A 69095-nucleotide genomic window follows, 5' to 3' on the forward strand; every position below is an offset into this window, starting at 1 on the left:
TTCTTCAAACTGCCACATAAGGGTCTTCTCTTTTTTGGCTTTTTATTTCTGGATCCTTAGAAACTTTCTTATTTGGCGGTTGAGTCCTTAGCATCACCGCAGCGTCCTACTCTCTTTCCCGTGCTCGCAGAGAAATTTAACAATATGTCACTCTATAGGTGTGACTTTAACATGATGCCACCCCATAGGATGACCTTATAAAAACGCCACTTCATAGATGTGGCTTCTTAATGAAATGCCACTTTAGGATGATTAGAGGCTTTTAATCATACTTTGGGTGATTAGCACACTTTTTAACCGAACCATCGCCTTCTACCCACCTCGCCGCTGACCACGACGACCTCCTCCGCTTTCATCGCCGCTGTCGCCGAGCCCCTCTGCCTCGCCTCCCGCCGCCTCGCCGCCTCGCCGCCGTGCTCCACCCGCTGCTCTTCCTCCTCCTCCTCGCCGCCGCCGCCGCCGTGATGGGGACGCATTGCTATCGCCGGTGGGCGGAGAGGGAGAGAAGGGGCTCACCGTTTTACGCCTTCGCCCCTTCTCACCCTTCCACACGGTTGTCGCCCACCTCGCCGCTGACCACGACGACCTCCTCCTGCTTCCCCCCTCCATCCCCTATCTCCTCTCCAACCTCCCCGACCCCGCTTCCGTCGCCGCCGTCACCGAGACCCTCTGCCTCGCCTCCCGCCGCCTCGTCTTCCTTCTGCCTCGCCTCTCGCCGCCTCGCCGCTATGCTCCGCTTGCTGCTCCTCCTTCTCGCCGCCGCTTGCCAGTTTACGCCCTTCCGCTCAGTCGTCACCCATCCGCACGCCCGCCGGCGTCGGCTCCCAGGCGGAGGGATGCGGCGGCGGGCCACATCTCGCTTGCCGGCTCCGCGCAGCCCGGCGCCGAGGCGGGCGTGGGAGTAGTCGGCGAACGCGAGGGCAACGGCGGCGGCACAAGCGAAGAAGGGAGGAAGGAGTGGTGGGAAGGGCCGAGAGACGTGGAGCAGGCGGCCGGCGACCACCACGTCAACTCCGGCAACAGGCGGCAAGGAGCCGCCTCGTCACCTCGTGCTCTCCACGGCAAGGCAGTGCAGGGATAGGAAGGAGGACCCGTCGCGCGTTGGCCGAGGTGGGGACCATGTGGAAGATGGGCAGACGGCCTCGACCCCGGCGAGCGCGCGGGCGAGGGAGACGGGGTCGGAAAGGTCGACGGCGAGGTGGTGGGTGAGTGGGAACGTGAAGAAGTAGACGGCGTGGGCGGGGCCGGTGCCGAGCGCCATCGCAGGGAGGCCTCGGTACAACGCCCTGACGCCGCCCTCGCCGTCGAGCTAGGCCCGTCGTCGTCGCGTCCGACTACCACCTCGTTCCAGAGCACCGCCTCCCCGCGGCGCTCGAGGACACCGAGGTGGCTCTCCTTTGGCTCGCGTCGCAGGCGCCTCGGCGGCCAAGGAAGGTGGAACAGCCGAGAGAATCCTGTTAAAACCTCTAATCACCCCAAAGTGTGATTAAAAGCCTCAAATCACCTCAAAGTGGTATTTCATTAAGAAGCCACCTCTATAAAGTGGCATTTTTATAAGGACATCCTATGGGGTGGCATCCTGTTAAAGCTACACCTATAGAGTGGCATATTGTTAAATTTATAGTGCTCGCGTTATCTGTACGGCTGTACCGTTCGTTTGCTGTGTATTGCGGGAACACGATTTGCACCGAAAGTTTGGAAATTTGCCTCTTCAATAAAAACTTTTTTCATAAAAAGAATTGTATTGATAAAAAAAAGAAGTGTAACCTCGCAACCAGCCCTAATGGCGCTGAGATCCAACAGGTTAACATTGTGCTAAGTCTTCACTAATAAGAAAACATTGTGCTAAGTCCATACCACCGCCGTGGCTACCTCGTCTCGTTATCGGGTCAACGTAGCAAATGGGTGTACGCCATACTACTTGGCGTTGAACCACCGACCTCAACACAAGGGCTACTATAGATTTAACTTACATTCAGGAGATGCTTGAAAAAGTAAAAACAATCCTATCACATACTTCCTCCTTCCCAAAATAACTCAATTTAGTATGGGATGCGACTCATCATTTATTCAGATTCGTTGTCCTAGGATGGGTCACATCCCATCCTATGTTGAGTTATTTTGAGATGGATGGAGTATAAAATCACAATGTCATCGTAGCATCTGGTTACCGATGCTTGTTAGTTTTAATTTAAGTGAATTGTAATTTGGGCCACATTTTATTGCTAAAGTTTTATTTTGCACTACCTTTAAACTAACCTTATTATTTTTGGATCGGATAACTGTGTTTTTTTAGTTTGGACCACCCAAAAAAACTTAATTAAACACAGATGAACTTCTACATCCCTATACAGGCTGTATTTTCACCATAAATAGATGGTAGACATGGAATTGGGTGGTTCAAAGAAAAACTTTAACAATAAAGAGTGGTTTAAACTACAATTTACTCATTTATTTTTTAGGCATGGATTTGACCAACAGTGTTATTTAAATATCAAATCACGTATTATCTTATTGTACCTTTTCATTTGTGTCCTTTTTACACTGCTAATATTATTAGCAACAGGAAAAGCCAGAAGGCTTAGGGCTTGTTTGGTTTGAAGCCAACTTTTACTTTACTACAATTTTAGTAGTGTCAAAAGCTTGGTAAGTTTTGGCACTAACAAATTAAGTAGTATTAAGATTAAACTTTGTGGTAAAAATTTGGGTAGCAAACCAAATATATATTTACTACTATTGAAGTTACAAGAATTTAGTAGCACAATAACCAAACAAAGCCCTTAATTACTTTCGGTCAAAACTAACAAATATTAACCTCTCTAAAATCGAATTTGGTAGGATTTGTGAAGATTTAATGCGCCACGTCAGTCCACCTTTTGCAAAAGAACCCCGCTCGTTCAGTTAATTCCGCACCAGGTCCCCGCTACGGCTCTACGTCCACCGTCCGATCTCGCGGTAGGTTCGATCTTACCGTCCACGTGTCTCACTGTGACGGCCTTTCCACACCGCTCCCCCACCACCACGCGCGCCGCCTCGCCCCACCTCGCGCCGTCGCCGCCGCCGCCGCAGCTCCCTCCTGCTCCACTCCCTCGCCCTACTCCAGCTGCTGCCTGTCCCTCCCACCGAGCAGCCGGATCTCCCAGTGAGTAGGCCCGGGCCGCCAGATCCGGTGACCCCGGTCTCCTCGCCGGTGTATCCGGCGCCGCAGGGAGGGACGAGAGCCGCCGGCGCTGCCGCCCTTTCTCCTCTCTCATCCCTGCCACGCCACTGCCTCCCTCGCCCTAGACCTCTACGCCTCGATCAGTGCGGTGTAATATGGCTCGGGGACCGTCTGACTCATCGACCTTGACAGAAGGTGAGAAGGGAGGGGAGAGCGCCGACTCGGCCACGACCGCGACGAAGACAGCCGCGGCTCGGCGTCGGCAACGACGGCTACCTGGTCGTTCCTGCTCTCCTTTTTCCTTTTTGGTTCTAGCTCAGTGCCATGAGAAGGAAGTGGCTGGACCTTAGTTCTTGATGACGATTACAACCTTGATTTGCTTATAATGTGTGTAAGGCATGATTTAGTTACAGTGTGTAGGTTGTGCAGAGAAATTTCCCTCGGCATGTACTTCAACACTGTCATGTGTGATCAAACTGTTTAGTTTGAAACAATGCACACTGCTACTCACATTTCTCTATGCTGCGATTATTTATTTCAGTTAGGAATTGCATATACAACTTTGGAGGGCAAAACGATAATGTTGATAGGTTTATTTGTTACCATTTGTGCTGCAGGGCGTATTTTCATATTCAGACAGTTTTGGAAGCTGCAAGTACACATGGCTTGCCTCTTGAATGTACATCAAAGGAGTTTTTTATATGCTGCTGTACTGTGTTCCTTTCACTGATGTGTGCTATATGCTCCAAGCGCATAAATTACAGGTATGTTCCACACCAATTTCCATGTGGTTTATGGTTGTCCATCTACTATATTTCCTGAAATTTCCATGCTTACATATTTATATTAGCTACTTAGCTCCAAAGAAGTCTGTACCACTATTTGCCATTATATCTCTGTTCAGTTGTTTCATTTTGTAATCTTATCTTCTCGATTGGCAATGATGTGTTGTTTGCATCTGCTTGAAGCAGATATACTGCATGCATGCTTCAGCTTCACATCAATGTTGATGTAGTATGTTATTGCTCATCTAATATTTGGTAGCATTCTTCATTCATTAATATTTCATTTATCTCAGTGAAGACTTTCATTCTGTCCACCATTATTGCTGCTCAGTTTTTTTCTTTCCAACTATATAAACAGTGTTCTAAAAATCGCCATTAGGCGGCACCTCGGCGCCGTGATTAGCCCCTCGGTGGCGAGTTCGGCGGCTGCCCTGCCGCGACGGTCAACATCGGTCCACCTCGGCGCCTAGGCGGCCTAGGCACGGTGGCGACTAGTCGACGAGGCGGCCGACTGAGCTAGCTATGCGGGCTGCTGTGGCGGGTATATAAGGTGGGTGCATCCTGGCTGCTTGACTTAATCCCAAAATCAGAGTGCGTGAAGGGGCGGCTAGGGTTTGGAGCTGCCTTAGGACGGTGCGCAGGCGCAGGCGCAGGCGCAGCCGCCATAGTAGTTTGATCTGCCGGCAGCTCAGCTGCTCTGCTTCTCTCCGCGACCAAGCGACTAGCCTACCATCCTCTGTTCTTTTTCACACGGTCGTGCTTGCGCAGTTGCGCCTCGACTCGTCGATGACTCTGCTCAGGTGCTCAGGTGCTCTGCTCTGCCCCCATCCTTCCTGCCAACCACCGTGTTCTGCTCCAAGCTGCCGACACCAGCACCACCATGGTGAACACTGGCGAATCGAGCAAGTAAGCCATTCTCTTTGCTTTGCTGCTCTCTACCCTCTACTCCTCTGAGCTCGTCTCAAATCTCAATATTCTAGTATTACTATGTGCTATGCTCTGTTACTCTACTCTTTACTTCTTTAGTATTTACTTGATCTAAATGTTCTTGTACAAATTGCTCTTGTTTTTGTTGTGGGTGTGGCTGGTGGTGGTGGATTGGTGTTGATTGCTTGCATTACAATGCTTTCTTGCTGCCTTGCTGGAATGCTTGTGCTTGCTTGCTTCGTGCTGGACATGCTATTTGTGGTGGTGGATTGGCTGGTGGTTTTGGGTGGATGCTTGTTGCTGCTGTGTATGTTTGGGAAGAAGGGAGGGGGGGGGGGGGGGGTCATTTGACTATGTAAGTATTTAGTGATCTGTCATCTGTGGCATGAAATCAAGATATGCATCGTACAACCTCAGAAAGTGTCTCAATCAGTCAATTGTGTGATGAAATTGATATAATCTCAGATTTAGATGTTCAATAATTTACTAATTTTGGTCCTCCTGTATATGCAAATTGTCTCATCAACCACCAGTGTTACTGGGGTAACAGAAGTACCCTATCCTCATTAGAGGAACTCCAATGACATGGGATGGGAATGAGGCAAAACATTCAATGAATCAAACAAAGATAGGGTCCAATGCTTATTATGTGGTCACAAAATGCAGGATCAAAGAACATATTGGCCACATTATACCATGCAAAGTCTATTCACATCACAAGACATTGGCCTTGATGAGGAAGCACACGAAGAAGAGAGATACCATAAGGCCGGGTGTGACTAGATTTGCTTTAGCATTTCTAACCTTGCAAAGCTTGATTGAGAAGAAGCGTGAGCTAAGGGCAATGGCGCTTAGTGTGGAGTGGGATTGTGGGAACAATGCACCCGCACTAAAAAAAGCAAAAGGCAAGATAGCTACCTCTACACTAATGAGTAGGACCTTTTGGAATGATGTTTCTCAGTGTTTGAAGGTAATACAAGCATCCTAACCTTATACCATGTGCTGTCCTGCATGTTGATCAATCAATATTTGCATAATTGACATGTGCTATTTCATCTCTTGCAGGTTTTTGAGCCATTAGTCAAAGTACTTCACATGGTTAATAGTGATGGTCTATCCTGACCTTCATCTGTGGACAAATTCTAGAGGCAAAGAAGGAAATCATGGTAGCTGCAAAAAACTTGGAGAACACCTACAATCCCATCTTTGAACATATTGCTAAAAAGATGGAGGGTAGGCTTGATGCTCCACTGCATTTGACAGCATATATATTGATTCCTTATTACACTTACCATGATCAATCTATCTTTTTGGATCCTTCTATCATGGATGGTTTCTTTGATTGTATTGAAACCTTTTATGTGGTGATGATGATCTTCAAGCTCAAGTGATCAATGAACTTCCCAAGTTTAAGGACTAGCTAGGGGCATTTGGGAAACCTGCTGCGGAACTTGGATGTCAAAAATCGCATTTCTCCTGGTAATTTTCTGCTGCAACTACAATCTGCATTATATTTGTTCCATGTTGCATTGCTGTGTCATTAACTCGTTATTTCACTATTTGTTAAATGATAAATCATACTTCTTATAGCTGACTGGTGGGCAGCATATGGATGCCATGTTCCTAATTTGCAAAAGATGGCCATAAGGATCCTCTCCTTGACATATAGTTCCTCTGGTTGTGAAAGGAATTGGAGTATTTTTGATATGGTAACTTGTCAACCTTACATGCAGATGCAGTTAGCACTTTGTTTAGTTGCTACTTTCAATTAAGTATTTACTTCGTCACTTCTGAATCATTGGTTCATACAAAGAAGAGAAATAGGCTTGGGGCTGGTCGCCTAAACAACTTAGTCTATGTTCAATTCAATGCAAGGTTGCTGAAAAGGGCTGAGAAACGCAATGGAAAAATAACAAAGATGTGCTCCTAGCTACAGATGCATTCCATGCGCAAGGGTGGATCACTGATGGTGGAGATGAGGAAGATATTGATCCCATTTCAGGACTTCCATTCAGTCTCATCTATGAAGCAAGTGGGGCTACTAAAGCCATGCAACCTCGTAGGAGTGCTAGAGTGAGGGAGCTTCATGAAGATGATTTCAATTCTGGAGAAGAAGATGAGGCCAAGGAAGAGGGTATTGACTTTGAGTCTGACAAGGATGAGATCGTTCCAACTAAAGTTTATGACCAGGAGGATGAAGATTGACTCAATCCTTGATGATTGATGTAATGATATCAATTTTGCTTGCTTAATGGCTACCTCTGTTTCCTCTACTATGCTTATTTTGTCCAAGACTTGTGAGAGTTGAGAAACTGAGAACTCTGGTTTAGTTTCATTGTGCTGATATGGTGTATTAGAACTGCTATTTGGCTTTTCCGCTTTGGCATATGTAGGTTAATTATTCTGAATTTTGGATAATCTGCTTCAACCTTCAATGTTTCATTGCTTCTTGCACCTTATTCTTGTTGAGGTGATACCGTATTTAACCATTTGTACTACTGTCCTGAGTCCTGTGGAAACAGTGGTGATTCAACCAAGGAACCAAAGCTATAAAGGTACATTTTCTCTTACCAACTTATTTTTGTATTGCATTATTGCCAACTTAAAAGTTGACAATTTTAATTATACTAGCTTAACTGACTATATGATTATTTTTCCATTGCATTGCTGGCATGCTGCTTGTTGATGATGAGCTTCTTCACTGAGCTGAAGGCCTAAGCCCTGGAATTGGAGGTGCAAGTTGCTATGTTCAGCCTTTGGCATGTTGGCACCATCAAACAAAAGGTAATATAAAATATTCAAATCCTAAACACATGTATTTTCTCCAAGTTGGCTGTTGGCATGCTGCAATTTGCTATGTTGTATAAATGAAATTGATAAATTGGCTTAGCCATTGGATACAAGTTGCCTGCTGACTCCTCCCTCCCTAGTCAGACCTAGGCGCCACCTAGTTGGCCCTAGGCGCTAGGCACCACCCTCCCGCCCAACTAGCGTCTAGCGTCTTCTTGAACACTGTAGATAAATGCCTAGATGGGGAAAGGACATTCTCTGTACAAAAGAGAATGTTCATTTTTTTTAAGTAGCACAGCATCATATTTTTTTTAGATTTTATAGAATGTCTTAGCAAATTTTAGAGAGGTTATGAGTCAACCTTTGATGCCATATTTCTGTACAAAAAAAGATGAGCACCAAAAGAATAACATGTTGTTTAAAGAAAATGTAATTGTTGCCAGTCTCCAGATTATGACTATACACACTTTTAGGATATGTCTCGGACCCGATCATTTTCATTAAAAGGAAGATGACTCCAATTTTGAGTCTTGAAAACATTCGGTCTCTAGAATAACCTTGATTTATTCATGCTTCATGACATACCTCTATATTCCTTTTTTATTAGGTCGCAACAGAAAATGGATGGATTGGATCCATCATGGAGAGATGATTTCCTGTTCATCTTTTAAACGGACACTAATTTCATTTAAAGGTACATTTCAATTTAGTTTGCGCATCAACTTGTTCAATGGCAATGTTTTCCTAAACATATCCTAACTGTATATTGCTCACGATGCAAAGGTAAAGCAATATCATGAGTCAAATCTTTTTATATTTTATCTTTGAATTGGTTTGCTTTAATATATACATCTCTGTGCTCAGAGATAGATTATTTCATTGTTTAGTTTACCAATCTTTTTTATACATGTTTTATTTCATTATTTGTGAAGCCATGCTTTTGAATCCTAAAATTTGTGTAACCGATCTGTTTCGCAAGGTTGCTGTGGTTCGTCAAACTAAGTGTAATCTGCTGCCGCTGTGCTCTACAAAGCTCATTGTTTCAACGTTGTGTATTTGACGGCTACTGACAAAAGGACCAGGGCAGAAAAAAAATGGAGCCTACATGAAGAAATATGCAATATAGTAGTATAACTATAAGACTTCTGTTATTGCATCCATGTTTTTGTTAACTGATCATGCAATCTTTAGCTCATAACTTGTGGTAGAAAAATTGATTTCATGTGTTTAAGAGTGTGATGCGAGGCTGAAAACACTCTGTATAAATGGTTGATACTATATTTTTTTTAGCTGTACTGACGTTCCTATTCAAACTTTCTACTGCCACTGTCCATTCTGGTTCTGTATCACATGTATGCTTAGTTACACTACATTTTGGGACCGATGTAGTATACTTTTTTAGGTATACCGACTGATAGCAGTAACTGCACATCACGGAGGATTGTTATTGAGTACTCCCTCTGTCCCATAATATAGCAACCTAGAATTGGATTGGATATTTTATAGTACATCGAATCTAGACAGAAGAGTGTCTAGATTCATTGTAATATGAAATGTCCTATCTGGTATTAGGTTGCTATATTATAGGACGGAGGGAGTAGCTCATTGTCAAGAATTATATATATATATCCGTGTTCGTCTCTCTCGTCGAATCAGCCTAGTCATACCAGTAGACATGTACCATATTATGTACCATATTTATCTGTTGTGCACGATATTGAGTGCCAACCCTTGCATCCAATCATATTAATATGTTTATATATGTAGTTAATATTATTATTTTTTGGACGGTGTAAAAATAATGCTAGATTCCGTGCTGACCTGCATAAGAGCCGATCTACCCCTACCGCACACTAATCACTTGTCAATTTGTCATTCCTAACTAATATCGACTCGTGTTCTCTTTAGCAATCGATCACTCATACGAATTACGTGCAAATAAAATCTTATATACTCCCTCAATTCCAAAAAAAAGATCAACCTAAAATTTAGATTAAATTATGGATGGGATATAATTAGTACAACGAATCTTGATAGAACGGAGGGAGTAGAAAATAGCAACTGGAGTAGTACAATTAATTAAGTTATACACATCAAGAACGCCGTGATCTTTTGATCCATCACGTCGAAGCTGGAAGCCTCGGGAGGCAGAAGGAAGCAGCGGCCCCAGCGGCCGCGCGTGGCCGTCCGAAGCCCTCCGTCTTTGCCGTACTTGAGGCGGAACATCCGCACGTACATGAGCCGACTCGCCGTCGCCGCCGGCTGCTCCACGCACTCGAGCAGACAGAAGTTGCTGTCGCTGCCCATGTAGTGGAGAGCGACCCCTCGGTGCCGCTCCTTGTCCTTGCAGAAGAGGACGTCCTTGCCGATCTTGCACGACGGGACCCGCCACCTGCTGTCCCGGCCTCTGATGCGCGGGGCCGGGACGTCGGACGAGCAGAGGCGGCCGGGCTTGTCCGGGTGGCGGCAGATGCCAACCCAGGCGTCCAGCTCGGCGTCGTAGTGTCCCTGACCCTGGAACGGCAGCATCCAGCAGCCGTAGTCGGTCCACTCCAAGCTCTCCGTGTCGAAGCAGAAGGTGGAGCCCGCGTGCAGCCACGGCCAGCCACGGCTCAACGTGGGGAAGAAGGGCACGTCCTTCCTCGCCACGGACACGAAGAAGGCGCGGCCGTTGGGGTGCGCCGCGTAGGACGTGATCCTCGACGGGTCGAACGGCGGCGCCGCCGCCGAAGCGACGCTGCTCCACAACCACCACCCGTCGCCGCCGCTCGGGAAGAGCACCTGGAAGCTGACGGCGCGGCCGCTGTCGCCGCCGCCGTCCAGGGCGTACAGCCTGTCGCCGACGGGGACGAAGACGGTCGAGCAAGACGGCAGCGTGCTGTCACCCTCACCCGGCGGCCAAGCTGGGCCGGCGGAGACTGCCTGTGCCCGGCTGTCGTAGGCCGGGATGGCGGCGCGGGTGGGCGACGGGTGTGTGGCGATGATCTTGGTGCCGAGGGCCTTGAAGAGCATCGCCTGATGACGCGGCGCCTTCACGCGGAGACACCGGCGGGAAGGCAGATACTCCGTCATCCTCTCTAACGCGCTGTCGTCGCCGGAGTCGTCGGCTTCGAAGTAGTACTCGTCCATATCGATTCTGCGGAAGCCGTAGCCGTGCTTGGAGTCATCCAGCACCAAGTACAGGCGCCGTTTCCCGCCGCCGCCGCCGTGTGATGACATGCTGCGCTCTGAACCCGTCTTCTGTTCTACCCACGTGTCACGGTGATTAATCGGGTTCCCTCCTCTGCTTTCGTAATTCGTATCGCGCTGATCCCGTGCTATATCGTGACAGGTTATATAGGAGTAGACACGTAGCTAGGCTGCAGTGCAGGGTCCGAGTCGGAACCGTACTTATTAGTTCTACCGACCTTAACTCCTAGGGAGACGCCATGCCAGCTTTGCTACTCCATTTGGACCAACTCCAAAATACAGCCCATAACTTGTGCGCACAAGTCCTTTTGTTCCACGGCCCACCGTGCCGGCACGACCCCATCTCGGCCTGTCACCCCTTCTAAAAATCTCTCCCGTTTGCAAATACTGCTACTTAACATCAGCCGTTGCCAGAATTAAAATATTAAAAACTTTTATCGAAATTTATTTTTTACCATACAATTAAATCGCTAAAAACATATATATATAAAATTCTTGACAATGAGCTACTCAATACCAATCCTCCGTTATGTGCAGTTAGTGCTATCAGTCGGTATACCTAAAAAAGTACTACATCGGTCCCAAAAATGTAGTGTAAAGCATACATGTGATACAGAACTAGAATGGACAGTGGTAGTAGAAAGTTTGAATAGTAACGTCAGTACAGCTAAAAAAATATAGTATCAACCATTTATACAGAGTGTTTTCAGCCTCGCATCACACTCCTAAACACGTGAAACCATTTATACGCACGAGTCGCTGCGTGCGGCAGAGATTTTTGGGGGTAGGGATGAAAACGGATATTCCGATCGGATATGATACCTTTCAGATCGGATATTTCTCGGATAGTTCGGATGTGGATACAAATACGGATATTTTCTCCCAGATACAAATTAATACGGATATGGTACCTGGGTTTCCATCAGATACGGATAATCAGTGGCGGACGCAGGATTAAAATAAAGATGGGGGGCGAAGATGCTATTCTCAATAAGAACAACTAAACGCAAAAAATACCATATTTATGTTGTAATTATATGTTATATAAACATATAGTATAATCAATAAATTAAGGCAAACAAAAAACAAAAATGATATTAAAATAAAGTAATAATTTTTGCGCCATATTCATCATACATAAAAAGATACTAGTAAACATATCAATTTGCAAATATGAGTCAATTCAGAAAGCATAGTTGATAGATATCTTTTAAAAAATAAATATATGAAAAGATATCGCATACCCAGAATAAGATAATTATTATTTTGCTTAGAAGGGAGAGAGAGAGAAAAACATTAGGCACCTAACTATAGTAGGGGACGGGGGTGAGTAGTGTCGAGGAATTGACTCAGGAAAGCATCACATACGCAGGATTAAAATTGGACAGTTGGGCTGCTTATTTATGGGCTAATTGCAAATTGGATGTGGTGGTAGGCAGCCCAAGAAGGATATGGGGGGTTGGGGCGGTGCGGGCCGTAGCTGGGCCGGCTGCCCAACCCCGCCTAATGGGTGGTACCGCTTCTGTAGATAATAATTCGGATATCCGGTGAACAATGCTATTTGGATATCCACATAAGCCATGAGACATACCCCATTTCTTTTTAACTCTATAACATTTATATATTTTAATAGTAGTTTATCTCTTAACACTAGTGTACTATTAATATTATTTAAATTCTAAAAAATATTTATAAATTATACTTCATATATAAAATGAGCTAATTATATATGTTGATATTTGTTTCTATTAGAAGTTGAGTTGATTTTCGTGTTTCGAGAAAAAATTGTTTCCGTATTCATGTCCGATTATATTCGATTCTTATTCATATTCGAGATAATCCGTATTTGTTTCCGTATTCGAACTATCCGTATTCGTTTTCATATCCGATAAAAAAATATGAAAACGAATATGGTACAAGCATTATCGGTCCGTGTCCGCTCAATTTTTATCCCTGGGAGGAGGGGGGGGGGGGGGGGTTGGCTGGAGGTAGGCAGCCCCAAGAGGGGTATTTTTCATCCAAACAAACGCCGTCAGTGGGTGAGCGAAACTAGCAAGAAACGCGTGCGTACCGACAATGCAAGAAAAAAATATCTCTTTGATACGGCAAAAATCTGTATACGATCATGCACGACAATGTATACATAACACCAAACTCGGTATGCCATCATTTTGATTTACAGAGATCGGTACGTAATCATGCAACATTGGTTTTGGAACTCCACATGCATACGCGAATGTGCATGTGATTCTTGATGGCCAATCCAAAGAAACTACCAAAGCTGCACTTGGTCCTGATTAACTGAAGAAGTTAAAAGGCTTGTTACCTGTCAAAAATAAAAGAATAATAAAACGATAAATAATAAATATATACTTCCTCCGTTTCGCAATGTTAAGTCATTCTAGCATTTTCCACATTTATATTGATGTTAATGAATATATATGTCTAGATTCATTAACATCAATATAAATGTGAGAAATACTAGAATGACTTACATTGCGAAACGGAGGGAGTATCTTATAATAATCTCATTTGCAGGCCACTGGTAAAGTTCCATTTGATATTATAGCGACAACAAGGATTATAGTGTTAAAAGGTGCGGAATGGCAAAACGAAAGATGCACATTGAGTTTTACTTTTGAGAGTAGCCAGCTATATTTCCGAATATGTGGTCTGCTATCATATACCCATATAGGTGACAACAAACTGTGACCGCAAAATTTTGCATATACAGTTAAAAACAACCTTTCAAAATGTCATTAGCAAGAGTTATTGGTTATGAACTTACAGGAGCAAGTTATATGGATACTATTCTTCTCTACCATAATACATGGAAGATATAAATTGACTGAAATCGATATGGAGTAAAAGCTTGCTGACAGCGAACTTCAATTGACTTATGCTGCGCCAAGGAAACTTTCAAATTGTACTAATTACTAAACATAAGTGGAAGCTAGCAAAACCTTGTGTAAACTTTGAAATGTTCATGTTTTATTTGGGGGAAAATATGCACATCAGTACATGACATGCATGATATCATGATGGAAGACATGGAGAAAAATGAGAAGGCATATGGTCAGCAGGCGGTGAAAGTGCAAGAATTACAAAGAGAGTAAATGCTTCAAGCTTGAGATTGCAGACATATAGAGTTTTTCTTTTAAAAAAGGTTCATAAAGCAACCATTACCAGCAAAGGATTGCTCCTACTGTTGCAGACCATGACTTAAAAAGTTGAAATAAAGCATGAACTTCCTAGTCTTAATCTATGTGAACCTAAAATCTCGCATTATAAGGTAAATCTGAGATCCTAAAAGTGAACTTTCTGGCTGGAATTTGTAAGATTAAGGTGGACAATGAAGTAATGAACCATCAATGTAGATGACACTGTAGGGGCACAACTACAGTCATTAGAAGAGCAGATTTTGCTGAACATATATAATGCATGAAACAATCACAGAACATTGATTGTCATAAGTAAGAAGCACTGCATATGACAAAAGTAATAATACTGCAGAAATTAGCACTTGTATGACCAAGCAGTATGAGCTTCATGTGCCCATGCAGAAGTAACTTTAATATGGTACGCTGGGATACTCACATCTTCACTAAGAATTGGGAAGCCGGCATTTCTGTAATTTCAGCTTGTTCACTGTTGCCATTTGAACCTCTTAAGGTCACTGAGAGCATCTTAGTATGGTTGAAAATACGGACCAATCATTTTCATGCATAGAGAATGAATGAGCCTTTGTTTTGATGCTTGAAAGCCATAATGTCTGTTTAGAAGCAAATCACAGTGCCCTGGCCTGGAACTCCTTCCGATCACAATATTTCTAGTTGCATAATTGATCCTAGAAAGAAGGAGAAAAAGGCATCATCACAAGGTCAATCAAACTTAGGGAAAATTCTCCAAGCCCTATTACTATTTTGTATAGCCACAAACCATTCAGTAATAAATATCATTGACAGCATGCTGGATTAAGTCTGATGGCACTTCTTAATTAGTGTGACTTTTTGTACATAGAACTGCGAGATGATTTATATTAACAATATGAGGTATACGACTGGAATATTGATTCAAACAGCAGACTGAGCGTAGTGTATTTACATCAAAGGATCAGGTACATACCTTGAAAGTTAAAATTGTCACTCATCCCTTCATAGTGTTAGGAAACAGGAACATCAAGAAAATAAACAATGACGAACTGACCATTCCTGATAGGTTTACAATGAGGCAAAAATTAGCAGTTGTTTAATTGCTTTAGGCGATGTCATATTAGCTCATGTAAGTACAAAAGAGCTGCATTCCAGAAACACACTGCAACAAACAAAAAGGCATACGTACATGTGCTTGTGTTTCAAAATGGTACTCTTAAGACACCAACTCAGACGCAAGTTCTGTTTCCCAAATCAAAACTCTTAGAAAACGAGCATAAAGAAAAGGATCAATCTAGCATTTGCCGTGCCCCCAAATCAAATAAACCCTAGAACATAATCTCCAACAAATACTGCAAAGAAACCTGCCATATCAACCATATAGCTTGAGCTGTTCGCCTCCCGCGGCCATACAGCCTACTGCGATCCTTTGTCTTCAGCCTTCAGTGGCAACGTCCGCATCGTTGAGCAGGTGCCCTAATGGGAGATGATGAATGAGATAGGGGAGAAAGAGAAGTGATATAATGGCTGAGCACCCCATCTCGCCTAAAGTTGCAACCTCGCACTCGCCTTGACCACGCCTCCACAATAGCTACTAATGCTGCCACTGACAGTGGATCATGCATGAACCATGTTGGCAAGTTCAAATGCCCCAAACTGCTTAGAGATGGGGTTTTTTGAACCTTTGATCCATTTACATGGGTATTTTGAAACCAGGTGCTTAGACACTGGGGTTTATGAAACACAAGCATATGTACATGGGGTTCTCTGATATTTACTCTTTATTTTTCAATGGAATGGATGGGCACAAGATTTACTTCTGCATCAGTGAGATCCTAATCAGTAGTGAGTAGTAAGTATGCCCAAATCTAATATCCGTGAAATACAGCAGAAGTAAATTAGCAAGCAGCAGCATCAGTAACAGCAGCCATGAACAGTTAGCAGTAGCCAGGAGGAGAAGCATGGCTGCGAGGAACGGCTCCCAAACTCACCTGAGAAGAGAACGGAGAGGAGATTCAAATTGAGCGAGCGAGGAGGGCGCAAATAAAAAAACCCAGCCATGATTGTGGCGCCGTGCTCCTTCTCCTTCGTTCTTCTCCCCGACCTCCGCCATCCCCACACCCCACTGCTCCGACCACCATCTTCTACCGGATCTGGCGGCCCCTGTGCAAGAACCTGCATCGAGTGGGGAGAAGAGGGAGAGAAGAAGTGGCCTGTGGCGGCGGCGGCTTACGTCCATCGCGGAAGAGGCGACGATGGCGGCGGCGGTGGCTGGAGGAGGCGAGGATGCGGCGGCGGCGGGCGCGAGGCTGCGGGAGAGGCCAGCGAGGGGGCTATGGCTTGGTGCGGGTGAGCGAAATCTGCGCCGTCCGTTCCCGATCCGACGATCCACGGGTGCGAAAGGGCCGCCACAGCGTGAAACGTGGACGGTCAGATCGGCCCTATAGAGAGATCGAACGGACATTGTTATTGGGAACCAGTATGTAATTAACGAAAACGCAAGGGTTCTGCTGCAAAAATTGCTGACGCGGCGCGATTAATTTACAGCGATCGCATTAGAGTGGTTAATATTTTCTCTCTTCTTTTTTTTTTTCACCCGGCCTCTCTCCCTCGCCTTCCTCTCCTCCTCGCCTTCCTCCCATTCCTCTCGATTCCGGCGTCCAATAGCCAGGCGCGCCGGCCGCCGGTACCCGCGGCGGCGGCGGCGGCGGTGCCTCCCCTTCCTTCGCGGCGTCTTCCTCCTTTGCGCCGGCATCCTTCGTCGCGCACGCAGGGAAATCAACGCCTCTCCCGGGTGGTTAGTAATCTTTTTCTCGTCTTCCTCCCAAGCCTCTTGCTAGGTTAGGGTTTAATCCCATGTTGTTTCAGATTGCGCCGAGAGGGGTAGGGAGAAGGGAGGGAGATCCGGCCACCCTGCAAGGCATCGTCACCGCCGTGATCTGGTAAGAATCTCTCTCGCCTCGCTGCAATGGATCCTTAGTTTTGGCCTGTTGTTCAAGCAGAGCTGGTCTTGTTTGCGTTCTTGGTTTTTTTTTTTTTTGGGTGAGGGTGGGGGTGGGGGGCGGAGGAGGTGGGGGTTGGGGTTGGCGGTGGCGCGGCGGGAAGGTGGGGGTTCAAATTGGTGTCACTTTCTTGATCATCGAGTTGTCGTGTGGCATCGCTTTAAAAAGTTTCTTGTATTTTAATTCTCTTGTTCAAAAAATCTGCTAGTCATGCGATTAACCATCTGTACATGGTACAGTAATAACCACCGATGAAAATAACATCAAATGAGGAGAAATCTCTGCTTTAGCAGTTACTTGTCACTACTGATGAAGATAATATCAATTAAGAAATTATCTGCTTTAGCAGTTTAGTTAGTACTCCTAGTACTACTAGTATAAATATGAATTTCAGAATTGCAGTAATATGAATAGTTCAAATGTATCATGTTTCTTTCTAGGAAACAAGAACCATGTGTTACCTGTTTGCACTTCTTGCTTTACTGTCTTCATTAGCACAGTCTATGATTGCCCCAATATACAAGTGAGTTGGAGTCACTTTGCCTTCTTTTTTTTCCTCAAACAAAAATGCCTCTGTCAAAATCAGGAAAATATGAAACCATGACTACAAAATCACTTGGCTGACTAATTTTTCTGTGGTTATTTTCTTTTCAAAAGGTACTACAGAACTGCTCTAGTTTGCTTGGATTAGCTCCCATTTTTTTTCTGAACATAACGTTTTGTCTCTTGTATCGAACAAATATCTGAGATTGACTTTGGTTCATTATAAATTGTCATACAACGACACTTCTGTACTTATGATATAAGCAACGATCTTTTGTACTTTCACCACCATTTTACGATCCAAACTTAATTAATCTTTTGTACTTTATCGTGCTATACTTAATTGCAAGGAAATCATAGAATCTTCTATTTTGGCATCCTATGATGCTTTGATAGGTAATTATGTTGTCAACTCACTATTCACTGATGGTCTACACCAAAATCGCTATATATTTTCTGCAGGAAGCACTATATACAACTACATAGTGAATCTGAGGCCATTGTTTGGTGCATGCCTTCATCGGAAGTTCTGCCTTTTTTTTTTAACTTGAGTTGTATGGACTACTTATGAACGTGGAACTTCTCTATCCTTTTGTAATAAAACACTATAATTCAGATGGTTGGAGTGTAATGCTTGTGATAAAGCAAAATGCTTTTACTCTTATTTGGAGTTTACAGACTGAGTTGCCTGTAAATTTGTAAAAAATAGGTTGGAAAATTGGTATGAAAAATCTGACTATCTGAGAGTACTAGATGATGCTTATTTGTTTTTATTAACCTGACATTTCTGCTATGCCTGATTTTGGTGTGCTTCTGTATGTGGAACTCCTGCAATGCGTTCGCAGGTCACTCTCTTTTAAATTTTGATTACTACCAAAATGCTATGAGTAAAATGTCCATTCTTTGCTTTTTCCCATGCTTATTTCAATATATGTTATTCACTTGATTCAACCAAATGTTAGACTATTGTATAATATTAGAAAAATATGAGGGGGCTAATTATAGAACATGCAAAATTAGTAGTTATGGGTTGGTGGTCAGTTGGTGGCAGAACCACTACCACCACTATTTCTGTTATAGTAGGATTATTTTTTAATTTTTGTAATTTGCTGGTTCAGGAAGAAGCAATCCCTGCTATTCTTGTGATATTCAGTTTGTATCCAAGCAAACCAATTGAATGGAGGGGATTGGGTGGGTGGGAGGGGATCAACCTAATCACCCCCATGGGTGAATTTTCCCTGAGAAATTCCTATCAGATAACTGAACAAAGCCTGAGAGAGGAAAGGAAGAGAAGGGAGAAGCCATTTTCACCAACTACTCTAGTGCTTGATAGAGTCTGTAGACCAACTGCTCCAGTGCTCAGTAGAGTCTGTAGAGGCAAACATTCAGATGAATACTAGAGATAAAATATATATTCATATGGAGATATCTAATAAAACAACTGAATTTCAGAATTGCAGTAATATGAATAGTTGAAATGTATCATGTTCCTTTCTAGGAAACGAGAACCATGTGTTACCTATTTGCACTTCTTTCTTTACTGTCTTCAACTCTTCATTAGCAGCGGCTATGACTGTAGACTTAGTGTCTTAATTAAGTATATACCTGAAATTATATGCATTTGAGAGAGTTCAGTACTTGAGTTGGTTAAGTTCTACTCTTGTCCTGAATGAATTAAATATTTGACTAGTTTCTTCTAGTTTCCATGTACCAGTTGCTACTCTAATGTCTTTGGGATTGACTAGTTATGGTCACTAATCAGCAATTGGTAGTAGTAACAATCAGCCGGCTTGCCCAAATATACAAGTGAGTTGGGGTCACTTTGCCCCTTTTTTTTTTCCACAAACAAAAATGTCACTGTCAAAATCAGGACAAAAATGAAACCATGACTACACAATCACTTGGTTGACTAATTTTTCTGTGGTGACATATATATTTTTTTTCAAAAGGTATTACAAAACTTCTCTATTTTGCTTGGATTAGCTCCTTTTTTTTTTCTGGACATAACGTTTTTGTCTCTTATATCGAACAAACCTCTGAGATTGACTTTGGTTCATTATAAATGGTCATACAACGACACTTCTGTACTTATTATGATATAAGCAATGATCTTTTGTACTTTCACCACCATTTAGGAGCCAATCTTAATTAATCCTTTTGTACTTTATCACACTAATATACTTACTTGCAAGGAAATCACAGAATATGCTATTTTGGCATCCTGTGATGCTCTGATAGCTAATTATGATCACTATATTATGTTGTCAACTCACAGTTCACTGATGGTCTACACCAAAATCACTATATATTTTCTGCAGGAAGCTCTATGGCCATTGTTTGGTGCATGCCTTCATCGAAAGTTTTGCCTGATTTTTTTTTAGAAACTTGAGTTGTATGGACTACTTATGAGCTTGGAACTTCTCTATCCTTTTGTAATACAACACTATAATTAAGATGGTTGGAGGATAATGCTTGTAATAAAGCTAAATGCTTGTACTCTTATTTGGAGTTTACAGACTGAATTGCTTGTAAATTTGTAAAAAAATAGGTTGGAATTTGGTATGAAAAATATGACAGTACTAGACGATGCTTATTTGTTTTTATTAACCTGACATTTCTACTATGTCTGATTTTGGTGTGCTTTCTGTTTGTGGAACTCCTGCAATGCGTTCTCAGGTCACTCTCTTTTTTTTTTTTGGATTATTCTGTTAAACTTTGTAATTTGCTGTCATTCCTATGTTCAGGAAGAAGCAATCCCTGCTATTCTTCTGATACTAACCTCACGCTTTACTGCGGGAGTTTAGTACGATAACAATAAATAGAAATAATATGTAAGACAGCTAGATTGACACAAGTTTATGATATACGATAATTCAAATAGTATATGGAATGATGATTCAATGTAATAGTAAGGTGATGTAGTTTTATGAGAGAAGAAAAGAAATGAGATAATTTAGACCATAGGTTAATTATCGAATGGCTAAAAACAATTGAGATGATATGGCTCAATGAGAGAATTTGGATCATAGATTAATCATCTAAGGGTTAAAAATAATTGAGATATAGCTTAATAAGAGAAGAGAGAAATAACATTAACTAAGTGGGAGATACTGAAATTTATGTGAATTATGTGAGATGATTTAACATGTTTGTATTTTAAAGCTCTAAAGTTTAATAAATATATAGTTGTATAAATATAGCATACATGATGATTAAGATGTAATAATTGTTAGTAGATGATGATATAACATCTTTGTATTGGCCGGTTAAGAAGGTGGGTTTGGCTCAAGAGGAGGCAACCGGTATTGCTCGGTTGAATGGGCGACAAGGGCAATGATTACGACGATGAGTATGAATTGATTAGTAAAAATTGTGATTCCAACTAATCCTTTGGATATATGCCCTGGTACACTATATATAGAGATCAAGGCTGAGTGATTCACGTCTGATAAAATCAGTCCCAATTCTTTGAGCATGCTCTATCCCCTTCTCGCTCCTCTTATTGTGACTTTTCTCCTACCTTACTCTGAGTTTTATCGTAAATTGATGTAATCGATGCTTGTTTCTGTCGACATCCTCTTTCCTGCGAGCCAAAGATAGCGGTAAAGGTTAAATAACATGCCATTGTTTGTTTATCATATTGCTCATTTCGTTTTAAAAGAATTAAAAACCATTCCGTGTTGACCTACATCTCTTTTTTTCGTATTTGGTGATTACTTTTTTTTTCTTAAAATTGCTTTGATTGATTATTGTTATGTAAACTTCCTCTTCATGAGAACCGAAGATGGGTAAAGATTGAAGAATCTTTGTTGTTTGACATTTGCTTGTTTATCTTGGTTTTTAAGCATTAGAATCCCTTATGTGTAGATGTTTTTTTTAAAGAAATTGCTTTGATAGTTGATTCTTGTTTATGTTGCAGCCCGCCGATATTCGCTTGGAATTGTTTCTTCATCGTCCTGCACGTGTCACTTGTGCAGTTGTAAGGCGAACAAACTATCTTACACCTCCAACCTGCCAGGTAGAGGTAAGAACAAGTCCATCTTGAGAAATAATTTGTTTTTTGGTTCTTTTAATCATGGCAGAGTTCTTGTGCTGCAGACAGCACCATTTTTTGTTGAATTGGTTGAATTTTTTTTCTCTGTTGGTATCTAGTTTGATCTAAGGCAGATGTCTTCTTGTTTATTCCAGGGAAATTAGTAAATCACATCACGATGTGGGAATTACTATTTTGGGATCTGCTAGGCAGGGAAAAAAAGAAAATGAAAAAGAGAAGAGAACTACTCAAGATCAGAGGCAACCTAACTGCTGAGGTATGTTTCATTCTTATACAATGCCCTCGAAACTTTGCTTTTAGTAGAGAGTAGTAACAATTCTGAATTTACACGAGTCATAAATGTACGGGTAAACCTGCTCTTGTAAATTTATGCTAAGAGAAAAATGCTATTATGCCATTTATGATGCTACATCAATCACATTAACACAATTAGTTCTAGTTGGTAGTGGTCTGTGGGCCAACAGGCAAACCACGGTAGATACATGTGCATGGCAGTGGCACCCGTAAAACTTAAAGAAAATAGTATTGCGCCGTGGATTATCCATGTATGTTACTCTCTCTATTCCCAATTAATCATTATATAATTTTTATAAGGTTATTTTCAAATTATATTCATTCCCTAGTTATTATTTGTGCATGGGAGTGAATAGACATTAGTGCATGCATCCATGTACACAACTCTTTACAACCAATATTCAATGTCTTTGCTTTGTTAGTGGCTAGGAAATAGCGGGATGGTGCATGCATAAGTTTGTTATAAATGTAGTACGGAAGAGTTATTGTTTCTTCTTAATCCTAGTGCACTTATATAGTGTGATATCAATTGGAAACGGAGGGAGTATCAACATAGGGCTGTAGGAATAGGTCATTTGACAACCATGCTTTGGTGGCGGCTCATTTTTTTTTTCTCTTTTCTCTATTTGTTTATAGTTCAATTTATTCTTAGCAGTAGTTCTAATGCATTAATGGTCTGATTTTTGGATTATGATCCCAGTTCAAGACTAATCCAGCCGCACCTAAAAAATTAAAAGAAAAAGCCCTTTTACTCTATTTTTGGATTATGATCCCAGTTCAAGACTAATCCAGTAGTTCTAATGCATTAATGGTCTGATTTTTGGAGTATCTATTTTCATGCTACCAGTGTTCTTCCCTAAGGTTTGACTTACAGAAGACTGCGAATTAATGTTGAATTTCTACTGATGACATGCTGCAAATGTAAGGGAAAGTAGTTGTATATGGAGCTTATGTTAAGTCGAAGCGGTTATCTATTTTTTATGCAGAGAACCGATTTCTTGAGGAAAATGCATTCGCATGTGATTTGTGATCTACAAGAGGAAGGCCAGAGATTGGATTTTTATGTTGAAGAAAAAGAGCTTATAAGTGAAGTGAGCGTGCCAGGGTCAGAAAGCACTCTAAGGATAAGCACTGAAGTTTGCAGAGCTGTTCTTTTCAAGATAATCAAAAGGTTCCAATCCATGCACTCTGCTGGATTCAGTCTAGGTGGGTTTGAACACAAAATTCTGTTTGTCACGTCAGATTTTGAGGTGAAAATTGGTGGTATTAGTAGAGTGAAAGATTTCACCAAGACAAGAGGATCGAAGGATTACAAGAGCATCGGAAAAATTGCCCGGGAAGTGATATTCTCATCAGTGACAAATTTGCCGGTTGATATCGAGCAACTACTTGACCTTTTGACCGACAATCCTATGGAGCAAACAGCCCTTTTGGGCATGCACTACTCTTTATTGGACCCATTGACTCAAGTATCTGAGTTCCTTTGGTGGCACAAGCGCCTCATTCACCTCAAAGACATAAATCCAGAAAAGTTTCAAAGAATCATGGAAAACATCCCAACTGGTAACAATTGGATGAGTCGGGCGGTGGAGAATAAGTACATAAGAAAGGTTTCACTGGGCATTCCTAAGAGGAGAAAGGGATTAGTACATACCACCGAGGAAGTGAAGCCTGAAACAACAGCGGCAAGTCAAGGTACTGGTATTGAGGGAGTAAAACCAAAAACTGCAGTTGGCCAGGATACCAATATTGAGGACCCAAAACCTGAAACTGCAACACCAAAATGCAAGTACTCGGAAGATTCATGGGGGCAGAGTTTGTTGTGTAGGAACTCAATAGAACACCTGGACAGATGGGCAGCATTGAGAAGGATCAAAAAAAAGAAATCAGGTGGCAAGATAAGAACGGTAAAAGTTCAATTCGAGGAAATGGGCAGATGCTATATCATAATACAAGCATTCTCTAAGTTCTTTGGAGAGTTGCAAAAAGCCTTGGCAGAAGAGAATGAACTGCCACAGAGGAAGCAGTGAAGTTTTGGTGTCGAAAAGGTGATGTTCACTGTAGCAATGATGTTGTGCAAAAACGAGGTTCCCTGGATACTTGTTAGCAGAAGATGATGAGGTTCATTGAAAATATTAATTGCATTGAATAAGCAATGATGTTCCGTTGATACTGTGCTTAACAGAAAGGTGATGAGGTTAATTGGAAATAGTAGTTGTATTGATATATTGGCTGAGAAATGATGTAGTGCAAAAATGAGGTTCCGTTGATACTTGATACTATGCTTATAAGAAGATGATGAGGTTCATTGGATATAGCAGTTGTATAGCAGTTGTATTGGATATACATCAACGGTTACGTGACTACTACTTCTTACACTGAAGAGAGAATGTGATTGATTGTTGATACAGCCACGTCGTATAGGACAACCAGAATCCCAGATTACGGTGTGTATTGTGAACAAGCTCTACTCGGACAATACAAACACCCACACCAATATTTGATATATTCCATCACTGCCCTGGCAAACATTCTACTGCCGCATTGTCTCTCTCTCTCTCTCTTGCCGCCGGCGGGCTTGCCTCCCCCTCGCCGCCGCCTGCTGTCAGCCGCCGGCCCGGGGACGGAAGGAGAGGCGGTGAGTCCTCGTGGGCTGCCGCCGCCGCTGCCGGATCACCGGCACCGGCACGCGGGCGACCCGATCTGCGGCACGACACGTCGTTGGCCGCGGGAGTTTTGGTGAGCAGCTGGCACCAATACGACGGGACCAAACATCTCTTACAATTTGGGGATCTCGCGCGCTGCCCCGATTTGCCTTCAAAATGTTTCCCTCTTCTCTTCGTTTCTTTCTGTTTCTATTTTGTCCCTGGTGTTTTAATGTTTTAATAATCTGATTTTCTTCGTTGCGTTGATACCAGTTGAAGATTTCTCTGGCCTCACCTAACAATTTGGACAAAAAAAAAGAGTGATCACATTATCTCTAATTCCATAGTGCTGGTGTGGCAGTACCCTTTTGCAAACAAATTCCTTTGCCGCAATGTCAAAGCTTGCCATTCTAGGCCGCAGGTATGTTTTTATTTTCTACTACTTCCTCCATTTCATAATGTAAGTCATTCTAGCATTTCTCACATTTATATTGATGTTAATGAATCTAGATAGATATATATGTCTAGATTCATTCATATCAATATGAATGTGGAAAATGCTAGAATGACTTACATTATGAAACGGAGGTAGTAATACGTAGCTGATGTACTGTACTAATGTCTGATCACTATTAGCAATATGTTTTTTTTTCTGTAGTGCTCATAAATATGCGTCATAATTTTATTATTACTATTATTATTTTGTCAATCTTCAACAGCAGTGGCTTGCCAAGATCAAATGAGGGCATGAGGCTCCTATTCTCAGCAGTTATTGGTGTTATGCTAGGTTACTTGTTTGGGATTTCATTTCCTACTGTCAATGTAACCAAGGTAAATATGGATCATTTGCCTCTCTTGTTTTCTTCTACCAGCCGCTTTTGTTCAGGGAAAAAAGAACTGATTGTATCTTGCAGCTCCACTTCCCTTCCAGTATTATCTCATATATTGAAGACAAAGACTCTGGTATCACAACCCAAACATTGTTGAATCATGCATGGACATCTGCAAATAGTAAAAAGAGGAACAATTCTGAGTCTAACTCTGACGAAATTCCTAAGGTACTTTGCCAAACTGTGATTTATGCCATCATTATTTTAGTTTTGTGAGTAAAGGCTGATTCTATTACATTCTGCATTATTATTTCCTGGTCAATGTCTTTTATATTACTCAACTTATGTATTCCACTATTTCTCATGCATGGTGTGTGAAGTTTCAACTTTCAAGATATGAGGTTGCATGAAGGATGTAAATATAGGAATTTATGCCTATGTTAAGTTTGGCACTGTATATTAGGTCCTCATTTACCTGTGTACTTTGATATCTCCTTTACTGGAGTGTATGCCATCATGTGCTAAATCAACGTTGTTGCTAATGATTTCTTTCTTCATTTCTATTATTTCTGTATTACTGTTCTGGTTAATCTACATAATTCTTTGCTCAAGATTTATGTGCCAACAAACCCTAAAGGTGCTGAAGGCCTTGCACCTGTCATTGTTGTGCCTGAAACAGACCTTTATCTTCGAAGATTGTGGGGTGAACCTAGTGAGGTTAGTTACCATTTCACTTTTTCAGTACTTGTATCAACCAATACCTTTGAATGGTGGGTCTTTTAACCTCTTCTGTTTTGTATGTGGACGTGTGGTTTATGATCTGAACCATATGAACCATCAGGATCTTACTAGCCAGCCAAGATACCTTATTACCTTCACAGTTGGATACTCTCAAAAGGCAAATATTGATGCAGCAGTCAAAAAGGTAATTACTTAGACAACTAGCATGTGTAAACTGATTGCATTGAATAAGCATACAATTGCTTTGTTCAAAATAGTCTTCAGAATAGAAAAAAAAAACTTATGTTCAACTATAAGGCATCGATCATGCTTAAACAGTTAACTGAGACATCTATCATTCACTTCAAATTTACATGCCTTATTATATAGTTTTCAGAAAACTTCACAATTATGTTGTTCCACTATGATGGTCGGACTAATGACTGGGATGAATTTGAGTGGTCAAAAAGGGCCATTCATGTGAGTGTCAGAAGGCAGACTAAATGGTAAATTATTGTAACAGATCCTGTTGTGTTTTTTCATCTTCTAGTTTAGCACTATGTATATGACAACCAAAGGCTAAGTGTTTTACTCTTTTTTTTTTATACAAGGTGGTATGCCAAGCGATTTTTACATCCTGATATTGTTGCCCCGTATGACTACATATTTATCTGGGATGAGGATCTAAGTGTACAACATTTCAATGCAGAGGCGTAAGCATACACCACCTTCCCCCCTTGTTTGTTTATTTTCGGTCTGCTAAGGAAGAGTATTTCAACATGAATTTTTAGGTACATTAAGCTTGTTAGGAAGCATGGGTTGGAGATCTCTCAGCCTGGTTTGGAACCTGATAAAGGTCTGACATGGCAAATGACCAAACGGCTAGGAGATCAAGAAGTTCACAAGTGAGCTGATGAATCTACAATGCTTCATTGTTGCTTGATCATCACCTACTTGTATTAGTTTCTTGAGTGATACTTCTCTATGTACAGAGTAACCGAAGAGAGGCCAGGCTGGTGCACTGATCCACATCTACCACCATGTGCAGCGTAATGGCTCAGTCATTTATCATGATGTTTTCTTTTCTTTTTTTTTTCTTTTTTTTTTTTGAAACGATCGCGGCAAGAGCCTTGCCGAATATATTAGAAGAGTGAAATAAACAGTTTTACATTAGACGATTACAAACCAGACGGATAAGCGACATGAAGGAAAAACAGCAACGGCATAACAAAACGGAAGGAGGATCAGATGTTTTCTTTTTCTTAAAACTATCCGTCTTCACATTCTGTTTCACATGCAGATTTGTTGAAATTATGGCAACTGTGTTCTCTAGGGATGCATGGCGCTGTGTATGGCATATGATTCAGGTGGAGTGGCATCTGCACTGTTCTTAGCTTTGCTTGAAGCTGTATGCTTATGCCCGGCTTTTTGCAGAATGACTTAGTCCATGGATGGGGCCTCGATTTCGCTCTTAGAAGATGTGTTGAGGTATCTTTTTTTTTTACATTAATAAGACTCTGCCCTACTGCATTGTTATATAGTCCTAACCAGCAGAAGGTCTAGGTTTTCTTAATTTTAAGATTCTTTTTAAATTTAATTATCTTGGGGACTAGTGGTGTGCCAATCTATTAAGAGCAAGGAAAATGTGGGGGCTAAGTGATTCATGTAGCGAACTAATACAGATGACAGGGCAGTAGGTTTTTCTCGATAAACGGAGGGCATGTTAACTGTTTTATTCATGCTCCTAGCAAGCTAGCACAATCTATTATGTACTGGTTGCCAACTTTGTTATGACAGTTATCTGGTTTTCTCCACTCCACATTTATTTATTTCAAATCAGTCATGTTTTATTGAGTCAGAACTTTGGTTTGACAGCCAGCTCACGAGAAAATCGGAGTTGTTGATTCTCAGTGGATTATTCATCAGGTTATTCCGTCACTGGGGAACCAGGTATATGCACTGCTTATCTCACTTCTCACTCCATACAATTATATGATGTTGTAAGTTGTAACATTATCTCCTGGTACTGGTAGGGCACGGCTGAGAATGGAAGAACACCATGGGAAGGGGTAAGCTAGCTCTGATGTATTCCTCGCTTCTCATCTGGGCATTTCCGATGCATGAATTCTAGACTTAACAACATCCTATATTAATCGCAACCATCCGCAATGCGGATTTGCTCTTACGATTTTATTTGGTAATGTGCCATAGGTGCATCGAATAAAACCGTATGTGCAAAGACCCAGAGTCTTACCGGCTAGCACCATAAGTTGGTGGGCTAGCCCGCCTTGGTTTGAGCCTCACCACCGAGAAACGCTCAGGGGTCTTTTGGCTAGTTCCACAAGGTGGTGGGCTAAACGACCTGAGTTCGAAGCCTCACCCCTTCTAATTATTTGATATTAGGTCATTCCCTAATATTCGTGTTTAAGCCTCACCACCTCTTAATATACAACTTTTTTTCACAGGTGAGAGCTCGCTGTAGAAAAGAATGGGGGATGTTCCAAAAAAGGTTGGCTGATGCTGAGAAGGCATATTACTTAGGAAAAGGGATCACACCGCCAAATTGAACAGCAGTTTAGATGAAAATACACGCACATCAGGAGTAACAAGTCTTAGCAAGTTTTCCATTTCGGAAATCTGCCTCTTGCGTATAGGAATAGAGATGTTCATCAAAGCATTATCGCCAAAATAAGAAGAGAAAGAAAGCAGCTGCCTTCTGCAAATTTCAGGGCAAGTTTTGTACATGAGAATCGCCAGTTCTCGCCTTTTTTTCACTTGGTTTTATTATTATTCTTTGGTAGTGAGATTAGCTATGTTGTTAGTACAGTGGCCGCTGTAACAGGGGATTCTATGCTCTGCTTCCTTGTTCATACACATTTTTTGTATTATTGGCCAGACGGCCAGACCTGATGCAAAATCTATGCTACTGACAATAATACACATTTTGTTATAGTCAATTAAGTCGAGCGTATTAGTAATCATCAAACCTTTATAAAAGCTTATACATTATCATCATTTACCACATAGTGGATGCAGAGCATCTATAATAAGACATACAATTTATTTTCTGATACATTAGAGATCTTAGTAGTAATAGTAACTTCTTAAGCCAAGCGTCGAACAGTTTATTTTAAGCGCATCAGCAATGCAATTGATATTTTTTTTTACTTACGCGCGGTTAATTAGTTTGGGATTAGGCCATGATTCGGAAACATGGCTTGGCATTGCCACGCACGCATCCGCCGTTGCCGCCGCCGCCGCCGGCGTAGCCCACCTGGGTGGAGCTCTCGTACTTCTGGTAGCGTTGCGCGCCGCCGCCGTGCTCCTCGTGGCGCTCGTATGCATGGTAGTGGTTGCGGCCGCCGGCGTGCTGCTTCTCCTCGTGCTGGTACGCCGCCTGGTGGTAGCTGTGGACGCTGCCTTGGCGGCTAGGTGGGCAGTGGCCGTCGTCGTCGTCGTCGTCGCTCTCGTCGTCGTCCTCGCAGTCGTCCTCGTCGGAATCTTCCTCCTCGCATTCGTAGGATTGGTGGTGGTATTGGGTATGGCCGCCGCTGCTGTGGTGGCCGGCGGCGGCGGCAGTGAAGTGCTGCTTGTTGGAGGCGTTGCCATACGCGGCGGCAGTGGCGCCACCGTAGTGGTGCTGCCCGCCGCCAGCCACGGCGACGGCTTGGTGGCGGTTGTAGTTGTACCCGCCGGCGCCGCAGCCGTTGACACCCTCGATGGCCTGGTGCTGCTTGTAGGTGGCGTGCTGCTTCACGGCGCCGCCGCCGGCGCCATGGTGGCGGCCGTACCCTCCTCCGGCTGCGGCGTCGCACTCCTCTTTGTCGCGGCGGTAGGAGGAGTACTGCTTCTGCACGCCGCCGCCGTTGTGGCGAGCGTACCCACCGGCGTCGTACTCCTCTTCCTCGCGGTAGGAGTACTGCTTCTTCACGCCGCCGGCGCCGGCGCCGTTGTGGCGAGCGGCGGCGTACCCACCGCCGGCGCTCTCGTACCCTTTCAACACTTCGTGCTGGTACGCGGCGTGCTTCTGCCCACCGCCGGCGCCGTGCTGGCGAGCGTAGCCGCCGCAGCCGCCGCCGCCGCCGCCATGGTTGCTCTCCTCGTACACCTCCTCCTCCTTCTTCTCCTCGTAGGTGTGCTTCTGCACGGCGCCTGCAGCAGCGCCGCCATTGCGGCACACCTGCACGTCGCCGCCGGCGCCGCCCTGCTGCTCGTACACCTTCTCCTCCCGGAACGACGACGACATCTTCTGCACGGCGTTCTCGTGGACGCTCATCTCGTCCATCTTCGTCACGACGGTGGTGACGCTCTCGGAGCTCTGGCTGTGGTAGTTCACCTGCGGCTTGCTGTAGCCGTAGCCGTAGCTGTAGGCGCCGTACTGGTAGCCGCCATTGCCGCGCCTAGCCATCGCCATTTTTTCTTTTGGCAAATCTCTCTAGCTTGTTGCTGGGCAGTAGTGCTAGCTAGCTGCTTGTGTTGTGTTGCGTTGCGTTGCAAGGGTTGTGTTTTTATAGGCGGGGAGATGGGCGCGCGCGCGGGACGGGAGCATTTGTGCTCGATCGGTTTTTCTTCGTGGCACATATGGGCGGTGCATCTAATCGGTAAGATATGATAAACTTTTTTAATCGAGTCGGCATCCGCTGTATGCTGCATGTCAAGTATAAAAAATTAAAAATACTAATAAATATAGGGTGTATTTAGTTGTTTGGGTGTAAAGTTTTTTTTAAAGTATACTAGTATTAAACGTAGACTAATAATAAAACAAATTACATATTCCGTCCGTAAATTATAGATTCTACCCGTAAACTGTGAGATGAATTTATTAAGCCTAATTAATATGTCATTAGCAAATGTTTACTGTAGCATCACATTGTCAATCATGGCGTAATTGGGTTCAAAACATTCGTCTCGCAATTTACATGCAAACTGTGCAATTAGTTTTTTTTCCCACATTTAATGCCTCATGCATGCGTCCAAACATTTAATGTGATGTTTTCGGCCAAAAATTTTGGATATAAACAAGGCCATAGATTAATAGATAATAAATCATGAAAATTCAAAGTTAACTTTTACCGGTTATAACATAAAGTTTATTTCTAAAAAAATAATATAACTAATTGGTTACATGTAATAAATACTAATAGGATGTTCCTTGAGCTATTAGAATCTCTCTCCGGTGAGATATACTCCCTCCTTCCCTAAATGTTTGATGACATTAACTTTTTTAAACATGTTTAACCATTTGTCTTATTCAAAAACTTTTGTGAAACATGTAAAAATATATATATACATAAAAGTATATTTAACAATAAAGCAAATAAAAAAAATTAATAATTACTTAAATTTTTTGAATAAGACGAACGGTCAAATATTTTTTAAAAAGTTAACAGCGTCAAATATTTTGGAATTGAGGGAGTATGTTGTGCAACTTTTTATCTTGATAGGCATCTCTCGTCATTCGAGCCTGCAGCCAGGGAGGCGCCATACATATCTTCAATTTGGTCTATGTGTTCATCGGGCATCTTGTAATTTGGCGCATATACTCAGGCCGACGGCCTTTGGTTGAATGATGATAAAGCGAATCAAAAGATCCTATGCGCCTGCCATGTTAGATGGTCTGTGTTTTTTCCTTCACTAGCTATCATGCCGTAGCTAGCGCTTATCCTGGCATATCACAGCCAAAAAATTGATCATGGTTTACTGAAAGTCCGAAACTGATGGAATTTTCATCTTGCAGTGGTTTTATGAGAACACACATTGAAACACAGATATGGCATGGGAGATTTTTTTTTTACTTTTGGATATGGATTGTCTGCAGTCACATGTATTATTGACCGTCAGTACTGCAAATAATTCTCGTCGATTCTTTGCACTTTAAATCAATCAATTCTTGCATGACATTCAAACAACTATGAAATATTTAAATTTTTTTTTGATAAGATCAATATATGATATTCATAAATATGTAAGTTTAAATATAACTTCTACAAATTACAATGAAAGAGAATAAACTAAACTCTTAACCATTAAGTGCATTATTCAGCCATACTTTCTTTTTCAACTTATATATGTTGAATTAAATTTACATGTTTGTACAGTGATATCGACGTACCACATATTAATTCATTTTATTATTTTTTTATTACTATTTAGATTACATGTAGAACACCAGGAGACAGCTCCTTGAGGAGAAAATGAGTTTTCCCCTGGCATACTGAAGTAGCTAGCAGAACAAAACTACTCCACTATATTCGTTTCGTACATGTCGTTCAAAAAAGTTATCAAAAAAAATTTAAAAAAATATCAAGATAGATCAATATATGATATATCTTTTCGTAAACAAGTGAGTTAAAATTCGACATATATAATTCAAAACAAAAATAATAAATTTGACCATGAATTACGTGTTTTGTTCATAATCAAATTCGTTATTTTTGTTTCTACTTGCATAATTTGAATTTAAATTTGCATATTTGCGAAGTGACGTATCACATATTGATCTATCATACTAATTTTTTTTTAATTTTTTTATAACTTTTTAAGTGACATGTAAAAATGATCTTAGGGATGAATTGCGTTTTCCCACTGTACTCTATTTTTTAAGAGGAAAACTCAATGACATTCCATGGATTTATTAGGCATCTTGTAATTTGGCGTATATATACTCCGGTCATTGATTGAACGATAAAGCAGAGATCCTATTCGCCTGCCATGTTAGATGGCTTCTTTTTTTCCTTGCCTGCCTTGGTACTTATCCTAACTTGTTAGAGCATGTATAATAGCAGAATATAAGTCAGCTACAAATATATTTTAAAAAAATTAAAGAAAAAAGATAAAAAAGCAGTGGACTACAAATCTATAGCCATCTGTAACATGGACTCCAAAACATAATGTGTGTATGATAGGTGGGATCAGATATTAATAGTATAGTAAGCAACTATTGTATGAATTGACTATTATATTGGTTACAGATGATTTAAAACTAGTAGTTGACTACACTATTAAACTTGCTCTTACAGTGCAAAATGATCATCTTTTTTTTTGAGAGGCAAAATGATCATCTTGCTGTGCTTTCATTAGTAACAAACTGAAACTGATGGAAGAATTCCCATCTTGCTGTGCCTTCATGAGTACACACTAAAACATACGTAGTACATCGACACATAGACATGAGTGACATGCTGAAGGCTGAAGCAGCTATCAGAATAAAAAACTCCATGATATATTGATATTCCATTGCTCATAATTCGTCCACTTTTGGGAAAGCTTGGAATAACCAACACCCTTGCCTCAAGTTGATCTCACTGACCTTTCGGCTACTACTAGAAAAGATCAACGTACGCGATGCTTGTGACTGTGGGTGAGGGCATTCCCAACCAAGACACTATATAGATATAGTTTCCATAAACTTAACATCATAAAAAAAACTAGTACTAGATACTATTCTTCCAATGCAAACACTACTATTTCATATTTAAATTTAATGCTACTTATCTCACATAATGTCTTGGATGTTGTGTAGAAACCATATCTCATGCAAGATATTGTTTCTTTCTCTTTTCTCATTTATTTACTTGCCATATCATTTTTCATTCTAGGTGGCAGCTTATTTAATACTATAGACAACATCCTAGCCCTGATACGGCGCCTGCACCCAGACCTGCACACGACCGTGACACACTGACATGCAGGTGGTTTTGCGTTTCAGCGTGGTGTTGCGTACTGTCGCCTGATCGTCCGTCGTGCGGTCGTGCCGTTGGTGTTGACAGTTGAGCGTGGGATGTTTCTCTCCTTTGAATATTAGCAGCCGCGTAGCAAGTTATGACTTACTGTATATATGCATATCAGAGTTGGAATATATGAATACCAATAAATGAAGAAGATTCTTATTTTTTTAAGACTGATAACTGGGGGGCAAAGTGCCCACCTTTACATATTACTTGGAACCAAATGGCAGGTTTAGCCGCGTAAGCACATGAGCCCTGTAGAATAAAGTGAAGGAATACACGGGAGACTAAAAAAAAATTATGTTATTATTTTCTCTTCTTTTGGGGGTGGGTGGGTGGGGGGGGGATTTTATGTTGCTTTTTGTTGTTAGCTACAACCTCCGTCCTAAAATATGCTCCCTCCATTTTTTAATAGATGACGTCGTTGAATTTTTATCACATGTTTGATCATTCGTCTTATTCAAAGAATTTACGTAATTATAATTTATTTTGTTATGAGTTGTTTTATAACTCATAGTATTTTATGTGGTGATTTATATCTTATACATTTGCATAAAATTTTTGAATAAGACAAATGGTCAAACATGTGAGAAAAAGTCAACGGTGTCATCTATTAAAAAACGGAGGTAGTAGCAATTTTTAGCTATGAATCTGGACATACAGCTAAAAATACTTACATTTTAGAACGGAGAGAGTATATCATCGGTTTGTTGGTAGCCATAACGAAATTTTTAATTTTAATTAGAGTTGATTTTAGAAAGAAGCTGTGAGTTTTGCATGCTAACGCTGGTCCAAATATTCTCGTGTACAATATAATACCACAATAAAACGGTAGGTGCATATATGTCGAGCATCAAAAAATCGGCCGGGAGTACTACATGATTTATTTAGACATCGTCGACACATCGTAAGATCGTCGAAATAATTTTGTCTCACTCCCTCAACAGATCAACCTCGTCTCCCGCACGCGCGTTAACAAACTCTATAATAAGCAGTGTTGTGGATGACGGAATACGGAAGTCGGACGAAGAGAGGAGAGGGTACCGTCAACGATTAATCGGAATACGGACGATTAATCGGAATTTGGCGGAAATTTAACGTTTTGTGCAAATATATGTACATAGCTGATAAATAGCTTGTTTTTTGACAGATAATTGCGTATAAGTACATATATTAACTATATACATACTATTTTCAAATAAAACAAGCATAGCATAAAGTGTAGGTCTGAACATTCATAGTGGTACACCAAATACTGATAGGTTTGGTTTGCAATGCATAAAGGAAATATTAAAAGCATGCCATACGGTATCAACAACACTAAATTAATCCCAAGTAACATATCGATTACTCGGAAGAATCGTAATTACGCCTGGTTAGTCGGCTGATTAGTCGGAAACGGTCGTTTTTTTAGTCGCTAATGACGGCAATTGTGCATACTGGAACGATCAACAACCACCGTTTCATCAAAACGTGACGGAGATGTTAGCGTCACCGTACTAACGTCCGTATATACGGCCGTATCAACCGTTATCCATGACACTGATAATAAGTGACACGCGCGATTTATGCCATCAGAAGCGCTTGCTCGGGCGCGCAACCCTCGATGCAGCCGAGCGCCCGGCCACCGACACGGAAGCAGATCTCTCACGCTATTGTACACCGTGACATACTGTTAGGTGATCTTCTTTTCTCCTGAAGATTTGAAGATAAAAATTAAGTTTTTTATGTAAAATAAGATGGTATTAATGTATAATTGATTGAGTTTTAATTGTTACAAACTTGAAAAATAGATTAATATGATATTTTAAAACAACTTTCATATAGAAAGTTTTTCCACGAACGTACCATTTAGCAGTTTGAAAAACGTGTCACAAAAATCTTAATCTTCATCATTCGAGAAAAGAACAGGACCTTAAGCTCATAAATAATTCTCGGGTCCACATGTCCACCACCGCATCAAAATTAAGGAAATTACACGATGAGGATCTCAATCCCACCAGCACGACTTCCTCCTCCGATCCTTGCACAACTCGTACTCTCGTAGCGGCGTGGCTGCTGGTGGAGACGGAGAGTACGTAGTCCTCCTTGCGGCGGCTGACGTACGTCGTGCTCCTCCTCCCCCTCGCCGATGGTAGTGTTCTCGATCGTATGCGCCTCGTAGCGCGGTAGCGCTGCACCCGTTGCACACTGCTGCTTTCTTCTTGTCATGGTGGCGGCGACCGGCGATGGTACGTGCCTCAAGACAACAACCACCCCGAGTGCCTCGTTGCGGACGGCGTGACGTGCTGCACGGCGCCGCCAGCGCTGTGGCAGAGACGTGGTGGCGGTGGTTCAGATGAGCGTGGGCGGGCGGCGGCGAAATATCGGCATGCCCTGCTTACTCTGTTTCCTTGTCTTATCTGTGCACGTGCAGGTGTAGATTGTGTTTGCTACTGTATGGCGTGGTAAGTGCTAGCAATGAGACGCAGGCAGTATATGCGACCGATCCATTGATCTAGTTTACGGCTTGCATTTAGTATTTGTTTTAAGAAACACAGTAGATCTACGGCGGCATAATGTTCTTTTCTTTTTCAAGATTACCGGCGCATGCATAATGTTCTATGTTCTCCCACTCTCAACTCCCAAGCCACGGTTGTGGCCTTTTGTGGGCTGGTGGGCTGGTTTCTATTCTTACCTGCTGGCGCAGGCACAGCAAGCGGGCGAGGACACAGGTGGCAGCCCAATATCCCAGCCCATATGGGTGTTACCACTAGGCTCGGCTTGCAACATCGAAACTCCCTAGTCCCAACAAACGTTGGCCGTAGTTTGATGGCTCCATTCCAGTTCGTCCGCTATAATAGGAGGGATTTTAAGTAAATGTAACATATTCTAATACGATTAATAGTATTAAGATGTGTTATATTTTATTAAATTTTTTTATATTTTGAGACAGAGCAAGTATTAAACTTGAATACAACCGGGAAGCCGTGTTCCGCCGTTCCGCGCGACGCGCGCGCCCACCTCGCGTGTGTGTATACTGTCGTGTCGGCTTGCCGCGTGGTCGCGCCGGCCGCCACTCGAGTCTCGCCAGGGCTTGCGCGACCGTCGTGTCGTGACATTGATAACCGGCGCACGACCGCCTAGTGCGCGCGCAAAAGGAAATATGGACTCCTGCAACTGCTTGCATGCATTTGTGGGTTTGTGCTCTGGCTAGCGCGATCTCGCTAAAATTGTGCGTGCGCTAGCCACTATAAAAAGCAATTTTTACAGGCTGAGGAGAGGACCGCCTGCAAACAGACGACGGTGAAAATCATCCATCTTCACAAGCACGCAAATGGCCCGCCTGCGAAAATCCAATAAAAAAACAAAAAAAAATCGCCTCGCCGCCGCCGCCGCCCTCCCCCGGCCTCCCTCCGGCCGGATCTGGGAGGGGAGGCCGGGGAGCCGCCGCCGCCGCACCGGGAGAGGGCTGCCGCCGGAGGGGAGCCGCCCACGTCGCCGCCGCCGCCGCTGCCCTCCCCTGGCCTCCCTCCCCGCCGTCGCCGCACCGGGTCGCCGCCGCGTCCGCGCGCGCCGCCGCCACCGCGTTCACGCACCGCCGCCGCTGCCCTCTCCCCCGGCCTCCCTCCGGCCAGATCTAGGAGGGGAGGCCGGGGAACCACGTCACCGCAGTCGCCGCCGCGCTCCCCTGGCCTCCCTCCGGCCGGATCTGAGAGGGAGGGGAGGGAGCCGAGCCGGCCCCGAGCGTCGCCGCCGCCAATCCACGCCTCACCGTTGCCGCCATTGACCCGCGTCTTGCCGCCGCCGCCACAGGTCCTCCCCCTTACCCCTCGGCCAGATCTGGGACGAAGGGGAGGGAGTCGAGCCTGCCCCGAGTGTCGCCGCCGACCAGCACGACCCGCGCCTTACCGTTGCCGCCACCGACCCCGCGCCTCGCCGTTGCCGCCGCCGACCCCGCGCCTCGCCATCGCGCGCGGATCCTGCCGCCCCCGCGCTCATCGCCGTGAAGGATCTGAGGGAGAGAGAGGTGAGGGAGAGGATAAGTGAGGGAGAGAATGGGACTTAGAAAAAATCTACTCTAGCCTGGTCTATTTATATTGCTCCTTATTTTCGCAGTCGGACCATATAAGGTGCGCGTGTGAAAATGATTTTCGCAGGCGCCACTTAAGTGGTCCGAACATCACTCCAATTTATATTTTTGTAGGCGGTTATTTGGCACCAAAAGTCATGTCCGACTACGAAAATAAAACCCCAACGTTGGGGAAAATGTTTTATCTAGTAGAGAGCCCGTCCATCCCCCCGTATGATCTTTACCACAACAGAGAACACGTACGCATGAATGAAAAGGAGTACTGTAACAAACGTGCATATATAGAAGCACGTCGAAGCTCTTATTTATTCATGTACCACGGTCTCATTTATTCTCGTACGTACAGACCATAGATAAGATGCTGCGTGTGCGCGTAGACACACGCTCGTACGTGCGTCAGCGCGCGCACACACAACATGTACACGACCGTGCACACACACACACACACACTCACACATAGTCATACAGAAACTGCAGCCTCGCGTACGTCGTCCGGTGCGACCGAACGTGCTCAGCCGTAGTACTGGCCGGTGCAGGAGTCGTACTGGCGCTCGCCGCCGTGGCCGTGGCGGTGCTCGTCACCGTGGACGAGGTGCTCCTCCCGGTGGCCGCCCAGATGGGCATCACCGTGGCGGCTGCCGCTGTAGCCCAGGTGGCCGCCGCCGCCGCCGTTGCCGTGGTGGTGCCCCCTGCCGGCGCGCGCCATCTCGTCCACCTCCTCGTACGACTCCCTCCTGACGGCGTAGTGCTCGCCGCCGGCGTGCGGCGGCCTGTTCATCTCCTCCGCGCAGTGGTCCACCTCCGAGTAGTACCGCGCCATGGTGCAAACAACTAGCTGCAAACCAATTACTACGAGTGTTTCTGTGATGTGCAATGCAGGGTTACAATGTTGGGTTTGTTAATGTTTGGTTCTGCTATTTATAGTGTGCCTGCAACACCAGCAGCCCCCAATGGTGTGCGTGCGTGTGTGCAAGGGAATTTGTTCTGAGATAGATGCCTTTGTGCATTGCTGTCTGCCGAGACGTGCCAGATGGCCGTTTCGACGGGAAGGTAGGAGAGAAATCGAGACACATTTCTACCTATCAATATGCCCGCGAATTTCTGACTGAGCTGAAAGTTTCAGGCAAGCTAGGGCCTAGGGAAGGCAGACAGTTGCACAGATCATATGGATTGAAGCAAAGAAGAATGTAGATGGAATAAAAGAAGAGCTTGGATGCTTGGTAAATGGAGTATATATATCCTGCAAACTAGAAGAGATGAGAATAACAAAGAATTAATGTAATGTTTTGTTGGAAAAAGAAGCATGCGTATATTGTGAACGTTTAGCCTCAGTTCGAAGGAGTTGTGGGGCTTGCTTAATTATTAGCGGTATGCAAAACGAGATAAACCATTAGCGTATGATTAGTCAAGTATTAATTATATAAACTTTAAAATGAATTTATTTGATTTTTTTAAAGAGACTTCTGTATAGAAAACGTTTACAATAAATACACCATTTCGAGTTGTTCTTTAGAATTCGGCCTTTAGCATGAATGGGCATACCGGCATACTGTATGAAGGAAACCATTGTCTGATTTATGCATGGTTTTATCGGAGAAAGTAAATGTCAGTCCCTTTCCAGAATTTGATGAGTATGTTACTCTGTACTGAACTTTGTTTCAATTAATATCCGGGTGAAATCTTCTACTTCTTATGTTTGCAATGCTAGAAAATCTTATAATATGAAACGGAGGGAGTGCTTTGATTTGGGTTGTGATGGCATGGATGTGACAAATACAGTATATTAAGATTTACATATTTATATATGCGGAGCAATCCTATAAGTATATGACCATATCATATGTAAGAAGTATTAAAATAAAAACTTGCAAAAGAACAAACGATAATCCTGTACATGCGAAAGAATATTTGGAATCTGTAAACTAATATGAACAAATAGTGCAAAATTGCATTATATATCCATTTTCACAAGAAGCTCGTTTTCATTCTACACCTACCAAACTGACATCCTTTAGTATGGTTTATGAAACCTCACCAAAAAAAAGGTACAGTTTATAAAAGAACCAATTGATAGGAACAATTTGTGTTTGAGCTGTTCTGCTACTCACACTGTTTTTTTCTTGTGAATGTATGTCCTTTCATTATTGTTCTTGTCCTGCTTGGTAGTTGTCATCAATGAATTGCACTGCCTGAACAAAAGGCAGAAAGATGGCATCCTGATATATTGTGGATTACAGATGGGATCGATAACAGAGATGTACAGAGATGTGCAATCTGCAATGTTTCCACCATTTTGAAGTTCTTCCTGATCGAGCACAACTTAACAACGAGTAAAGATAGATGGACCCCGTGCATATATAATAGGTGTTAGAAAGGGGGTGGCCGGGTGGGGAACTATATACATGGGCTGCAGGAAGAAAATGTGTTAAATCAATCTACAGTCTCATTAGGAGATTGGAAAAGAATTGAAGGTAAAGACTACAAGAGTGTCCTGAAATGACGAGAGCCCGCGATTGAGTGCATCATGCATCGATTGGATCAAACAGGGATCATGATTCATGAGCATGAGAGGCAGGAGGAGCACGAGGATTTGGCGAGTTCGCTGCCAACGCACAACCATGTTTAGATGGTGCTTGTTCGTAAGGCGTTTTACTACCAGTTTAAATCATGCTGAATTTTCCTTTTTGCCTTCTGTTCTTCTGTTCTTCTGTAATTGGCTTTAAATTTTGTTATCAGCTACTCGATGTTAATTATCAGTCCTTATCTTTTCCTAAAAATTTACTAGCTAGAATTCTGATAAGAAAGATGGTTCAATACAAGAACCATTATATATTCCATCTGTCTTGAAATACTTTTCTGTGGATGTTATTCACCTCTTAACTTGGTTGTTTTTTTATTTGAAGAAAATGTTTAATTACTTAGAAGTATATTTCCTAACAAAATATATTACATTCTAATATAATCATAAAATGTTATTATATTTTCCTATAAACTTGATCAAACTTAAAGAAATTTAACTTGTAAAAAGTCAAAATGACTTATAATATGAAATGGAGGTAGTAGTCAATAGGCATCATTATTTGGAACGTGAGAGAGTATGTAAAGAATAATTTTTAAAGATAATACCATTTTAATAGAAAATTGTAAAATAGAAGTTGGTTGGCTGAAAGTTTGTAAAAACAGTATTACTTTAACAAAATTCAGTATGTAAAAAAGTAATTACTTACAAATGACAACGCCGTAATAGTATAGTAGGAGTAAAATTTAGCATATATGTTAAAATTAAGGACCTTCTAATTTAGCGTGTTACAATTAGGCACCGTTATTGGCTCTCATATCCTAGCTTCCATACGATTGGCGAAGAGCCATATATAGTTGCAATGAGATCATCACGATCATTCACGATATATAACTAACCTGATGGTTCTTCCTTGTAAGTTACCGGCAGGCAGCGACGATCGATATAGCTAAACCTTTTCCGGGCGTCTGGCTGCTTCTTGCTTAATTAATGTTGCATACGAACTGAAACTTTATACTCCAGACTAATCACTATCACACTATCAGAGAGATTCAGAACAGTGATCGACCGGTGATAATTAGGACAAGCTTTATTATATTCAGGTCACGAATTTATTTTTCATACACCCCCCTCTCTGTTCGTAGTGATCGCACAGAGAAGAAGGTGCTAATTAGCTAAGCTCCGTGTACGCACGTACACACGCACGCACGATATACACGTAGAGCTAAGCCACCACATGACCACCACGACTACGTACGGGCACACATATACGTACGTACGTACACGGGTACACACAGCAGGTTCGATCAGTCGGACTTGAGCAGGAAGCTCTGCTTGCGCTCGCGGAACTCGCCGGTGCAGGTGTTGAAGTCCTCCTCCACCTTGGTCTCGCGCACCATCAGGTAGTCGTTGCCGTGGTTGTGGTTGTGGTTGTGGTGGTGGCGGCCGGAGCCGGACCTGTCGATCTCCTGGAACGTCTCCTTGACGACGTGCTGCTGCTGCACGCCGCCGCGGCCGAGGAAGCCGCCGGTGGGGGTCACCGACCTCACCTCCTCCGAGCAGTAGTCCACCTCCTGGTAGTGAGCCATTGTTTTTTAGTTGGGGAGTGAGGTGAGGTGGTGTTGTGATGAGCGAGAGATGGTTAATTAGGGTTTTGGTGGTGTACGGGATGGTAGGGTTAGTGTAGGGGGCGGTTTTATAGTGTGGAGGTGTGGTTAGGGAATCTGGTTCGTGAGAGAGGTGCATGTGTGCACACTGCACAGGCTCACACAGGCTTTGTGCTTTTCGGGCTTTCAGCTTCGCTTTTTGGTGTTCATCTGGAAGTATTTGGAATATTATTGATTTATCGGCCAGGATGATACCTCTGCGGCGGCTGGGTGAACTGTAATTGGACAAGAGAGAGATAAGATGGACTAAATAGTATTAATCTGCCGTTAATGAGGATGTTTTTCATGAGGAATGGTGGGTGATTTTGAGTTTTAACCAGCCAATCATGGATCTGTGCAAGCAAGTGTTCTGTACTTCTGTCGTGTACATATGTTCAGATTTCAGAGTATCAACTCACGAGAAGGCGCGCCTGAAGATTCGTGCTAAAATAGAGGAAATGGAGAAAGCCAATCTTGAACATGGTACATGGACCATGCAGGCAGAGGTAATATATAATATGTTTATTCATTCATTAGTTTCTAAAACAAAACATACTTTTATTAGGGTTTTTTTTGGGAAGTATATTAGTTAGGTTGATAATAAAGGTACAATGGATGAATTGTTAGAGAACAATAAAATATTCCATCGAAACCAATTGGTCCAATTAATCATAATACAACGGGCATCTCTGTTTGGTTCTCAAAATAGCTGAAATAGAACCCTGGTGTTTAATTAACCCTTTTGTTACTAGCTAAAGAACTATTGTCATGTAAGCATTTTCCATTTCATGTGGCTTAGCTAAGCTGCCTTTTAACCTGATGCAAAATTGCATTTCCATGTTACCGCTGGTAAATGAACTTATCGAGATTTGCAGGTCACATTCGAAACAAGTCACCGGTCGGGTAAGAAGAATATACTCATCCTTTGTACTACCATTGTGTTAGTGGGAATATATACTTGCGTTCCGCCCTGCACCGCATTATTACTGCACTTGGGATGGTGACCTCAAGATGCTCGCAGGTGTGATGGGAGAAAAGAGGAACCAAAGTTTGGAAATGGTGAACACATCCAGACGTGTATGTGATCAGTTATGCGATGCATCGCCCATTTCAGATTCCTTCCAGCATCCATAAAAAAGGAAGAAGAAATCATTCACAGCAGTCATTTTCTGACCAGCCGCCGTTGGTTTTAAACCAAGCGGTTATTCAAGAATGTGGTACAGGAGGATTCCGGAAACACGATCTGGCAATTGGCATGATCATGAGTCACAGGATTACAAACAAAATCATAACGACGGATTACCAATTGACTTAAGTATCGACGATCAATATTTTTTAACCGCGTACTGAAGAACAAGTTGACAGATAGATGCACAAAACCTGCTGATTCTAACCAACATGGCTCTCATGCCGAAGAAGATCACTCATTTATACTACTCAATTCGCACAGATCAAAATTTTGGTTTTGAATGTGACATTGCTGTGTGAAACGCCATCTGTGGGTTCACTAATGCCTCTTCCTCTTGCCTTTATGGTGTTTTCTCCGACCTCCGCTCTTGAAATGGGGTTCGGTTGAACCGACATCATTATCCTTGTCTCCATCGACGAACATGTTAATTCCAAGATCGAATCCATCTGTTAGGCCCCGTAGCCTGTTTTGTTTTTCAAAATAAGATCAGTTACATACACAGGTTGGGTATATTGGAAATCCCAACGGACAACCTCAGCTTTATGCTATACTTGCACATAATTTTACGTATTTTATAATGGATAGTAGCAGAAGATCAGCTCCACATACCCATGAAGCTCTTTTCTCATCCGCTTCTCCGTCTGCTTATCACGTTTTGTCAGCGGAGCTCGAGTGAACAGCTCCTCTTCTTGTTTCTCTTGCAACTCTCTCTGCCGCATATACCTTGTAAATTCCCTGCTTTCATCACCTGCTGTTTCCTTTAACTGCAAAATAATACAGATGATTATTCAGGTGGACATAGAACACTAATCATATAACTATACATCTAATCAAATTGCTAGTGCATCAAATGAAATAACTGGCAAACCTCTTCAGGTCTATCAGCAGCGTCATCAATAATCTCTTTGAAGTAAGAGCTTTCTGTAGCCATTCGCACTAATGCTTTGTCTTTCCTTGAAGCTTGTTTATGGCGCTTATCCTCATCATCCATGGTAGCAGCAATAAATTTTGGTGGACGATAGATGCCATCGTTGTCCTGAAGTCAGGGATGTACATCAGCAAAAATAATTGTATGAACATGTCAAACTAACTAAAAAATGATCAATAATGCTCTAACAAACAGATAAATATTTCAGTGTCAACGGATATAGTGCACTCATATATTCTCAAGTAATTCCAAATATGAAAGAAATAAGAAAATATTTAACTGCGATTAGTATGTCCAGAGAAGCAAGCATTAGAATTAAGCCAACGCTGATATAAAAAACAAGATAAATAAATCACCATTTTATAAATTAAGTCAAGAAATACTACATCATAAGTATCCATATATCATAATTCTACCAAGGTGTGGACTAATAGTAGTTAATTTTAATTCCAGACGAGGACTATACTACAAAAACACACGAAAGAAGCATGGCCAGGCTTAGCCTAGCTGACAATTACTTAAGAACTATTGGTTCATCGTTGGGCTAAAGTACCAGCTAGATGTCAAGTTTGATTTAATGATATCCAAAAAAAGAAAAAAAAATCAACGAATACAATTTCTACAATTTCGAGAAGGTAGGTAATTTCAGGTGCACACAAGAACAAATCTGACCACTTAGCAAGTGAAAATTAAAAAATAAACAGTGAAATTGTTTGTGGAGTGGAAGGGGAGATGAACAACCTGCCCCGCAGGATCGATCTTAGTGTCCATCATATCAGGGTTCGGCCGATACTTCAGCAGGTCTTCATCATCCTTAGGCTGATCCTTACTCTTTGCTTCTGCATTTAGCACCTTCTCCTGGGCAGCTCCGCTATCCGCGGCGTTGGTGAGCTTCTGGATTTGGTACTCCATCTTCTTGTCTATGGGACGAATCTAAAATCCATCCAATTCAACACAGCACCCTCCAATGTTAGCCAACAAAAATTGAGCCATGAAACTTAAAAATCAGTACAGGAGGGCTCTGGCACACCTTCTCCAAGAACAGCCTGATCTCGACAAGGCTCCGCACGACGGGGTGACCTTCCACCGAGAGCCCCTTCGCCTTGCGGAGGAGATAGTAGACGATGTCCTGGCAGTAGCTCAGCAGCAGGTGGTGCTTTGCCTCCAGGTACCCAATCCCATCCGCCGTCGGCAGCTGGTTCTTCTTGACCTACCCACACATCAAACGCGGAATGAAGCTCGCCGTCATCTTGCCAAGAAGCGGGAGAGATGGGGCAACTCACGAGGAGGAGGGGAAAGTGGGAGTACCTTGCGGGTGAGCGCCTTGACCTTGCCGGTGACGAGGTCGAGCCCTTCTTTCATCTCCTTCAACGCGGCGAGCAGCTTCGGCGCGTCATCTCCGCGGAAGACCGAACCCCCGCCACCAGCGCCGTCGCCGGCGACGCCGGCAGGACTGGCAGTGCCGCCGCTGTCCATCGGGCTCCTGCAACCGCCGGACGCCTTCGCCCCGCGCGGAGTAGGATGGTTAAGGTTGGCTCCACCACGAAGGGGAGAGGGTCGGGTTGGCGGAGCGACCGGCGGCCGGAGAGCGGAGAGGAGGCGGCGGCGGGTGAGGATGCTCGCGCGCGCTGGACCTGTTAAGAGGCTAGGGCTTTGCCGTTTTGTTGCTATTGGGCCACCTAGGCTTCCTGGGCTACTTTGTTTAGAGCTACCGAAATGGGCCTGTAAGCCCAGTAACCCCTCGATCATCCTAGGATTGAAAAAAAAAAATGTAAGCGTAAATAGTAGAATTTAAAAATCAGAAATGATCGTTTCAATAGATCACATGAAAAATATATAAATTAGATAAAATAATAGATTTAAAAAATTCAAAAGAGTTTAGTTGTCGCTAAATTTCCTCTAAAATTGATGTTTATTTGTTAGAAATTTCATAGGGTTTAAAAGTTTCAGTCCTTCATTTCAAAGAATCGAATAGGACAAATTTTTTATAGGATTTAAATATTATAGAAGTCCTCCCTGAATTCTTTGAACGAGCACTCTTACTCTGCAGTTCTCTTTTACTATAGCAGCAGTTTTTCAAAAAGGAAAAATCGTATATTCATGTGTTATGTTTTGTCTCGACATATCCGGTTCAGTTTCCTTTAGAACCATCAATCTGTCCATTCTAACACGGTCTCCGAGATACTACTTTAACCAACAATATCTGTATAAAAGTAATATATTTTAAATAAAAATAGTATAATAGTTTGTTTAATAACAAATCCAATGATATCAATTTTACATGATTAATTCTTTTTGTTTTTTTCAGTTAAAAATGTTTGATTTGACACTATACTGAAAATGCTTATATTTTGAAAAAATCTTATATTTTGAAACGGAGAATGCTTATATTTTGAAACGGAGAGAGTACGTTTTTAAAATTGCTATCGTACTTTTATCGTTCAAAGTTAACCAAGGACGTTAATAACTTCCAAATTGTCAAGCAAAGAGAGAAAACGGTATACATCTTCCCCGCTTCTTTTTCCGCATGCACCACTAACGTTCACATCTCTCAAAGTTATATATCAGTGTAAAGGATATATCAGTGTAAAGGTTGTTGCATGGAGCACTACCGTTGAATAGCACCATAGATCAACTGAAACAGCCTCCCTATCATTCGCAACTCATGTTGCTCCAAAAAATGAATAGCAATAGCACAAATAATACCGGATACTAAAAAGATAACAAATGGAGCAAACTGTTCTTTCAAGTAACCCAACAATAGTAAACAATAACCAGTACCGCACGAGGACGTTGCCTCAATAGTCAAAATAACACTGGACAAACCATTCTCCAAGTCGAAGCTAAACTTGGAACACATATCCTACGCTGTTGGATAAGTATATTTGGCCATTCGTGTGACATGTTCCACCTCCAATCAATGAAAATTGACTTATGTCAATCAAGCAGTCGAGGGAATCTCAAAGGAAATTTCCCAAAGAATGCATTTAATACCTATCGGTATACAGTAAAAGTTTTAATCTTTTTGCCGCCCTCAGTATGGCCTTCTTCCTCTTATGGGAATGCTATTTGAGCCAGATCTGTTACCAAACCCACCACGCCCCCTTGACCGGAAATTGCCTCCTAAACACAGATACAAATCGATTAGAAAATAAGGAAATAACATAATACTATCCAAAAGAAAAACTGAAATAGAGAGGCACCTACCTCCCATAGAACTGGCAGATTTAGCCATAGATTCTAGCGCTGGATTCACAACCTGGCCAGCTTCCCTCAAGATCTTAACAAGATTCCTGGAGAATTTTGCATTGGAGTGTGTGAAAAAGGTGAATGCAGTTCCACTAGCACCAGCGCGGCCAGTTCGACCTATTCTGTGAATATAATCTTCAAGAGTTGTTGGAAAATCAAAATTTATCACACACTTAATATCCTTGACATCTGCAAAAATAACAAGAAAATGATGAGTATGTAATCAAGATAATACTTTTGCCCTGAAGACCACAGCAGACCAAACTGGGATATCAACATTGTCGATCTCCATAGAAGTCAGCGCATGGCTTGAACCAGAGCCGAAGAACAAAAACTGCCCATGGATGCACTTTCAAGTTCTACAACTAATACAAGTCGAAGGGGCTGAAAAACTGAACTGGGCATCAATAACTGTTGGATGTGGATATGATGGTGATTGATCTGTCAGCCTTAACTCACAATACTGAAAGTTATCCAAAACATACCAGTATCCATAACTATCCAAATGAACCCAATGAAAATCTGTAACCAATTCCAACACAGGCTGCAATGCTTAAGGTGCTGCATCAGAGGTCAATATGAGGATCACACTTCACACTGTCAAGAACAATACAGTAGTAGGCAATAGCTCTACAACCGGGACCAGTTGGCAGTGATAAGACCAGGGCACACGTTTAAAATAGCAGCATATAAACTTCTAAAAATTCATGGAAAACAAGGGAAAGCATAACAGCGAGATCCACACTTCTAAATTACTTCATTTGTAAATTTAGTTGAATTTACACTAGTGACTTAGAAAAATAATAATTAGTAGACATTTTCATGTATGCATGCATGCGAGCTGAAATTGTTGTTAAGCCACACATAGATCTACGAGATCACAAGTCCACAGCAAAAAGGGAACTAAGTAACACATGAATAATAAATAACTAAAGATGCAAAAGAAAGTAATTCCTTGAGGAGAGCATAGATTCATATAACCATATGAATTTTAGCGCAGGAAAATTAACAGGCCTGAAAGCGAAAGCACCTAGAGCTCTAAATTTTCAAACATAAAAATACAAAACAAATTTAGAGGTCAACAGATGAAAAAAAAATAGTGCTAATGATAATGGCCATAGACTCTCATCGATTCTATATTTCTACCTGAAGATAAGTTCCCCTAAGAGTGAAAGACCAAAAGCCAAGTAATTTTCAAATAATTCCTAACCAAGACTAAATGTCAACATTAGGTTGAAGTGCCCTGGTAACACTGCCATCGCTTACTCTCGAGGGAAATAAACAGGAGAAAAGACGATCTACCTCTGACATGATGGCACCTTGCATACACCATCAATCCACAAGTTCAGTTCACTCAACCAAAAACAGCTGACAGCCCTCCGACTTATCATCCTTGAGCACTTGGAACTACAACCTAATTCTAATTTTCAAACAAGTCACCATACCAAGACCACGTGCCGCTACATCTGTGGCAGCCATTATAGGACTTTTCCCACTCTTGAACTCTGCCAGAACATAGTCCCTTTCTGCTTGAGCTTTGTCACCATGAATAGATAATGCTGGCCATCCATCCATTCTAAGTTGACGAGTGACCTTGTCACAGTCCTTTTTAGTTTGGAAAAATATCAAGATTCTGCTTCCATCCATTAGATCAGATAAAAGTTTACTGAGTCTGTAAGAAACAAGTTAACATTAACTTAACTCATGGAAATTTTTAGTTGGAGGAACAGCTCATGGTACAACTTTGTAAATAATAGTGTTATTAGTAGATACCTGGGATATTTTTCGTGTTCAGATATGACCTCAATAATTTGCTGTATGGAATGATTAGCTTTCAGATCAGGTGATCCTATGATTACCTGAGTTATGACATGTGCAAAATGTTAGTACCAAGAAAGAAAATAATATAACACAAAAATACTTTTCAAAAGATGGCATGGCGATGGCACAAGTTATTCGCACCTTGTATGGGTTCTGCAGAAATTGTCTAGCCAAGGATTCTACTTCTCTTGGCCAAGTGGCACTCCAATACAAGGTTTGCCTATCTGGCCGGATCTATTAACAACAAAAACGTTTAGCACAATAGAAAAAATGGAGAGTTAGCCAAAACACCAGAACTGATATAAGCATTCTAAAACAAGCCATGCCTGTGCCACTATTTTACGAATCTGGGGCTCAAAACCCATGTCAAGCATGCGGTCAGCCTCATCCAGGACGAGGTATGTTACTCTTCGCAGGTTAGTGTGACCACCTTCCAGCATATCGATCAACCGACCAGGTGTTGCAATGACAATCTCAACCCCTGGAAGTAGACGCAAGAGACTTAGCCTACAAAACCTTATGTCCAAAATTATTTTTGGTAAGATGGGACAAATACCTCTCCTAAGGTCACGTATTTGTGGTCCCTTAGGTGCTCCACCATAGATACAAGTGCTTCTAGTTCTTGAGTATGATCCAAATTTGCCAGATTCTTGTTGTATTTGAACAGCCAGTTCTCTTGTAGGAGCAAGGATCAGAACAATTGGGCCATCACCTTGTTCTGCACCCGTTACAATGCATTCATTCAATTGACAATTTAAAATAGAGAGCACGTACATCAATTCCGTAACAGAAACAAACCTAGTCGAGGCTGTGCACCAACATGAACCAACCCAGGGAGAAGGTAAGATAGTGTTTTCCCAGAGCCAGTTTGTGCGATACCGATCATGTCCCTGCCCTTCAAAGCCATTGGCCAACCTTGTGACTGAATAGGCGTGGGCTCTACGAATCCACTCTTGGCTATTGCTTGCATACAGTAATCTGTTAAAAAATGAAAAAAAATAGAACGATTATTTCATCCAAGACATGTTGCCGTATTATCCAGAGATACAGATTGCTATAACAGTTAACAGAACCCCGATTTGAAATAGCAAACCTGGGAAGTTGGCCTCCTGGAAGTAGCGAACCGGCTTGGGCACGTCGTGGCCTTCAACAGTGATATCACGCTGGCGACGATACTGCGACACATCCATGTCTGACATGGCCTGCACGGCGGGGCACTCCACATAGAAGTTCTTCTCGAAGGGTATAAGGCTCCGGAAGTCAGGCTTCGGCAAGGAGAGCGAGTCCAGCGCGTCCCTTCCACCTCCTCTCCCACCGCCGCCTCGGTATCCGCCAGCGCCACCACCACCACCTCTACCCCACCCACCGCCGCCCGCGCCTCCACCACGGCCTCTCCCGCCGAAGCGCGAGAAGTCGGCACCAGCGGGGGCCACGGGAGCAGCCGGCGCGGGCGCGTACGCGGCGGCGTAGGGGTTGGCGGCCGCGGGGGCCGACGCGGCGAGCACGGGAGCCCCGGCAAGGTCGCTGCACGGAACAACCAAACCAATCGATTCAGTCCCATCTCAACGCAGATCCACATCGAGCCGTGAGCTAAGCTAGGGTTAGGATTAGGGTTAGCGTACCTGCGCCTGTCACGGTAGGAGGAAGGGTCGGCGTAGCGGAGGTCGTAGGGATTCATGTCGCCGGTACGGTACGTCTCGGTGCGTGCGCGCGCGCGCGAGGGTTCGCCGGAGTCCGGTGGCGCCGCCGCCGTGGGGGTCGAGGAGGAGGAGGGGAAGGGGAGACGACGAGTGAGGTTTGGATCTGGGAGGAAGGCGGCGTGCGGCGGGGCGAGGTGGCCCGTGGTTTGGTTTTGATGGGTAAGGATGCGAAGCGTGTGGGGCCGGGCTAGGTCGGTTGCTATGGCCCACGTGTCATGGTCCTTGGGGGAGGGGGGTGAGACGCGACGCGGCTCGTACGCATGAGAAGTCCCTCACGCAACTTTCCCCGCGTGTGATTGGGCCATGTCGTAAACTCGTAATGGGCCGCATCTCCCTTTCACTGTAGGAATAAGTTCACTTTGTGACCCTCAAAAGGTATCGAAATCTTATCCATGACCCTAAACCATAAAACCAGATATCTTAACCCCCAAACTCTTAAAATCGATACAATTTGACTCCTTGGGCGGTTTTGGAGAGCGGTTTCGCTGACGTGGCGCCTACGTGGCGATATTGACCGAGTCTTCGTTGTACGTGGCGTTGACGTGGCACTTACGTGGCAGTTGAATTAAAAAATATGAGTGGGACCCATTAGTCATTCACACAAAAAGAATGTGGGCCCACTGACATGTGGGGCCCACATGTCAGTCCTCCTTCTTCCTCCTCCCTCTCTCCCTTCTCTCTCTCCCCCCTTCTTCCCCTTCGGCCAGCGGGCGGGAGGGCAGCGAGAGCGAGCGGCGGCGGGCGGCGAGGCCGGAGCTGCGGCGGCAGGCGAGGGCTCCGAGGTAGAGAGAGAAAATCCAGGGGGAGCTCGAGCAATCCGCCATTCGTGTCGTCGGCGGCGAGGTCGTCGTCTCCAGCAAGGGGGGAGCCAGGTCGAGGCGAGGCGGGGGAGCCCGGAATCCGCAGATGCATGAGGTACAAAGCTTATAAGGCATTACTAATCGTACAAACGGCGGTGCCGGCTACTTCTTTGCACTGCCGGCCTTACTCCTGTTGTCCGTGGAGGTACCGCCGCCACCGCCCACGGCCTGCGCTGCCTTCTTGGCGGCCTTCTCCTCTAGCGCCTTCTTATCCTTGCGTCAAATCCAAACTCGAAGATCTAAGAACCCGCAGATCGGAACCCCGCGTCAGGCCGGGGACAGGGGAGATCGAATCGGGAGACACCGAGCAAACAGACCTCTCGCGGCGCTGCTCCGGGGTGAGCCCGTCCTGGGGGTCCTTGGCGTTGGGCTTCCGCGCCTGCGCGCGCTCGTGGTCGCGGTTCCTCTGGTTGCCGAGTGCACACCACGCAGCCGGCGAGAAGTCAAGGAAGAAACAGAGGGAGAAGAACGGATCGCCACTAGCAAGAACAAAAACGAGATCACGACAAGGAAACAACACGAATTCGAGAGGTAGAGCAAAGGATACGAGCAAACGAGATCGCGACAAGGAAACAACTCTGGAGCTGCGCTGGTGTTCGATCCGCGTCGCCTCGCCTAGCCTTCGTCGCCGTCGAGGGCGCCAGAGATGGCCAATCACCGCCTGCCCTCGCCCGCCGCCGCAGCTCCGGCCTCGCCGCCCGCCGCCGCTCGCTCTCGCTGCCCTCCTGCCCGGCCGAAGGGGAGAGAGAGAAGGGAGAGAAGGAGGAGGAAGAAGGAAGGAGGGGCCCCACATGTCAGTGGGCCCACATTTTTTGAATGACTAATGGGTCCCGCTCATATTTTTTAATTCGACTGCCACGTAAGTGCCACGTCAACACCAAGTACCAACGAAGACTCGGTCAATATCGCCACGTAGGCGCTACGTCAGCGAAATCGCCCTCCAAAACTGCTGAGAGAGTCAAATTGCACCGGTTTCAAGAGTTTTGGGGGGGGTCAAGATATCCGGTTTTGTGGTTTAGGGTCACGGATTAAATTTCGATCACTTTTGAGGGTTAAGAAGTGAACTTATTCCTTTCACTGTACGCGGCCATTGCTTGGGCTCTGGATGGCCTGGTAGTCCTCGAGCTACAAATACTCGGCATACTGGCCCAGGAGAATAGTAGACAAGTTTGAGGTCTCATCGGAGGCATTTCACAAGAATCTCGAAGGAAATATATGGTTTTTCTTTGTATAAGATTTCTGCGTTTCAAATGATAAAAAGCTTTGGGATGACCTTGAAATTTTTTAATAGGTTGTTTTATGTTTACCGCAATTGAAAATAGGGGACAATAAAGGCTAAGAGAGTTGAACTTTCACGCTGGCTTTGGTCCAACGTGAGACATATGCGCTAAACTCGAGTCTCGAACATCACGCACACGAAAGATGGGATTGGCAGCGCTAGTGAAGTTAGCAGAGGAGGCTGTAGCCAACATACATTTTGGATGAGTAAATGGCTTCATATCTGCATGCTAAGTTGTTGCCCCAACCTCCAATAACCGTTGGCATGTTACTAGGATATATGTGATGGTATTTTTATTTGAATTGAAGCAGCGGGTGCTAGGAACAAAGATGTCTAGTATATAGCACAGATGCATAAAGTACACATCCTCACTTCCTTTGTGGGTGTCTGACCTTTAATTTCATGATGCAGCTCGCTAGCAGAAGAAACCAGTGTCGTTTGGATGTGTCCGAATGCCGAGAAGTGGATGGCACCCTGCACGGTGGCACCACATCGGTGAGGGGTTAAATACCAGTCTACAACTCACGCCAAAGGCACCATCTGTTTCGGCATTGTCAACGTGAACCTTAAATGCACTCTACGAGATCATGTTCACTCTTTTGCTCCGAGCATGATTTTGAGCTAGGCTGGTAGCCAAAAGCCCATATCGCTATACCCTGGTCCAAGCTGCAAACAAGTGTAATCTTATATGCTGTTAAGTGAAAAACCTAGTAGAAACATGGTCCATCACGTAACATGAGTAATAAAAACTAGCTATAGTGTAATTCGCTCGTATAAATAAAATGAAAGATCAGGAAAAACAAATTGAAAATCATGCAAATGGCAGAGACTAACGGACCCATCGTTTCGCTTATTCGCGGAATAAGCCAAACGATATATTTACAAACGAATAGTAATTTGTGAATAAAAATTTTATATACGTGTTCTTAGTGATATAAAAGTAAATACTGAAAAATAAACTTTAATAAAATAACCTCAAAATTTAATATTGAAAATTCAAATTTTGACTAATAAATATAAGCATAAGTGAAAAGATTGGCCCAAACAGGAGAGCAAGTTTAATAGTATAGCTAACTGTTGGCTCCAAATCATCTATAGCTAATCTAATAGCCCATTTATATAATAGTTAATTATAAAAATATACTACATCATTAATACCCGGTCCCACCTCTCATACACACGTAACGTCTTGGAATCCGTGTTGTAGCCGGCTACAAATCTGTAGTCCGCTTTCTTCTCTCTCTTATCTTTTCTTCTCGATATATGATTATAGCTGGTTTATAACTCTATTGTACCTGCTCTCAAAGCTAAACCAGAGCACCAATCTCAAAGCATTCTCCTCCTCCCCGGAGTCCAGACGTCGAGGCGGCTGCTGACCGGGGGCGAGCGAAAATATTTCTAGTCGTCTCCCTCAACCTCTCGTCAGATCTGGCCACTCCCACGCACCCAGTCTCCTAAACCCTACACACCCTCCCCCCCTCTCCTCTCGCCGGCCGCGCCACCCGCCGCCGCCGCGGCCATGGCCGCCGCCGGGGGTCTCCCAGCCTCGGCCACCCTCCTCCTCCTCGTCATCGCCGCCGTGGCCGTCGCTCCCCTCGCCTCCGCCGTCCGCCCGGTCTCCGACGCCCACAGATCCGCTGCCGCCGAGCTCTTCGCCGCTTCCCCCGACGGATCCTTCGGCGAGTAAGTCGACAGTGTCCCGATCTCGAGTGCTTGTCCCACGCCGGGCGCAGTTGCGCGCGCGCCACCGAGCTCAGCTCCAGATCGATCCGAGGCGGGGCTCCCTGCTTGAGAATTATGGATGCTTACTTGCGTTTTGGTCTGTTCATTCGCGCAGTTTGGAGACGACGTATGAGGCGGTCAGGACGTTCCAGATACTCGGGGTGGAGAAGGACAAGGGCTTGATTGGTAAGGCGTGCAAGTTCGCCGCCGAGAAGCTGGCCTCCTCGTCGTCGTCGCCCGCGAAGGATCTGTTCCACGCGGCCCGGATCAGCGGCGTCCTCAAGTGCAGTGTTGATTCCGGAGTTTACGATGTGGGTCTTAGCTTAGCTTAACAGATCTTGTTGATGCCAATGGGGTTTTCTTGTTTGATGGCATGGTGACACTTGTGTTATTGGTGTTAGGATGTCGCTACGAGGCTTAAGGCTGTGATCAAGGACACTAACTCGCTGCTGGAACTCTACTATTCTGTGGGAGGGTTGCTCAGCATCAAGGTTACTCCGCTGAATGCACTACTAGTTTATACTTGTTTGTTTGATTTGCTCATCTCCACTTGTTGATAGTTGGTTGATCTTTTCTGTCCATTAATGAATTTGCATTGTTTGCTTCAGGAACAAGGCCACAATGTTGTTTTACCTGATGCAGATAACACATTTCACGCAATTAAGGTGACAACAGTTCATTATAGCTTTGCGTTTTTTTCTCTTGTTTACATTCTGCAATTTACATCAGAATTTTATTTTAAAATTAGAGTTGCTGAGATGTGTCTTTGTTCGTTTAGGCACTTAGCCAAAGCGACGGAAGATGGCGTTATGACACTAACAGCGCTGAATCGAGCACGTTTGCTGCTGGTAACAGTTATTATTAAATTGTAACACTTAAAATATTTCTGGCACCTGTAAACATAAATTTAATGTTGATCTGACCTTGTATTAGAGGGTGTGCTGATTGCTGTTCACTGTTTAATTTCTTGAGACTCATTTAAGTTATTATAGGGTTGAATAGTGGATTAGTAATCAGTGCCTCTATCTCTGTGAAGCTTTCTATACCACCATTCACCACTTAATGGAAGATCTTTACTGCAATTGGGTTGCATATTTTTTGTTACTGATATTTAACATAATGTATTTCTACAGGTATCGCACTAGAAGCATTGTCTGCAGTTATTTCACTGGCAGATTCGGAAGTTGACTCATCCATGGTGTGTGCATCCCTCTACTTGAGTATCTAGAATATATACTTGATTTGCAATAGCTATATGATTTTTCTTCCTTTGACCTAAATAATAAAGTACCAGTAATTTCATATGGTGTAAATTATGTTATAAAACCATGAATAGGGAAGTGGCTTTGAATGGATGGAGAACATATATAGCACTCATCTTATAGATTATATTACCTCTGTAACTGATAAAGAAGTATCGATGACCATAGATAGCTAAATATCATAATACAAGTTCATTAAAGTTTGAAGTGCTTAATTTCACGAGAAAACAACAATCTGGTAATGTTGTATCTCCCCAACTATCCTCCTTTAGGTGCGACAATCTTTCATCTGAAACCTTGAACATATATCAACCTTGTCTGTGATTTTAAAAGAGATTCAACCATGCCACTATGGCATTCTATGTACCATGACTTTCATAGTTTATTTTAGTGATTATGTGTTATCTTTTGTGTAGCACTGCTTCATACAATTTGTTGGTGCTCTTCATTCGTATGTGTCATTGCCTGTTAGCATGGTGTTGCAAATGTGTACTGATTCCTGTTTCTTCTATTAAAATATCATGACAACAGATAGCTGTGGTGAAAAATGACATTGTGAAGCTATTTGACACGATCAAGAGCTATGGTATGTTCTATAACCTTTTGTTTGTGCTGCAAAGTTACCCTGATGGTATCAGCTTCCAAATTACAAAACCTATGAGATTTAGATAAGTGACAGTAGCCAGTACAATTTATTTTTCATATTTTGATTTTATGCGTAGTAAGTGAGGAAATTTACCTTGCCTACTTTGAAAGATTAGTAGGAATCATCCCACCTACAAATACAAAATATAATGAATGAATACTTTCTAATGGTATATTTGCAGATGATGGGACATTTTACTTTGACGAGAAGCATGTTGATGCTGCCGAATACAAGGGCCCTATAACAACATCTGCTTCAGTAGTAAGGGGTGTCACCTCTTTTGCAGCTGTTGCTTCTGGGAAATTGAATGTGAGCTTTCTTGCATCAATCTTGTAATAATCATTCAATAAATTTATGTGTAAAAGCTTTTGTTAAGTAGCTGCACTTAATCTACAGATCCCTGGTGAGAAAATACTGGGTTTGGCGAAGTTTTTTCTTGGTATAGGGCTACCAGGTAGCGCAAAGGATTGCTTTAACCAGATTGAGTCATTATCATTCTTGGAAAACAATAGGCAAGTCATTATTTATTTGTTTTCTTCAATTGGCATGCATCTTTTATTCTTTTTTGTAATATATTGAGTGACACCTTTTTCTGCCCTTTTCTTAATATATTTTCAAAAATGTAAATGTTTCTTAGTGCACTGTTAGCCTTTTGTGCTTATTTCTTATCTACAATTTGCAGGGTATTTGTTCCTCTGGTCCTTTCACTTCCTTCCAAAGTATTTTCGCTGACCTCCAAAGACCAGCTTAAGGTGATTAGTACTTGCTAATATATTGGATTTTGCAAGATGTATAAAATTTTTACTAGGATTGAGTGTGAATCTCTGTATGAATGAGCATTCGATTGATATGTGCTGTGATGAATTGACATTTAGTTATATGAACACTGCAAAAGTGACTGTTATGATGGGAGAAATCCCATATTATTCAACTTGCAAGCACTGCATTTAATTGTAAAATTTTAATTCCTAACTCATATCATATTTTAAGTTTGAACCAGCAAAGCTGTTATAGTAACTCACATGCCATTTTCAGTTGTCCTTCTAGATTATATTCTACACCTAGATTTTTCTTATTACTCGATTATGTCTACAGTTAGTATAAATTATACCTTATCTACAATAGTTTCTCATCGATTTCCTTTTTTTGTAATGTTTTAGTCCATATAAGTTAACTTCAGTTTGTAAATACTTGGCATTTTCAGGTTGAAGTCACCACAGTATTTGGATCTGCTGCACCTCCTCTCAGAGTGAATCTTGTACAAGTGCTGGGCTCTGACTCTAAGGTCATCACTACTGAAACCAAGGTAGAATCAAGATTAGTGGCTACCTCTTGGAACTTCCTCTATGCCTGTCTTTTTCCCAGCTGCCATCCTCTAAAACCCTTTTACTTCTGATATCAGGAACTTCAGTTTGACCTTGATAACAATGTTCATTACCTGGATATTGCTCCATTGAAAATAGATGTTGGGAAGTACTCGCTTGTTTTTGAGGTATGTGTAAAGTGTATTAGTTTGTTTGTGTTATGATAATAGTAATTGACAAGCCTTTTTTTTTTGTCTCGCCAGATTTCTCTTCAGGAACAAGAACATGAAACTATTTATGCTACTGGAGGGACAGATACTGAGGCGATCTTTGTCACAGGATTGATCAAAGTTGATAAGGCAGAAATTGGAATTTCTGATAATGATGCTGGGACTGTGGAGTCTGTTCAAAAGTAAATTGTTTAACGATGTGATTCCCTTCCCTTTTTTTTTAAAAAAAAAGAAAGAGAGAAAAAAGTTAGAGCTACATTAAAAAAAGACAAGCTGCCAACCTTGTACTGAAGAAATCTCATCTGCTTTCTTAAGTATATAGCCACTGAAAGAGTTCCATTCTCATCTGGAATAGCAGACAAGTGCTACAAAATTACTTAGTTTTTATTTTTCATTTCCCTGATATATGTCTGGAGATTTTCCTGCTATTTTTAACTTGTTTACTTTTGTTGTTTTGTGATTGTGAATCTATTTAATATTCTGATTTAGTTAATATAAAATTGCATGAAAATTGTGAAGCGGGAAAGCCTGCTTTATATGTCTCATATTTCAAGCTTCTTCATTTCAGGATAGATCTGCAGAAAGATACTAGTGTTTCTCTTTCTGCAAACCATCTGCAGAAGTTGCGGTTATCTTTTCAACTGAGTACACCACTCGGGAAGACGTTTAAACCTCACCAGGTTGCTCTAGAATTTAATCCTTTTTTTCCCAGTGGAACACTATGGTTCTTTCCCTGACTTCATTGAGCAAATCAATTTTCAGGTGTTCCTCAAGTTAAAGCATGATGAAAGCAAGGTTGAGCATTTATTTGTTGTACCAGGCTCTGCAAGGCAGTTTAAAATTGTTCTAGTTGAGTACCCCATCCCCCAGTTAGTTACACTCATCTTTTTCAGCTTGTTCTATGTTTTCGAGTGCTACGTCATCATCAGTTTCCTGTCCATGCATTACATTATACAGAGACTAGTTATATACAGAGCAGTTTCTCAATGTGGAAAGGAATAGCTAGGCTATGTAGCTTGGTTTGCTTTAGAACACATGGCCACCAGCACCATTTGAATTTGATGTCAGCCATATTTATATGAACACTGTTGGTGAAAGTTGAGATTTGAAGAAAAAGACTACCATGTGCATAGCATATACATTGAAATAAGGCAAAATTTGCTATAGGACACCCGAAAATCGTGTAATTGGCTGTGAGACACCGCAAAATCTTGGCTTTGCCCACGGACACTACGAAATTTGTGAAATTGGCTGTGAGACACCGAAGGCAATATTTTATAATTTTTGAGGCAAAAGAGGTCAGATAATTTTTTAAAAGACCAATCTACCCCTGCACCCAGCTGTCCATCTCCCTCCCCAACCCGATTTCCCAGTCCTGAACCCTAACCCTAGGCGCCGGCGGCGGTGGCGGCACCGCCGCCGGCACCGGCGGAGGCAGTTTCGGCGCCAGCGACGGTGTTGAGGACGGCGACAACGGCGGCCGCTGAAGCTGTGATGATGACGTAGTAAATCGATCCCTGTGGCAAACTCGACGAGTCCTGACGGCAAGTGCGCGGTCTAGCGGTTTCAAGCCGATAGCGGCGGACGGCGGATCTCAGTTGCCAAATGAAGGGCACGTTCTCTGCACAGTCGTCAGTTAATCAACTAATTAAGTTGTCCTTTGGTGACAAATATTTCCTGGTGCCATAGACCAATTAGCATCTGAGTGGATTATAACAGCAGGTGCATCGTCGCCGTGCAGGATCAAGGAGGAAGAAGCAGCCAAAGGCAGTAATGGAGCGCAGGCGGAGAAGACGAGCGAGAGATTTTCTCTGTATGGAACGCGCTAGGCACGGCCCTATTCGCGTCTGTGCGCGGCGAGGCGCGGCGCGCACATGCCATGCCGGCATGCCGTGGCATGCCAATTGCGCAGGGGTAGATTGGTCTTTTAGAAAATTATCTGACCTCTTTTATCTCGGAAATTATAAAATATTGCCTCCGGTGTCTCACAGCCAATTTCACAACTTTCATAGTGTCCGTGGGCAAAGCCCAGATTTTGCGGTCTCACAGCCAATTACACGATTTTCGAGTGTCCTGTAGCAAATTTTGCCTTGAAATAAACAACTGATTTATTTATATATGTTTCAACATAATATAGCGGGGATGGATCTTCCTGTATTTTTTCTTGGATTCAGCCTGTATTTGCTACTATACAAAGACATTCTCATGTTACCACAGATTATAATATCATGGGATTTGTCAGTAACAAGTGTTCTTACATGTCTGTTCAATTTGTCATAGGACTTTCTTGGTTTGGTGGAGAAATTCTACTACCTTTCTGGAAGATATGACCTGGAGCTTGCAGTTGGTGATGCTGCAATGGTATGTAACCATGTTACTGGACTCTCATTCCCGTTTTGTTGCCCTTGCTGATTTCTTTTTGTTCTCAGGAGAATTCATTTCTACGAGCCCTTGGCCATATTGAATTGGACCTGCCTGAGGCCCCAGAAAAAGCCCCAAAGCCTCCGGCCCAGGCTGTTGATCCATTCTCAAAATTTGGTCCGAAGAAGGAAATATCGCACATATTCCGTTCACCAGAGAAGAGGCCACCCAAGGAACTCTCATTTGTGTTTACGGGCCTCACGCTTCTGCCTATTGTTGGGTTCTTGATTGGGGTGGGTCAACAACTCCTATGTGTGTTTCTTCATTTCTCCTTTGCAGTTTTTTTTGTTTAGTCTAACGCATTCGTTTGCAGCTTATGCGTCTGGGGGTAAACTTGAAGAACTTCCCGTCCTTGCCAGCACCCGCAGCATTTGCCTCACTTTTCCATGCTGGAATTGGAGCAGTGCTGCTGCTCTACGTTCTCTTCTGGATTAAGGTTAGTACCGTTCATTGTTGGTAAAGCATAATTGCATTAACAAAGGTTTCTGCTGGCGCTGACATTCATTCTTGTTGTAATAGCTGGATCTTTTCACAACCCTGAAGTACCTCAGCTTCCTTGGTGTCTTCCTTGTGTTTGTGGGCCATAGGGCTCTATCTTACCTTTCCTCCACGTCAGCCAAACAGAAGACTGCTTGAGAGGACGATCCAAAGAGGAGTATTCCGAATCACAAAATTTTCAAGCGTCACAAGTTGCTTAGGTTCCTTATTTTAGCACCTTCGCTTTGATATTCTGACCATTTTTCTTGAGCAACTTCCGAGTTACGAGGGACGAGTCGATTTCAGTTTTGTGGGGGTCAAGAATACTGGAGCTAGAATGTAGGACCTCACCTTCTTGTATGATGATGCCCTGATGTGTTCTCAATAGACGTATGTTTGATGATAGAATTAATAATATCTTATTCTCCAAATGCATAGTATGCCTTTTGCAAAAATTGAGTTCCATATGCAGAATATGAACACTCTTAATCCCGAGGCCCATATGATATCACGAACGGTGACTTCAGAATTTAGATATGATTAAACTTTGCACGGGGGCATTCGCGTGCTCCATTTCATCAGACCATATGGTTCTGGAAACACACCTTCGCTGCAACCTGCAACTTCGAAAAATAATGTCTGTTTATCGTGACACGGTCACACAGGTATACAAATTGTGCGTATACAATTTGAGAAATAAGTATACAGTGTAATGCTCTATGCAAATTGTCAAAACTGGAGTAAACTTTCCCTGCAGAGTATATAAGTTACATGATTTCCGATGGTCTTGACTCTGATCAGAATGCAGAATGCCTATACATTTGTATTACAGGTTGCGCCTGATGACATGTATAACTATGACTTCTGTAAAGAATCATTTGCAGTTACAGGTTCCCGGATCCTCCATACTACCGACCCGTTTTATGGTGGGAAACAACTTCTTAGTTTGATTAGTTATCATCATTTGTAAACTATCCAGTTTCACCTGTTTGGCCACCACGGTCAGGGTCACTCGTAAAGAATACACCAATTACTAAAAACTCTCCTTGCCTGCCGTTCCACTTGAAAAAAAATGGTGTGGAGTAGACCAATCTCTGTGAATTCAGGACTAGTCGAGGGCATCGTTTTGTCGCCTAGCTAATCTGGAATACAAACCATCGTGCTTATTAATAAGCTCGCTGTGTTTTCCATCCTGCATACCACACAAAAGAACTTTAAGAAATCTGAATGACATCATATCATGTGTATAGTAGGATCAGATTAGTTCTGGTTTAACGTTTTCAGTGAAGCAACAGCGGCCGAAAACATACCTCCACAATATTACCATTTTCCATCACGATAATTCTATCAGCCGCTTGAATTGTAGATAGTCTACAAGAGAAATGATTGTGTCAACTAAAATCTTAAAATTCAAAATAAACAACTGCAGTATGAGCATACATTACCTGTGAGCTATGATGATCACGGTTCTTCTAGCCTTAGGATCAGTACTAAACTTTGTGATTACATTCTAGCAAAGCAGGAGGAAGCGAATCAGCAAGCCGCCCATAGGCACATTTATCTAGGTACATAATTGGTCAAATATCTTGATGAAGAGGTTACCTTCACATAATGTTCACTCTCAGCATCAAGTGCACTAGTGGCTTCATCTAATACCAAGATGGATGGGTCCCTAAGAAGGGCCCTCGCAATAGCAACGCGTTGCTTTTGGCCTCCACTAAGAAGAGCATCATCGACAATGGTGTTATAACCATCAGGGAGAGACATTATGAAATCGTGAGCATATGCCTGCTTTGCAGCCCACTCCACTTCTTCATTGCTAACTTCTCTTGGACAACCATACCTAATATTAGAACTAATATCCATTCGGAATAGCCTAGGTTCCTGCACACACCAATATATGTGGCTATTTAATACAACAAAAGTTCTAGTGGTAGCAGAGCCTTGAGTTAGATCTGAACCTGTCCAACAAAACCAATCCTTTCCCTGAACCATCTTATGTCAAGCTCACTGAGTGGGACACCATCTACTAATATCTGCATTGATCACAAAACATAACTTCAGACCAGCCAACTGGTTTGCTTTGAAGCGACTGCATGCGGTCATGTGGCACAGACAATAGTTTGACGCAGAAATTATCTTACTTGCCCATCTGTAGGTTCATATAGCCGAAGTAGTAGGTTAACTACAGTACTCTTTCCACTTCCGCTAAGACCAACCTTTAAAAGTTTCATATAAATGCAGCCAGTTTGTTAGTCAGAAATGAGAATTCAGAAGTATGAAATAATTAAATCAACTGTGTTCTTCTACACAACACACACACATAGGGAGAGAACTAGAAAGCAACTGTGTTCTCTATCTCTTACAATTGCAACTACTTCATTTGGATGAAGTGTTAGATTCAATCCACCCAGAATTGGTACCTGTTAAAAAAAAGGAGATCAATAATATAAGGACACAAGGTAACAGCAGATTCCTCTTATTTACATAACAAATATGATAATTATGAAATTGTTCTGCTTTAGGGTTCACTCTACTGGTTTTCAGTCAAAAGTCAAATGAATATTATGGTTAGATCAGCTGGATCATAAACAGGTATTCTTTTTTTCCCTTTTTGGTGGGTGACAACAGGCACTCCTCAACAGAGAAGTATCCATAAAAGCACTGTAATCATACCGTAGGTCTTGATGGATATGAAAATGATACATCGGCATACTGAATCTGGCCTTCCAACTTCTGTAACCTGTGGCCTGCAATGGTGACGTACTTTAGATCACTAAACAATTTTACAACCACAAGTAAAAAACATTCAACTAGCCATTCTAAATCAGACATCAGGTTACAACAGTATCTTGTAACATGCAATTTATTTTCTTGCCTTCAGAACTAAGCTGTCTGCTAGGAAGTAGATCCATCAAACGGAAGACCTTTTCACTTGCTCCAACAGACTGCATCAGAGAGGACCAGTTGTCTCCAATCCACCATGTTGACAAAATTAGCCACTCAGCATAGAGTATGAATTTTGTCAGTTGCTCAGCAGTTAGCTTCCCAGCCATGATGGATATCCCTCCAATCAACACTGCAATGACCTACACAAAGCTTATTTGCAAGAATACATCATCAACGGTACAACAAATTCATATCAGAACCAGGCATTTTATATTTTACAAAATTGCTAATTTAAATATGTTCTGATTGGAGTATCATTATGAATTGAACAGAAACATCAAACTACCTGAGTAGAATGGTATAGATAGTTCAAACTCAAGCTCCAGCCTCCATAAGCCATTGTTTGCCGAAAGCTTACATCATATAGCTTATCTAGCCACTTTGCATATCTATCAGAGTACAAGGCATCGTGAGATTTTGTTTTTGTGTGTATGTATGAGCGTGTTTGAGATAAGAGAGAGAGAGAGGGAGGTAGAGATTGCCTTTTAAACTCCTGCTTTTCTGTTCCATAAACCCGTACTGTCCGAACCAAACTTATCACCTCTTGAGCAACCTGATTTAGTTTAATGTGAAAACTGAGATGAAAACTTTGCCTTATGAAATGCTACCTTCATCCAAAAATATAAGGGATTTTTCCCATGGGACAGAGGAAGTAGCTTATTGTAAAGAGTACAAACTTACATTGTTGGCACTTGCAGTGAACTCCTGTGCAAATTTGGCTGCTCTTTTCTGATACCTATTAATCACAGTATCATAATGATTTCTCTCACATGGATCACAGGTGTTAAGCAATAAAATAAAAACGTGGTGGTGCTTCCTTGAACTTTCACTACTCAGGTAATGTAATATGAAAGACAGCTAACACAGAAAAGGGAGAGACAATATACAAGGTAAATAAGAGTAGGTTTTTACCGTCCATGAACTAGCATAATGGTCGACAATGTCGCACAAATCAACATAGTGCACATTCCAAGTGGCCAAGATAAGACTAGCAGATAAATTAGTGCGCCTACACCCTGAAATAAAGTGACAAAATGGTACGTGAGTTTTTGAAGCTACTGGTTACATTTTCATACAAGACTACTAAACAACCTTTTCACCTGAAGCAAATTGCGTGAGATAAGATTAAGATCATTGCCAATGACTCGTGACACTTGCTGGCAGTCAGAACCAAGCCTACTTGTCAAATCACCAACAGTTTCTTCATCAAAAAAAGCAATGTCCTAGCATAATTTAAAATACAGTTAAAAGCTTCATACTTGGGTCAACCAAAGTAAAACAACAGAAAACTTTATGTACATTAATGAAATTTCTTTCAGCAGTAATATTTTTTATTCCTTTTGTTTTACCTGAGAAAGAATAGAATCAAACAGCATTTCTCTCATTCGTTTGACCTACACAAAATTTTCAGATGATGAAGGTTAGAGACTGGTCAAACAAAGGGGCAATCGTGAGGAATAAACTTGGAAAGTTACATTAAGAAATCTAACATGGTTTTACCAATATCATGTTTGCAACACCAAAACAGCAGCTTCGCACACCACTGCAAAATTGGATACCAGCTAGTAAGCAACCACAATTGATTTTTCACAAAAAAAAAAAAATAAAAAAAAATGCAGAAGACAAACAATTTTGGGTTCAATGCAGATTACGGAGTATCTTGCTAAATGCCTATAGTGCATTTGACAGGACACTGGTAAATGTAGAAATTTGTATTTCTGCTACCCTATAGTGCCATGAGCTACCAAATCGATTCATCAGCATAATAGAAGATTTTCAATATTCAGACCCATTGAAGCTCAAAGCATTTCCATTCCTGCCCTAGACTTGGACTACCAACACATTATATGATATTACATTGTCAACCACACCATCCATGGAAGTGATCTTATGGACCTAAACGTCTAACGACCTTTTCAGTTTTCACCACAACAACAATGTGATCAGGTACAGTTGTATTGTAGACAGAAATACAGAATGAATGCTTGAAAATGCAGGATTACCAACTTCTTTGGTTTTTCCGATGAATGCAGCATCACCTACTTGTTGGCTTCTCTAATGATCGCGTTCACGACTTAAACACAGTTTTAACAAAGCAAAGAAGCAATAACTGACCTAAACACTCCGGAAATCAAACACAGAACAACCAGAAGCTTAGCGTTCCGGTAGAACACAGCCCCTCCGTTCTGCGCCGAGAAGATGGACGCTGCGAGGAGATGGGGTATCGCGATCTCCGCGAGCTGCAACCACAACCACACGTCACCGCGTTAGACCCATCAACGAGAACTCTGCAGCAGCAGAGGTCAAACCCAGAAATCGCCATTACCGCAGCGCCGACGAGGGACGCGAATCCGACGAAGACAACCCATCGGTCGGAGGCGACGAGCGCCCACATCCGCCTGAGCGCGGAGGCGGCCGTGGCGCCGCTGGCCTCGGCGCGGCCGCCCCCGGCCTCCTCGCCGTCCTCGAGGCGCCACCAGCTTCCCCCGGGCAGCACGTTCCGCAGCCGCTCGATGAACTCCCCTGCGAGGGCGCGCCGCTGGGCCAGCCCGCCGAACTCTCCCCCGATCGCCGCCGCGGCGCGGATCCTCGTCGGCCTCGCCCGCCCCGGGGCCCTCCTCGTGGCCGACGCCGACCGCAGAAGCAGCGACGGCGCCCTGGGCCCCACCGCCGCCACGCCCACCGACAGCGCCGCCGAGCCGGTGGCCGTGGTGAGGAGCAGCGCCGCCGGAGTCGGCATTCTCCACTCTCGTCAAACCCCCTCTATCCCTCCCCTCCACCCCCACCGCCCGATTCAGATTCCGATTCCGCGTTCGCCGGTGAGAGAGTCCGCCGCCTCGGCGAGCACCGGCGAGGTTTAAATAGGCGTAGGCCGCTGCGTCCTCGCCGGAGTTGGTTGCTCTGCCGTGCGCGGCACCGGCGCCGTAACGTCTCTACCTTCTCCGGCTAAATTGTATTTTTTTTCCGCGGCTTTTTTAATCCTTTTTCTCTTCCACTTTTCGCGTGTGCTTCTTTTTTTTTTCTTTTTCCTAACGTGTTTTTTTTTTTGCGATTTTGTCTACGAGAAGAAATGGATGGAATGAGGCAATGTGGTGTGGTGGTGGTATTTTGGGGGATTTAAAACAATTTTCTGGAGGAGAATAATCGTCGTTGGATTTTAGGATTGGACGCGGAGAAGGATTGAAAGAACGGCTTCGTGCGTGGTCGTGGCATTGGAACATGAGGTTGGTGACACACTGACACGGGATGTTAGAGAACAGGTGGTGGTGCCGTGGTGGTAGGCCCTATATAGACTCCATCGTTTGTCATGGAGTTGAGGTAGTGTTTGTAAAGTGCTCCCGGTTTTAAGCTTTAAAGTAGTGCTACTGTTGTTGTAAAAGGTCAACTAACCACTTATAAACGTTGCAGTATGGGTTAGTATAAAATATTATCTCGATCACAAAATATGAAAATATAACCACATTTAAATAGATTGGATCTATCGTACTATGAATCTAGATAGGGGATTTGTATGATTCATCCGTTCAAAGTTTGCTATATTTTGAACGAACGAAGAAGTAATTTAACATAGAGCATGACGATATATGTCACACCACAAACATTTCAGTTCAAATTTTATCTTCACGAGGGAAAACAAGTTCTAAAGAAAAGCTGGAATTGAATGAGCATGGGGGCATGGTACGATGCATGGGATTTGATCTTCGTCAAGAGCATTTTCTTACAACATATTCCATTCGTTTCAATTTGTTCGTCACCCATAATAGCCCTACTCCTGTTGATCAGCCAATATATAAGCGTGGAACTCGAGCATAGTGGTTGAGGTTAGCTGTTGTAAGCTAGAGATTAGAGGTAGCTTGTATTGTGTTATCTCTGTTTCTTATTGGTGGTTCCCCACTCTTCTCTTGGGCCTTGTATTTCTACACTCAGGTGCTATCTTATCCAAGTAGAAGTGTAGAACTAGAATGCAAGGATGGATACGATCCGAGTGGTCTTGGTCGGGTCAAAGTAGGATTGTATTTTTTTTCTTTATCGGGGACTCCTTTATTTTCTACTACGGACTCTAATATAACATACTTGTTTCCGTATATATAGGACTTGGAACATGGTGCTCCCACCGAGGTATGTACACGTATGTAGAATATCCTATATTTAAGAACAGTAAAAAATATTATGTCGACGGGTGATACCCGTAGACCGGATATAGAGGGTATTGGGGTACATTGGTACAAGGATCTACGTAGTACGACATCAAGCAAACAAAAGACAAGAATTATACTGGTTCAGGCCCCTTGATAGGTAATAGCCCTAATCCAGTTGATGTGGGATTATATGGTAGAAAACACAGGTTACAAAGAGAACCAGGGAACTTGTCGGATTCGACGAGATTGTAGTCGAGTTGATTCGACTAGCTCTCGGTGACTTGGCTCCTCGTAAGCTCCGTCTTCGTAGGCTGTGGAGGTTGTGTTGGCTCTGAGATTCGATGCCTAAACCCTCCCCGGGGGGGACTCTTTTATATCGCAGATCTGGAGGTCTCCACATAGAACTCGGAAATGTCAGACCCTATACGATACGCCAACGACCCAGTTCTGCCCGAGTAGGATTCTTCCCATCTGTAGATTCCATGAAAGGTTTCCTTAGAATATACAGGAAATATCCGCATGCGCGTGGGTATGCCATATCGATATGTAACGTATATCGAAGGGTAAAGGGTATGCCTAACCCGTAACCCTGACATATTATTTAAAAGATATTTTACATGTATGATTTACAAAGTGGATCATACATAATAGACTTACTACCGTAAACATGTCTTCTTTATATGGATAGCCAAATGGGTCGCTCGACTCGGCCCGAGCACAACCAGGCTGAGGCTGAGTTCAGTCAAGTCGGCACGACCTGACCTACACACCAGGGCGGGCCATGCCCGTCCAAGTGTTGCACCAACAGCCCATGAACGACTAGAAGGCACGAAAGCCCACCATGCTCCTCCTTGGAAAAAGTCTA

At 43.0% G+C, this 69095-nt stretch overlaps 8 protein-coding genes and 4 long non-coding RNA genes across 16 annotated transcripts; 5 read left to right on the plus strand and 7 right to left on the minus strand.

Moving 5' to 3' along the window:
• Positions 1 to 2999: 2999 nt before the first annotated feature.
• LOC127760748 (uncharacterized) lies at positions 3000 to 6922 on the plus strand. Of its 2 annotated transcripts, XR_008015132.1 has the most exons (7): positions 3000 to 3439; positions 3778 to 3924; positions 4304 to 4851; positions 5539 to 5842; positions 5938 to 6351; positions 6463 to 6581; positions 6748 to 6922. It is a non-coding gene; the product is annotated as an uncharacterized LOC127760748 (long non-coding RNA). The 2 variants fall into 2 exon arrangements; XR_008015131.1 differs by having other exon boundaries at positions 6463 to 6922.
• A 168-nt stretch (positions 6923 to 7090) lies between these two features.
• On the plus strand, positions 7091 to 9354 carry LOC127760749 (uncharacterized). The gene is made up of 3 exons (XR_008015133.1): positions 7091 to 7656; positions 8270 to 8356; positions 8642 to 9354. It is a non-coding gene; the product is annotated as an uncharacterized LOC127760749 (long non-coding RNA).
• A 3574-nt stretch (positions 9355 to 12928) lies between these two features.
• On the minus strand, positions 12929 to 16324 carry LOC127762793 (uncharacterized). The gene is made up of 4 exons (XR_008015576.1): positions 15995 to 16324; positions 14977 to 15062; positions 14449 to 14698; positions 12929 to 13177 (listed from the first exon to the last, which is right to left on the minus strand). It is a non-coding gene; the product is annotated as an uncharacterized LOC127762793 (long non-coding RNA).
• Positions 16325 to 16582: 258 nt separating this feature from the next.
• On the plus strand, positions 16583 to 18303 carry LOC127770049 (uncharacterized). Its single transcript, XR_008016876.1, has 3 exons — positions 16583 to 16800; positions 16872 to 16945; positions 18011 to 18303. It is a non-coding gene; the product is annotated as an uncharacterized LOC127770049 (long non-coding RNA).
• A 5849-nt stretch (positions 18304 to 24152) lies between these two features.
• Positions 24153 to 28998, plus strand: LOC127760833 (uncharacterized). 4 transcript variants are annotated; one of them, XM_052285135.1, is made up of 16 exons: positions 24153 to 24635; positions 24815 to 24962; positions 25261 to 25372; positions 25456 to 25599; positions 25984 to 26088; positions 26213 to 26296; positions 26482 to 26597; positions 26703 to 26804; positions 26883 to 26996; positions 27084 to 27140; positions 27392 to 27458; positions 27526 to 27579; positions 27967 to 28041; positions 28125 to 28160; positions 28303 to 28436; positions 28557 to 28642. In XM_052285135.1, exons 2-16 carry the CDS (start codon positions 24934 to 24936, stop codon positions 28558 to 28560), a joined length of 1233 nt encoding a protein of 410 aa, XP_052141095.1. In that variant the 5' UTR covers positions 24153 to 24635; positions 24815 to 24933; the 3' UTR covers positions 28561 to 28642. The 4 variants fall into 4 exon arrangements, with proteins under 4 accessions (XP_052141095.1, XP_052141096.1, XP_052141097.1 ...); XM_052285136.1 differs by having other exon boundaries at positions 25264 to 25372; XM_052285137.1 differs by lacking the exon at positions 28303 to 28436 and having other exon boundaries at positions 28557 to 28998.
• A 64-nt stretch (positions 28999 to 29062) lies between these two features.
• Positions 29063 to 30588, minus strand: LOC127760834 (glycine-rich cell wall structural protein 1.8-like). Its single transcript, XM_052285140.1, has one exon. The coding sequence runs from the start codon at positions 30503 to 30505 to the stop codon at positions 29285 to 29287; it is 1221 nt and encodes a 406-aa protein (XP_052141100.1). The 5' UTR covers positions 30506 to 30588; the 3' UTR covers positions 29063 to 29284.
• Positions 30589 to 38155: 7567 nt separating this feature from the next.
• LOC127760201 (uncharacterized) lies at positions 38156 to 38790 on the minus strand. The gene has a single exon (XM_052284422.1). It carries the CDS (start codon positions 38708 to 38710, stop codon positions 38402 to 38404), a length of 309 nt encoding a protein of 102 aa, XP_052140382.1. The 5' UTR covers positions 38711 to 38790; the 3' UTR covers positions 38156 to 38401.
• Positions 38791 to 41474: 2684 nt separating this feature from the next.
• LOC127754503 (uncharacterized) lies at positions 41475 to 42096 on the minus strand. Its single transcript, XM_052280062.1, has one exon. The coding sequence runs from the start codon at positions 41995 to 41997 to the stop codon at positions 41716 to 41718; it is 282 nt and encodes a 93-aa protein (XP_052136022.1). The 5' UTR covers positions 41998 to 42096; the 3' UTR covers positions 41475 to 41715.
• A 1084-nt stretch (positions 42097 to 43180) lies between these two features.
• LOC127765965 (uncharacterized) lies at positions 43181 to 45812 on the minus strand. The gene is made up of 6 exons (XM_052290952.1): positions 45480 to 45812; positions 45202 to 45381; positions 44913 to 45104; positions 44112 to 44279; positions 43853 to 44007; positions 43181 to 43706 (listed from the first exon to the last, which is right to left on the minus strand). Exons 1-6 carry the CDS (start codon positions 45645 to 45647, stop codon positions 43562 to 43564), a joined length of 1008 nt encoding a protein of 335 aa, XP_052146912.1. The 5' UTR covers positions 45648 to 45812; the 3' UTR covers positions 43181 to 43561.
• A 1087-nt stretch (positions 45813 to 46899) lies between these two features.
• LOC127778913 (DEAD-box ATP-dependent RNA helicase 30-like) lies at positions 46900 to 51203 on the minus strand. The gene is given in 11 exon segments (XM_052305565.1): positions 46900 to 47294; positions 47379 to 47609; positions 48866 to 49092; positions 49194 to 49279; positions 49383 to 49475; positions 49568 to 49722; positions 49798 to 49959; positions 50040 to 50219; positions 50335 to 50765; positions 50864 to 51179; positions 51182 to 51203. Coding segments are annotated over 11 exon segments (1992 nt in total). The 3' UTR covers positions 46900 to 47205.
• Positions 51204 to 54492: 3289 nt separating this feature from the next.
• Positions 54493 to 61573, plus strand: LOC127778894 (dolichyl-diphosphooligosaccharide--protein glycosyltransferase subunit 2). Its single transcript, XM_052305541.1, has 19 exons — positions 54493 to 54763; positions 54918 to 55113; positions 55204 to 55293; positions 55411 to 55467; positions 55581 to 55650; positions 55936 to 56000; positions 56596 to 56650; positions 56892 to 57019; positions 57107 to 57222; positions 57393 to 57462; positions 57915 to 58016; positions 58113 to 58202; positions 58278 to 58426; positions 58813 to 58924; positions 59007 to 59093; positions 60525 to 60605; positions 60674 to 60898; positions 60979 to 61101; positions 61185 to 61573. The coding sequence occupies exons 1-19, from the start codon at positions 54600 to 54602 to the stop codon at positions 61299 to 61301; spliced, it is 2097 nt and encodes a 698-aa protein (XP_052161501.1). The 5' UTR covers positions 54493 to 54599; the 3' UTR covers positions 61302 to 61573.
• Positions 61574 to 61830: 257 nt separating this feature from the next.
• Positions 61831 to 67307, minus strand: LOC127778904 (ABC transporter B family member 26, chloroplastic). Its single transcript, XM_052305553.1, has 18 exons — positions 66418 to 67307; positions 66207 to 66331; positions 65592 to 65634; positions 65441 to 65485; positions 65192 to 65314; positions 65004 to 65107; positions 64773 to 64827; positions 64574 to 64644; positions 64378 to 64480; positions 64021 to 64231; positions 63819 to 63892; positions 63509 to 63565; positions 63287 to 63361; positions 63104 to 63178; positions 62745 to 63026; positions 62588 to 62652; positions 62453 to 62513; positions 61831 to 62334 (listed from the first exon to the last, which is right to left on the minus strand). The coding sequence occupies exons 1-18, from the start codon at positions 66829 to 66831 to the stop codon at positions 62251 to 62253; spliced, it is 2067 nt and encodes a 688-aa protein (XP_052161513.1). The 5' UTR covers positions 66832 to 67307; the 3' UTR covers positions 61831 to 62250.
• Positions 67308 to 69095: the final 1788 nt, after the last annotated feature.

Source organism: Oryza glaberrima, chromosome 1, assembly GCF_000147395.1.
Source record: "Oryza glaberrima chromosome 1, OglaRS2, whole genome shotgun sequence".
Classification (NCBI taxonomy): domain Eukaryota; kingdom Viridiplantae; phylum Streptophyta; class Magnoliopsida; order Poales; family Poaceae; genus Oryza; species Oryza glaberrima.

Coding starts and splice junctions, on each gene's coding strand:
- LOC127760833 (XM_052285135.1), top strand. CDS start 24,934: ATGTCAAAGCTTGCCATTCTAGGCCGCAG. Junction 26,297..26,481: donor TTGATGCAGCAGTCAAAAAG/GTAATTACTTAG, acceptor CTTATTATATAG/TTTTCAGAAAACTTCACAAT. Junction 27,580..27,966: donor CTCTTAGAAGATGTGTTGAG/GTATCTTTTTTT, acceptor TTGGTTTGACAG/CCAGCTCACGAGAAAATCGG.
- LOC127760834 (XM_052285140.1), bottom strand. CDS start 30,505: ATGGCGATGGCTAGGCGCGGCAATGGCGGCTACCAGTACGGCGCCTAC.
- LOC127760201 (XM_052284422.1), bottom strand. CDS start 38,710: ATGGCGCGGTACTACTCGGAGGTGGACCACTGCGCGGAGGAGATGAAC.
- LOC127754503 (XM_052280062.1), bottom strand. CDS start 41,997: ATGGCTCACTACCAGGAGGTGGACTACTGCTCGGAGGAGGTGAGGTCG.
- LOC127765965 (XM_052290952.1), bottom strand. CDS start 45,647: ATGGACAGCGGCGGCACTGCCAGTCCTGCCGGCGTCGCCGGCGACGGC. Junction 45,382..45,479: donor TCAAGGCGCTCACCCGCAAG/GTACTCCCACTT, acceptor ATGTGTGGGTAG/GTCAAGAAGAACCAGCTGCC. Junction 44,280..44,912: donor AGATCGATCCTGCGGGGCAG/GTTGTTCATCTC, acceptor CCCTGACTTCAG/GACAACGATGGCATCTATCG.
- LOC127778894 (XM_052305541.1), top strand. CDS start 54,600: ATGGCCGCCGCCGGGGGTCTCCCAGCCTCGGCCACCCTCCTCCTCCTC. Junction 56,651..56,891: donor TGACACGATCAAGAGCTATG/GTATGTTCTATA, acceptor GTATATTTGCAG/ATGATGGGACATTTTACTTT. Junction 60,606..60,673: donor CAGTTGGTGATGCTGCAATG/GTATGTAACCAT, acceptor TTTTGTTCTCAG/GAGAATTCATTTCTACGAGC.
- LOC127778904 (XM_052305553.1), bottom strand. CDS start 66,831: ATGCCGACTCCGGCGGCGCTGCTCCTCACCACGGCCACCGGCTCGGCG. Junction 65,486..65,591: donor GTGTTGCAAACATGATATTG/GTAAAACCATGT, acceptor AATTTTGTGTAG/GTCAAACGAATGAGAGAAAT. Junction 62,335..62,452: donor AAAATGGTAATATTGTGGAG/GTATGTTTTCGG, acceptor TGTGGTATGCAG/GATGGAAAACACAGCGAGCT.